This window comes from Malus sylvestris, chromosome 7 (genome assembly GCF_916048215.2).
Source record: "Malus sylvestris chromosome 7, drMalSylv7.2, whole genome shotgun sequence".
Classification (NCBI taxonomy): Eukaryota; Viridiplantae; Streptophyta; class Magnoliopsida; order Rosales; family Rosaceae; genus Malus; species Malus sylvestris.
In genome coordinates this window covers 34,690,558-34,759,566 of record NC_062266.1, presented here as the reverse complement: position 1 = coordinate 34,759,566, position 69,009 = coordinate 34,690,558, and the positions used below count along the sequence as shown (strand labels likewise).

The 69,009-nt window shown below is 38.4% G+C and overlaps 11 protein-coding genes and 1 long non-coding RNA gene across 20 annotated transcripts; 5 read left to right on the top strand and 7 right to left on the bottom strand.

Moving 5' to 3' along the window:
- The first annotated feature begins 5,673 nt into the window (after positions 1-5,673).
- On the top strand, positions 5,674-8,675 carry LOC126629557 (protein TRANSPARENT TESTA GLABRA 1-like). 3 transcript variants are annotated; one of them, XR_007625784.1, is made up of 3 exons: positions 5,674-6,880; positions 8,041-8,171; positions 8,308-8,675. XR_007625784.1 is itself a non-coding variant. In XM_050299635.1 (2 exons), the coding sequence occupies exon 1, from the start codon at positions 5,814-5,816 to the stop codon at positions 6,840-6,842; it is 1,029 nt and encodes a 342-aa protein (XP_050155592.1). In that variant the 5' UTR covers positions 5,675-5,813; the 3' UTR covers positions 6,843-6,880; positions 8,308-8,675. The 3 variants fall into 3 exon arrangements, 1 of the variants encoding a protein (XP_050155592.1); XR_007625783.1 differs by having other exon boundaries at positions 8,041-8,233; XM_050299635.1 differs by lacking the exon at positions 8,041-8,171 and having other exon boundaries at positions 5,675-6,880.
- Positions 8,676-15,985: 7,310 nt separating this feature from the next.
- LOC126628127 (E3 ubiquitin-protein ligase RHA2A-like) lies at positions 15,986-16,934 on the top strand. The gene has a single exon (XM_050297715.1). It carries the CDS (start codon positions 16,200-16,202, stop codon positions 16,767-16,769), a length of 570 nt encoding a protein of 189 aa, XP_050153672.1. The 5' UTR covers positions 15,986-16,199; the 3' UTR covers positions 16,770-16,934.
- Positions 16,935-27,200: 10,266 nt separating this feature from the next.
- On the top strand, positions 27,201-28,395 carry LOC126630408 (uncharacterized). The gene has a single exon (XM_050300533.1). It carries the CDS (start codon positions 27,403-27,405, stop codon positions 28,225-28,227), a length of 825 nt encoding a protein of 274 aa, XP_050156490.1. The 5' UTR covers positions 27,201-27,402; the 3' UTR covers positions 28,228-28,395.
- Positions 28,396-31,423: 3,028 nt separating this feature from the next.
- LOC126627747 (NDR1/HIN1-like protein 26) lies at positions 31,424-32,474 on the bottom strand. The gene has a single exon (XM_050297278.1). The coding sequence runs from the start codon at positions 32,337-32,339 to the stop codon at positions 31,704-31,706; it is 636 nt and encodes a 211-aa protein (XP_050153235.1). The 5' UTR covers positions 32,340-32,474; the 3' UTR covers positions 31,424-31,703.
- Positions 32,475-36,224: 3,750 nt separating this feature from the next.
- Positions 36,225-40,044, bottom strand: LOC126629922 (two-component response regulator-like APRR5). Its single transcript, XM_050300075.1, has 8 exons — positions 39,687-40,044; positions 38,830-38,991; positions 38,596-38,726; positions 38,360-38,500; positions 38,069-38,237; positions 37,630-37,972; positions 36,781-37,528; positions 36,225-36,663 (listed from the first exon to the last, which is right to left on the bottom strand). Exons 1-8 carry the CDS (start codon positions 39,895-39,897, stop codon positions 36,547-36,549), a joined length of 2,022 nt encoding a protein of 673 aa, XP_050156032.1. The 5' UTR covers positions 39,898-40,044; the 3' UTR covers positions 36,225-36,546.
- Positions 40,045-45,050: 5,006 nt separating this feature from the next.
- Positions 45,051-47,103, top strand: LOC126628847 (ribosome-binding factor PSRP1, chloroplastic). Its single transcript, XM_050298699.1, has 5 exons — positions 45,051-45,431; positions 46,051-46,194; positions 46,298-46,552; positions 46,647-46,755; positions 46,857-47,103. Exons 1-5 carry the CDS (start codon positions 45,189-45,191, stop codon positions 46,985-46,987), a joined length of 882 nt encoding a protein of 293 aa, XP_050154656.1. The 5' UTR covers positions 45,051-45,188; the 3' UTR covers positions 46,988-47,103.
- Positions 47,104-47,238: 135 nt separating this feature from the next.
- On the bottom strand, positions 47,239-49,060 carry LOC126628845 (transcription termination factor MTERF8, chloroplastic). The gene is made up of 2 exons (XM_050298697.1): positions 48,711-49,060; positions 47,239-48,639 (listed from the first exon to the last, which is right to left on the bottom strand). The coding sequence occupies exons 1-2, from the start codon at positions 49,006-49,008 to the stop codon at positions 47,312-47,314; spliced, it is 1,626 nt and encodes a 541-aa protein (XP_050154654.1). The 5' UTR covers positions 49,009-49,060; the 3' UTR covers positions 47,239-47,311.
- Positions 49,061-49,474: 414 nt separating this feature from the next.
- LOC126628846 (uncharacterized) lies at positions 49,475-53,954 on the bottom strand. The gene is made up of 3 exons (XM_050298698.1): positions 51,140-53,954; positions 50,075-50,175; positions 49,475-49,978 (listed from the first exon to the last, which is right to left on the bottom strand). Exons 1-3 carry the CDS (start codon positions 51,992-51,994, stop codon positions 49,834-49,836), a joined length of 1,101 nt encoding a protein of 366 aa, XP_050154655.1. The 5' UTR covers positions 51,995-53,954; the 3' UTR covers positions 49,475-49,833.
- Positions 53,955-56,519: 2,565 nt separating this feature from the next.
- LOC126629168 (uncharacterized) lies at positions 56,520-59,478 on the top strand. Its single transcript, XM_050299099.1, has 6 exons — positions 56,520-57,380; positions 57,713-57,875; positions 57,992-58,168; positions 58,276-58,359; positions 58,534-58,615; positions 58,740-59,478. Exons 1-6 carry the CDS (start codon positions 57,094-57,096, stop codon positions 59,204-59,206), a joined length of 1,260 nt encoding a protein of 419 aa, XP_050155056.1. The 5' UTR covers positions 56,520-57,093; the 3' UTR covers positions 59,207-59,478.
- Positions 59,479-59,513: 35 nt separating this feature from the next.
- Positions 59,514-61,684, bottom strand: LOC126629171 (uncharacterized). The gene is made up of 2 exons (XR_007625674.1): positions 59,891-61,684; positions 59,514-59,816 (listed from the first exon to the last, which is right to left on the bottom strand). It is a non-coding gene; the product is annotated as an uncharacterized LOC126629171 (long non-coding RNA).
- An 809-nt stretch (positions 61,685-62,493) lies between these two features.
- On the bottom strand, positions 62,494-63,663 carry LOC126629170 (60S acidic ribosomal protein P1-like). Its single transcript, XM_050299106.1, has 2 exons — positions 63,205-63,663; positions 62,494-63,053 (listed from the first exon to the last, which is right to left on the bottom strand). Exons 1-2 carry the CDS (start codon positions 63,271-63,273, stop codon positions 62,754-62,756), a joined length of 369 nt encoding a protein of 122 aa, XP_050155063.1. The 5' UTR covers positions 63,274-63,663; the 3' UTR covers positions 62,494-62,753.
- A 125-nt stretch (positions 63,664-63,788) lies between these two features.
- Positions 63,789-68,732, bottom strand: LOC126629169 (serine/arginine-rich splicing factor SR34A-like). Of its 7 annotated transcripts, XR_007625673.1 has the most exons (14): positions 68,566-68,732; positions 66,485-66,608; positions 66,168-66,233; positions 65,969-66,043; positions 65,761-65,872; positions 65,587-65,633; positions 65,451-65,508; positions 65,230-65,279; positions 65,094-65,150; positions 64,770-64,849; positions 64,576-64,659; positions 64,437-64,479; positions 63,995-64,128; positions 63,789-63,918 (listed from the first exon to the last, which is right to left on the bottom strand). XR_007625673.1 is itself a non-coding variant. In XM_050299105.1 (13 exons), exons 2-13 carry the CDS (start codon positions 66,569-66,571, stop codon positions 64,108-64,110), a joined length of 780 nt encoding a protein of 259 aa, XP_050155062.1. In that variant the 5' UTR covers positions 66,572-66,608; positions 68,566-68,732; the 3' UTR covers positions 63,789-64,107. The 7 variants fall into 7 exon arrangements, 5 of the variants coding, with proteins under 5 accessions (XP_050155062.1, XP_050155060.1, XP_050155057.1 ...); XR_007625672.1 differs by having other exon boundaries at positions 64,576-64,849; XM_050299105.1 differs by having other exon boundaries at positions 63,789-64,128.
- Positions 68,733-69,009: the final 277 nt, after the last annotated feature.

The window sequence follows — 69,009 nt, the reverse complement described above, 5'->3', positions numbered from 1 at the left end:
AGGTCTAGCAATTGCAAGTGCATGCACTTGCATCAGCCATGGAGTGTGGAAAATGCGGTTTTTGTGTGGATTAGAAATGACCAGTATACATCATTGCTAAAAACCCTAAAAGATGACAATCTATAGCATCGTGCTGTGTATCATTCAATCCATGAGATTATGACATTGCTGCGTGTGTTTTGGGCTGCTAATACTAATGGATTATGTTCATGATTAATTTTTGACGTATTGAAAACTTCAACCATGTCATAGTACTAGTTATACCTTTTGGTATTAATCATCTACAGAGGGTTAGCTTATCTCTCAGTCTGTGGTGTTACAAACGTTCTAATCTGATCTTTCCGAACAAAACAATTGATCGGTCAATTACACACCATTCATATTTGCAGAGGTCAGAGTAAAATACAATCCAATCTCTAAGGCTAAGCTGTGGAAAATGAATCAATGGTGTAGAAATAGGATGATAGTTTTATGGACAAGATCTCCTTCCCCACTTCATGACTGGCCCTAAAAGTAAAACAGGTCGGTTTGACCGTCGGTTAGTATTTGTTGTTGAACAATAGTTGGCTACTCAAGAATGTGTAGAAACTTCAATTTAAAAATTTTTGTGTTCGAATCAAAATCATAGAGTTTTGTACTTATGATGAGAATCTGACATATTATGAATCATTATGTCAAAGGTTGTCTCTGCAAAAAAAAAGAAAAAGAATTAAAACTTTAGTTAATCTATTATACCAAATATATAGACAGTTTGTAATACTTTTACCAATTTTGTTTAACTGTTTATATATACAGTTGGATAACTAAACGACTTGAGTTTTAATTATTTTTTTTTTGCAAAGACTATCTTTATGAAGTGATTTATAATATAAACGGTTCTGATTATGCACACAAAAATCTAACTTTTGAGTAGTAATTTTTATTTCTTTCTTTGAGCAGTTAAGCATTAATGTTTGTTGTTTCTTTGATGCTAGAAGACTGGAGAAGTTTCGAAACCTGCAGGGCAGAGCGGGCGGGCAGGGCTGCCAGAGGTAGATGTATATATATGCATGCATGTGAGAATGCGACTGACCAAACACCAATGGTCCCTGTTAATATGGCGGTAAAAAAACTGGTGCGAATTAACTTGCTCAGGTTAGGTGCCATCCCACCCCATCCCATGTGCCCTAATTTATGCGGTGGGTCCCGTAGGTATACGACCAATCAGTACAGGATTAACATGCCCTAGCTAGAAATTACAACCATTCGGTTTGGGAATGAAAATATCGTATCAATCTTCACAACCATGAAGGTTAACCACATTCAAAACGACAAATTAACAATCGAAGATTATCCGAAATTATATCTACCGGGTAACAAGTTTCTCATCGACTAATAGTTATATTCATCTCGTCAATGCAAAACAAATCATTTGTTTAACTAACACATTATAATTTAATAGATGCTAATTTTGTAATAAAATATTCACATCCAACTCATCAAAAGCATAACATATTTTGGAGGTGTTCATGATAAACCAAATATGAGCAAGTTAAGCAAATTGGTACGAAAAGAAAGGGGAGGGATAACAAAAGCAAACAAAAAGACAGAACAAATTATCAAGTAATTCCAATACTTGTGAATATATATATTGGATTATATTATTCTAGGCGGAATCGGAGCTAGATACGAATCAGAGACCTATATAACCATATTCAAAACTGCAACCAGATAATATTCATTGTTTTTATCCATATCCAAATATTCATCTCCAAACTCGCCTCATTCAAGTTGTTTTCCAAGGTTATTGAGTTTAACGGATTGAATTGCTATCTTTTAGTCCTAGCCTATGGCGTTCCCATCATAATTATTAAGAAATCCTAACCCTAAAATTCTATAAGATTGGCTTTTCTCCTAAGTCCACCGTTGTTAGTGACTGTATTTTTTTCGGCCACCTTTATGACCATTTCATCCCCAATAGGTTTGTTTAGTGGTTTATTCTATTAAATACCTACTTTCTATTACGATCGATGACCACATAGCGACAAGATTATTAGGGTTTCTTATTAAAAAAAGAAAAAGATAATTAGGGTTGGTCGACATACAATAGCCAACAATATGTGGTATTTTTTAAATTTGTTCACACTTCAATTTCAAACTTGAAATTAATCAGTTCAAAGCTAAAGTTATCTACAGTACATATGGCATGTCGGTAATTGACTCATGGAACCGCAACAGATACGATCCTCCTGTGTTATATACTCGTCAATACTCAAAAGTTCTGCATGTTTTGTCCAAATCCATTGTACTTTATACATTTAACTATTGAAATCGCGACAGATACGTACGTGTCATGCTCTTACATTATCAGAGATTACATCAATCATACTCGTCGTCATCTGTGTCTTGTCCATATTTGTTTGTACCTTAAACTTTGAGAACATGACTTTTCCTCGTATGTCTTGATTATGTGTAACCGGAGATATAAACCTGCGATACTCATAGATCTATGAATTCTTGGGAATTTGAATGTAGTTAGGAAAAGTCAGCTTTACTGATACAAAGTCCGCATCCCACTAAACTTTGGCTGATATAGTTTGGCTTCCCAAGAGAGCAATCGCTCCATCTCCATCCATGGAGGGAGCACCACAAGCAGCATCTAAACCTTTTTTTAAGACCCAATTGCATTATAATATCTGTAGTTTCCGTCCATTTTGGAGAGTTTGAGACCGTTAATTAGATATATTATAGTAATTAGCAATTGTTAATTAGACATAGCAAGATCAATTAAGTCCCCCCATGCCCTCCAAAAACTGGAAACAATGGTTAATCTATGGAACCCAATGCTTACTGTTTCGATGCAAGGTTATGACATCACATTTGCAGACGCGTTGTGCGTCATACCATGACGAGGTGATGATATCACGCGAGGGACAAAAGTTAGGCCACCACCGGCGGGTCTCTCGGTGCCATCAACATAAACTGACAAGCATGGTGACTTGGTCTACTGATCTAGTCAATGACTCCCATGTCCTATCCTCCCAAGTTGCACCGAATTGGCAGGCATTATTGGGATGGGCATCTTTTTGGATTTTCTTTGTGGAAACTCTGGAGATGTTCACATTTTAATAGTTTATCATATATAATGTAGCTTGTTTTTATTAGTTATTATTTATGTTTAATTTTAAATAATAAAATTTAAATAATTTCGGACCGCATAATATATGATAAATGATTAAGATGTAAGAATTCATAGAATCCCTACAATTTGAATTCGGATTAGATCCAAATCTGTATTATTGGCCATAGATGATGACAGGTTATTGGCTAGGATGTCACGTGTTCAAGACATGTAAGTCAATTTATTAAAATGTTGTCACGTGAATACAAAAAGAATTTACAGTAGAACTAATTTACTTTGATGGTGGCATCCCGTTTGAATTAGATAATGACATGTGCAAGTTTCAACACATAAAATTATATTACTGAATCGATATATCACATGGCGATCAAATGGTCATTACATTTTATATAAATTTCTCCATACATTGACACAAGTTGAACCACAAATTTACTCGAAAAAAAAAAAAGAATTCTAGTGCGTTTGTAGGATTAAAGAATGAGGAAGAAACTCACTGCCGCCCCTAAGTCCATCATTTCTTTTACAACCTAATAATTTTTGCTTGCAAATTGGTGAAGATATTGCTGGTTCTATGATTTCAGCTCTCCTTCAAAGTATCCGGTCCATAACTATAGTCGCAATTTAATAATCGTTATTACCGCCAACAATTGCGTTGAGTGCACTTTGTAATCACTAGCATAACATATGCTAGACATTTGTAACATGTTCATGAGCAAATAAATATAAATAAAAAGAGCCACTCTAACAAGCTATTGACCCAAGTGTTTATTTACACAAGCCATGATGGAGCACCTTCAAATTTTCTTTAAATTAAGGTAACAATTTGCTACTGATGCTAGAAATGATGTGTTGGTGCATGAAACATGTGTATGAGGTAATACTTAAGCATAACATGTCATTTTTGTGGAATGAGGATCCTTTCCGGATTCTTTTTGTGAGGATCCCGGAGATCCTCTAATCACGTCCGTTCATCGTACATCGTACGGTTAGAAATTATTGTAATTTTTTTTATTTAAAATTGAATATAAATAATACTTAATGAAAACTGGTCGCACGATTTACAATGAACGGACTTAATCAGAGGATCTCTAGCATCCTCACAAAGAGAATCCAAAGAAGATCCTCATTCATTTTTGTTATTATTGTAAGAGACGAAATTTCCAAATGAATCAGAATATAAGTCATCAAAATATCTTAATATATACGACTCGCTAGCTACTTTAAGAAATCTTTATATATGAAAACTGTATATAGGACTCAAAGAGAGGCCCACTGTTTATTTTGAGTGGAAATGCTGCACATCAGCTTCTCTTGTTGTTTTTTTAAAAACCCTGCACGTGCAAATGCTGCAGAACATCTTCATTTTTTGTTCAATCATTCAGAAACCAACGATAGAGAAAGCTTTTTGACCTTTATTAACAACCACAATACTCTAACAACAATACTTTTTTAATATTTTAGTCCCTACATTAAAAAATTATACTACAAGGACATTCCATTGCAGAAAATATTCCTTTAGGGACCCAAATATTTCCTTAAAGTTCTTAAACGAGTCCTCAAAGCTGGTGGTGGTTATGTGAGTGCCTAAATAGGGACCCCTATTAGAAATGCTCTTATATACAATACTTTTAGGGTAGTGCTATTCACACATATTTTTTTACCTTCCCTACGCCCTTGTTAACTTTTGTTCATTGATATTATTGAATTCATTTGATCTGACTACTATAAATTGAGAGGGTTATGTAAGAGGTAAAAATGGGTACGTGCATAGCACCACCTTACTTTTAATTGCTAAACTAAAGATATTGTTCATAGAAAAAAATTTCAAGACACAACATTTAACGACTTCACACATTACTTTGAATGAATTGATAATATTGTGACAACTCTGGAAACCATTGTCCAATAATGATTCCCTACCATTGTCCTTTAATGATTTCCTCACCCTCATTTTTAGAGGGGCCTCCCACTGTATCTTTTACTCTAGTTACTTTACTCTCTCAATGAAAATTACACTAACGTGAACGTAGCCTTGTATCTTAAACCTTAGTTACTCTGTTACTTTACTCTCAATCGAAACTACACCAGCATTAACGTTGCTCAACTTCTGTGAACTGTGATACATCTCGTGTTCTAGTATGTTTGTGTGATTTTATAATTGAGTCTAAGTTAATCTAGCTTTATGCATCAAGATCATGATATTTCCTTCACACATAATAATGAATTGTTGTGCTGTGCACAAAGTATATGTACAATAAGTGATGCCCGATGTGCCACCATAAGCTAAAATCACTCCCCTTCCAAATACTACCAAGTGTTCTTAGGCATGACCTACACTATTAGGCCCAAACATGTGACTGGACTTCTCTATACTGGCCTAAATATAATCATGGCCCAACCCATTTCATATACTGGATCGCATGTACATGTAGGCCTAAATATAATCAAAGCCCATGGAGAAGTCCAGTCAAAATACGTGTGGGAGCACACACTAGCTACTTTGACAGTTTGACTTTGGTGACCAACTAACTTTTCAGTTACTCGCGCGCAAACTACACGTCGTTTCTGGAGTTAGCATCGCCTGCTTCCCAATTCTCTTCCGAAACCCGACCCGAAACCTTCCCCAGACTACCTCTTCTCCCTCTCGACAACTTTTCCGTCACTTTCCCGAGAAAATTTGAGGAAGAAGAAAATGGAGAACTCTACGCAAGAATCGCATCTCCGACAGGAGAACTCGGTGACGTACGAGTCGCCGTACCCGCTGTACGCCATGGCCTTCCCCTCGCCCCAAACCCGAACCCGCCACCAGCACCATCGGATCGCCGTCGGCAGCTTTATCGAGGAGTACTCGAACCGGGTCGACATCCTCTCCTTCGACCCGGATACCCTTTCAATAAAACTGAACCCGACCCTCTCCTTCGACCACCCTTATCCGCCCACCAAGCTCATGTTCCACCCGAACCCCAACGCCCTCCATAAAACCAATGACCTCTTAGCTTCCTCCGGCGACTACCTCCGCCTCTGGGAGGTCGGCGACTCCTCCGTCGAGCCCATCCAGGTGTTAAACAACAGCAAGACCAGCGAGTTCTGCGCCCCACTGACGTCGTTCGATTGGAACGACATCGAGCCCCGGCGAATTGGGACTTCCAGCATCGACACCACCTGCACAATTTGGGACATTGAAAAGGGGGTCGTCGAAACCCAGCTGATTGCGCACGATAAAGAGGTATACGATATCGCGTGGGGGGAAGCTAGGGTTTTTGCTTCGGTTTCGGCTGATGGGTCGGTGAGAATTTTCGATTTGAGGGACAAGGAGCACTCCACGATCATCTACGAGAGCCCTCAGCCGGATACCCCTTTGCTCCGATTGGCTTGGAACAAGCAGGATTTGAGGTCCATGGCTACAATTCTGATGGACAGCAATAAAGTTGTGATCTTGGATATCCGATCGCCGACCATGCCAGTGGCGGAGCTGGAGAGGCACAGAGGTAGTGTAAATGCTATTGCTTGGGCCCCCCAGAGTTGTAGGCACATTTGCTCTGCTGGGGATGACACTCGGGCGCTTATTTGGGACCTGCCCACGGTTGCTGGGCCGAATGGAATCGACCCCATGTCGATGTACTCCGCAGGTGCGGAGATTAATCAGCTGCAGTGGTCTGCTGCACAGCCTGATTGGATTTCCATTGCATTTTCTAACAAGATGCAGCTTTTGAAGGTGTGAGGGCGGGAAGCTGGGAGGCTTGTTTTCTCATATGGATTGTAAGTGTTCAGTCAAGTGTTTTCTGCTTGTGCTTGCTTTGATTGATTTTATGACTGCTCTACTGATGTAATTTAGGCTAAATTGATTAGTTTGTTTAAAACTATTGAATTCATCACATTGCTTTTGAATTCGCTTTTGTCGAGAATTAAACATAAGGTTATAGGACTAGACTGTAGTACAAATGAAGAGAAATATCATTAGACTGTAATACTAATTAGCAAGAAATCAAAATTACAAATCCAGAAAGCAAAAGCCGGTACTAAAATAAAACAAAAACATGAAGCCTTTCGACCCTTGTCATCACAAATCCGCCTTTCTCCCTGGTCTTAGCACCGTGTTCCCATCTTATATGTGTGCGAGAAAGATACTTACATTAGGACTTTCTCCAATCATTTTTGCTCATAAGTGCTTTTATTAAAAGTAAAGCAACAAGTTGAAGTTTATTCAAAGTTCAAGTGTTTATTGAAAAACACTTTGAAGTGTTTCATGAAGAAGCACATGTTTCTCTAGAAAGCACTTTTAAATTCACATAAACACTTTTAAGCTAATCTGTCAAACGCACTTTTAAATTCACATAAGCACATGTTTCTCCAGAAATTACTTTTAGTTTGTTTAAAACTATTGAATTCATCACATTGCTTGCTTTAAGTTAGTTTGAGACTGATCTGTTTTCGTGAGTTTGTAAGTTTTGCATATCTGAATTGCTAGTAAATGTCGTAAATATTTGAATCTGGGATAGATGTTCGGGTGCATGTGTTGCAGAGTTATTGAAAAACATTTACATTTGTGCGAAAAGTCCATCATCCTGCCAATTTTTTCACGGTTTTCTTCTATATGATATTTGGTCTCATTGTTAACCTTCTGGCCTTTTTGCAAATGGTTCCTTTGAAATTCCAACCTTACCAATCTGTTCATGAGCTTCTTCTCTGTATACTATTATGGCACACTGATGTACAATTGAAACATAGACAGTGAAGTCTTCATCCGCATGGTAGCTGTCCGTGTGTATTAGTAGTTGGGTGGTGTTATCCACACACCGTTTTTACCTCCCACACACCCCCTGTTAATTTTTTGTCCTTTGATTAATAATTGATGAGCTAGTCATTATTGTTAACTGCTATAATCATGTCATACTCTGATTTCTTTCCGATCACAACAGATCGTGTGTATTTTTTTTTTCATTCTTTTCGGTTCAGTCAGAGGTCGCACTTGGTGCGATGGCAAGTGCCTTCGCCCATGAGCGGTAGGTCTCGGGTTCGAGACTTGGGAGCAGCCTCTCCATAAATGGGGGTAAGACTAGCCGACATTCACCTCTCCCAGACCCTGCGTAAAGCGGGAGCCTTGTGCACTGGGTACGACCTTTTCGGTTCAGTCATTTTGTCCTTATTGACGGGATAAGTTGCATGTTTAACTTCTTTTGATGCAGGCATCCTGTGTTGATGGAAGCAGTGATGATCACTAGGGGGAGTTAGCTGGAAGTAGTTCTTCAATTACCTATGAGCCTTGTTTATAAAGGAATATGGTTAGCTTTGCACTCATTAGAGATCTATTTATCGTTGATTATCAACTAGTCTTGGTCTAGACCCACAATGTGAGTAGTGTATCTTCCCCTCACACGCTTCGCCCCTTTTTAGATCCAATGTTAATTGTACCTGTTAGTGTTGGCCTCTCCTGTATCGCATATGTTATTCCCTCATGTTTGACAGTACTCTACTTGAAAAAGAAGGAAAAAGGAAGTTGTCGGACAGTTTTGGTTGGTGCTATATATAAAATGTGTGGTGACAAGGTTTGCTAGATTGTTTTGATATCGATTCCCAGATCAAACGTGATTGCGTTGTATTTCTGTTGTGTTTTGCAACGTGTGAGATTGGGGAAACCATAAACGAGGTGCTGCGGAGCTGAGATGCGGTTTTTCCTTTGGCTTTACTGGCTGCATATGATTTCGTCTCTCATTCATCACAAGAGAAGTGAAAATTGTTTTTTTAATAAATGAGCTAGTTATAATAATTTAGCTCGAATTCGTATTTATCAAAAATCGATTCTATAACCTCTCACTTATAAGTGACGAGAAATATCACTAGACTGTAGTACTAAGCAACAAGAATCACAAGTCCAGAAAGCAAATGTCAGCTCAAATGTAATACGAAAGCTATATGACACGAAGCCTTTGGGCCCTGTCATCACAAATCAACATTTCTCCCCAGTCTTAGCATCGTATTCCCATCTAATATATATACTAGAAAGATACTTAAATTAGGACATTCTCTAATCATTTTTGCTCATAAGTGTTTTTATTAAAAGTAAAGCAACAAGTTGAACTTTATTAAAAGTTCAAGTGTTTATTGAAAAACACTTGGAAGTGCTTCCTAAGAGCATCCCCAATGAGGGTTTTATCCTTCATGAGCTACTACATTTGGGGCCCGTTTGTTTGACCGGATTAGGCATGATTGGACTGGACTAGACTGTAGTCCGTTGTTTGGTCTGCTCCAGGATTAGGTTTAATGAGCTTAGGTCGGACTCGCTTGGATTAAAGACCTCCTTACGCGTTCTTAACGGGGATCCCCAATTTCGGGCGGACTCGTAAGCCCTTCGCTGTTTTGATAGAGAGAACCGCAAGAGAGTCGCTGGTCTTATCTGTGTCTGCGTCTTCCCTCATCGTCATCCTTGCTTGCTCCCTCATCGTCGTTGTTCTCACCATCATCTCTGCGTCTTTCCCTCATCCGCATCTGCTCGCCCTTATATGCTCGGAGTTGTCAGGTAAACTTCGAAACTTTGATTTATTTCTTCAATTTGTTTTGCAGATCGTGATGTTATTGAGCTTTATTTGATTTTGTTGTTTTGGGTTTGAGAAATTTTCAATCATAGACCTCTGCACTTGAACAAATTAGGGCTTTGATGTTTGGGTCAAATTGAGATTAGAATTTGGGGTTTTCATATTTCAACTTTTCTTTCAAATCCGAACTCAGAAACCATGCTTGGCCATAAAATCGACAAGTTTCTTTTGCAGAAATAACACATACTTCCATCTCTGTTATGTTAGCATAAATCTGTGTGGTTTTTCGTTTTTATGTTCTTAGTTCACGAATCTTTACTAGTTTCTCTTTTTTATTTTATTAAATTTCATGTAGGGTTGGATGTTTGTGAATTGTTTGGATGAGAATTAATGTGAGCTGAAGAAATTTTTGTTATGCACTATTTATATGAGATTCTGAGAAAATTAGGTGTTAGTCTGAAGGCATATATAAGGAGATCTGTATTACCAGGCATGTTTGACATTAAAATCCTGACCTATTTTATAGGGCTTATGGAGTTTGGATTACAGTGGAAAATCTGAATATCTTCATTCAGCTTTTAGAGAAACTTTTGCAAGAATTTTCATCTTTGGTCTCATTTTATTTGTTTGTTTGATTCTCTGGGAGAGGCATAAAGATTTCTTCTGATAACAAGGAGAGATGACTAGTGAAAGGATTGTCTTTACTAGTGCATGGGCCATGAATTAGACATTTTTAGTTGGCTTAAAATTTACTCTACTTTTGTGCCACTGGGAAGTATATGAAAGTGAGAGCAATTGCATACAAGTCGAGTTATAACGTGCACCCAATGAATTTCCATAGTTGTTCTTATAAGCAGCTAATCTGAAAATTTTGTGTCCTTTCATACTTTGGACTTTCTATATGGCAGGAGGGTTAACTAGCATGCATCTTGAATGCATTTGGATTCATATACCAACTTCCCGCCCACCCCTCCTTTTAAAGTGAATAAAAAACACTCACAACTCTGTTCATTCACAGGAAAATACTACTTGTTAACTATGATGGCTTTGTAATTAAGCCTTGCGACCATGGCTTTACAACTAAGCCTTGCTATATCTCACGTGACAAGTGATGAAAGAGTCTGGTTTGTGGTTATGTTCGAAGTCGTATCCTCTGTTTGGTTTTGTTTCTGCATTTTTTGATTTCCTTTTACCTTCCTCGGACCACCTTGTTTGAATGGCTTTGGAGATAGGCAGGAAGAAATTCCACATGTCCTGTCAATGCCCAACCATGATATTACAATGTGAATGTTTTGTACCGTGTGGGGTTGATGCTGAACTGCAATATTCTGTGGTTGTTGGTTGCAAAGAAGAGGAGCATAAACGGAAGTGGCCAATGCTAAGAACCCAAGGGAAAACAAGTAACAAACGACTGAAAACCCTCAAGTCTAGAAGAAGGTATAATTCCTAAACCCATAGATCAATTTTCGACATGGATCTATTGAATGTAGTCCTTGGATGTGTGAAAGTTTGCGTTGCATCTCTGTGAATATGACTTCTGTGATATTATAGAAAAACCAAACTGTTTAGGCAATATAAAAAAGGACCCACCATTTTGTAAAACTTCATGGCTGTTTGATATTTGATCGTATGAATTTAACTTTAGAAATACACTTCTTTAATTAGGTGGTAAAGACCCCCAATTCCAGTGTCCTACATGTTTAATTGGATGACAATATCTTCAAAGGAGTGTACTACAAGTTTGAACTATGTTTAATTGGATGACAATAGCTTCTTTTCCTGTTGAATGCTATGTTTCTGATGAATAAGTTTGAACTACAAGTTTTTTTCCTAGATAGCAATTTCAATAAAGGAGGCGGTCTTCTTGTGGTTTTTATCATACAAACTGTTTGTTCACAGTGAAGTCTATATGCATTATGATTGCTACCTTAAGATTGTAATTTAATGTACCATTTCCATAGTTGATGTTGTGAAGTTGACAAAGGATTGGCGTATTTATGATGTTGTTGTGTTGACAGTACAAGAACATGTTTACTTGATAAGGGATGTCATTCGAATAGAAAGAATAACATGGTGGGAAGGTGAAAATTGTGGGAAGGTGAAGAAGTCAGCCAAAGGCTGTTGCTTGCTCCTCTTGTTGCTGTTCATGGACTGAAAAATCTGCTCTAGCTCCTTCACAAAGTTTATGGCACCCCCAACAATTGATGCTTTGTCCCCCTGTAACAAATATTTATAACAATATTAATTTGGTCCAATCCCCAAAAAAAATTCTGTTTAAAAGAACATATGGGTAGAAATCCATGTGAGTTTTTTGGGTTAATCTCCCAAAAACATTTCAATCTAAAGAAAATGGAGATGCAAGGGACTTCTAGTTGTACTGCCTCCGTTAATAGTGGTTAAGCCAGTTTACCCTCACATTCGAGGTTCTTTGTTTGTGTATCTCCCTCCCGTAATATGACTTTTGTAAAAGAAAAACAAAAATAAAAACATATGTAGCTCGATGAAATTTTTTGGCCATTTTTGTACCTCTTGATTTGTTTCTTGTTTTCTTGTTTAAACTTGGAATACTTGTGGAGCCTGCTCTGTGTTCTAACAGAATTGAGATTGTTTTTGTAACTAGACAAAATATTGGAGGGAAAATAAGTGGTAAAACCGCTTTATACACCAAGCCCAATTTCATTTGAATTAGGATATGTATTTATCTTTTCATTTATATTAGCAGGTACTAAAAACAAAACAATTGTCCTCTTTTTTTAAGATTCATAATATACATGGCAAAAATATGCTTCAATTAACCCAGATCATGAGATTTGTAGCATTACTCTATTACACAATGGCAAAAATTTTAGGGCGTTGGGCATATGTTTTTGAGTTATTAAAATAGAACAATAATGTAGTTCTAGTATAAGCAAACACAAATCTGGTGAACAGTACTGTTTTCATTATCCTACTTCTTAGTCCGACACTACACCAAACGCTTCACTAAGTTAGTCCAGCTTAGTCTAGTCTAAGCCAGTCCAGCTTAGTCCCTGCAACTAGTCCAGTCCGAGACAGTTCGATGCAACAAACGCACCCTTGAAGTCCTAATGAGAAATTTCATCCCCAATGAGTTGGAAAATGGGGCTAGATCCACCACGGCTAGCAATTCCCTTCCTTGGGTAGCAAAAAATAAGCTACATGTAGCCCCTAAAAGCAGTGGGTCCCACGAGAAAAGTAGCTACCCATGTGAACCAAATTTTGTCACTCTCTCCCACTTGCGAATACACTTGTACTCCTCTTTTATACTTTTTTAAATTCTTTTTCTTTACATTTTTTGTTCCAAAGGTCATCCTTCATTTTATATGTATGTGTAATGCTTAAGACATAAAATGATATAAGATGTTCTACTAAAAGAGTTTACTGTTATTAATTTCTAAATACAAACACACTACATATTAAAATGACATTGAAAGTTTAGAGACCTAAACTGAAAACATAAACAAACAACATACCTAAATTGCAAGGGCATTACAATTTAATTATGAGATGAAATCTTATCTTGTCTGATTTCGGAGAAACAAACCAAAGGATAAAATTGAGATAAAGAAACCTAATCCAACGGTTCATAAGTGATCAATTCCAACTTTGTCAGAAAATGAATTTTTTTAGGTTGAAATGTTCATAATTTTTTTTTTTTTTTTTGAGATAACACGTCCAAAAATAAACTTAAGAAAAGTTAATACAATTTGTTTTATCGTGTAATCAAATTACTACTATATATATATATATAGCCCCATATAAAGTCCAAAAGTAAATAGCTCCTCATTGGAAGATATTCTTTTATAAAGCCCCAATGATTCCTCGAAGCTCTACAATAGGTTATATCCATAACTTTTCCAGCCACATATAAAGCCCTTCATTGGGAATGCTCTAAATAAGCACATGTTTCTCTATAAATCGCTTCTAAAATTCACATAAAACACTTTCAAGTTAATCAGTCAAATAGTCATGAGTACTTTTTGCTATTAGACAACAGTTTTAATTATTTTAGAAGAAGTCCCAAACAAACCCCGAAAGACCTACCAAATGGTCAATGACTAATTAGCAATAAGTGTTTTTTTTGTTTACTTCAACTAGAACAAACGAACTAAAACGTTACTTTTCTTTCATTAGTATTGGTTGAAACAATAAATAATGGCCTAATTAGATTACTAGTCTTTGTAGTGATAGGGTACTCGGAAAATAGTTTATGTGGTACACAATTAGGATTTAAGCCCATGTGGTGAAAATTTGTTAGAATTTATGCCTAAAATCGAAAAATTCGTTAATGGTTAGCGCATGAGGCTCACATGTGAGGCTAAAAAGTTAAAATTAGCCTCACATGTAAGTCTCACGTGCTAACAATTAACGGAGAATTCTTATCCTCATATATGTGGTTCACTTGTTAATAATTAATGGAGAGTAGACATAATTTTCAATTTTGAGCACAAATCCTAACATAATTCACCATAAGGGCTTCAATCCTAATTTTTTACCACAAGAACTATCATCCAACTATCATATCACCACGGAAACTAATAATCCAATCAGGCCTAAATAGATAAACCACAGGTGCATTACTAATTTTCTGATACATCAAACATGGGTTTGGTTAGGCCAAGATGACTTGGGGGGGGGGGGGGGGGGGGTACGTAGTGTGCTTGTTTAATTATACTTGGGTCTAATTCTCCTTTCCGTACTTTCACTATCGTAACGAAAAATCCATCGACAAATATATGGTAAATGACGTTTATTTAGTTTTGACCTTTGTTTATTTCGTGGATGAGTTCATTTGAAGTGGATAGTATCATAGACTCATAGTGGCCGAGTAGTTGCGATGCTTTCACGAGGAAGAAAATTTGATAATTGTAATAAACGTGTAACAACTACTGAAAGTTCATTTGAGAAAGCGCGCTGTGTTTGGATTAGGTTTAAGTAAATAAGTCTATCTGATATTGTATAATATATTATGAAAGGACCAACATTGAGGTCAGAGTTTTAAATTTCCACGATACAGTCGATATTTCTATGAAAATATCTAAAAAAATCATAGAAAGATATGGAAATGGGGAATGAAGTCTAAAATTCACCTTATATCGGAGAAAGTCTTAAGTTTAGGCTAAAATCGATATATATTATTGATATTTTTGATACATTTGTTAAATATCAAATAAACTCTTATATTTTGTCCAAACCATGGTTGACAAAAATTTCATTATGTCCATCGAAAGCAATAAATATCGATATCGATATTCAATATATGTGTCGATATTTTTATAAATTTGCAAATCAATATTTTCACCGATACTAATATTTTAAACATTAGTCGAAGTGTGTGTATAGACTCTCGATACCGATTCGCGGACGTACGTAGGAACTTAGACTTTTCTGCATTCTTAATTTCTTTCAGAACGTAAATTACAAATTAATCATAGACATATATGCATATGTAGGTTTGGAAAAAAAAAAAAATATATATATATATATATATATGCATATGTAGACAACAACGGAAAGTGAAGCTTTTTTGTATATAGCTAACAAATATACATTCTTCCCGGCTTCGAAAGCGATTATATAGATGCACTCAAAAAGTCTATGGTCAAATCACATGTACTTATATAATAAACCTATGATTGTGATATATACCTGCGCGTTGACAAAAAGGAAGATATAAATATTTGAAGATTAGTCCGTACAAGCTACAGTACGTATAATATCTTGGTGCTTCTAGTTCTTTTTAGGGTTTCTTTTTCTTGAGTGATCAACCATCCTTATTTCTTTCTGTCTTTCTAGAAAGAGGGGTAAGTGGGCGCTTCTTTAATTTGGGTGTGAAAAATAAGGTGAACCTTGAAGGGATCTCCTCTTCTCAAACAGCAATATCCCACAATCGGAACATGGAGTCCTTGTAAACTAATATAGTCTACGCCTTAAGGCTGGACTGGACATCATCTTCATTTATATGATATTCAGTCCCAATCAATTAATAAATTCCCCACTTTTCGGCCATTTTTTAGTACATGGTAGTATTGTTGAAAGTGAATCTTACGTCAGAAAAAAGAGAACTTTGTATGTGCTTATAAATAGTTTGGCTACTCCTAAATTGCCAATTGATTTTACGGTCGAAGGAACTTCAACTTTGTTCAAGTTTGAATTGATCAAACATTAGACATACCAACAAAAACAGTAAATTAACATCACACGTATCCTAAAGTTAAGCTGTCTGCTGTCACCGTACCCCTCAACTCAGGTAACTTCATGAATCATGTATATAAGCGGAGGCCGAGACACACACAGAGAGGCATACATTTATCTCCTACCGAAATTGCAGCTGCCGCTGAAATCTTACGTACCCTACTATCTTTAATGCTAGCTTCTTCTGTTAAAGAAATTATGTGAACGATCCTTTCACTATCTTCATTCACTGTTGAAGGTTACAATCCTTTCACTACTTAAAGGCTCTGCAACTTTTTTTCTTTTTTTTCCTGCTATATATACTTCCAGAATTTTATTCATCTGATAAAGAAATGGAGCAATCAAGAAACATGCTCATCAAAATGTTACTTTCCCTTCTCAATCTCCTCAGGATCATCAAGACACACTACTACTCGTTCATGATTACTTTACGTGATGATCAATATCACAAGCTTCCCGGAATAAGTTATTCTGATCGTGTTGCGCTACAAGATCACAATAATTTATTCCCGGAAGTAACCCCTTCGCCTTGGTTGGTGCCGTTGCCGGTTCACTGTATAGCTGAATCCGTGAAGAACCAGCTCCCGACGGTGCAAAATAGAGGAGGCAACACGCAGGATTCGGATTATGGCTCGCACACCGATACGTGTATTGTGTGCATGGATAAAGTGGAAGGAGGGCAAAGGGTGAGAGAGCTTTCCAATTGTTCACATGTATTTCACAAAGAGTGCCTAGATGCTTGGATTGATGAGGGTCAGTGTACCTGTCCTCTTTGTCGATCCAATCTATTGCCAAAGAATTGTACTACTCCAGAACCAAAAGGTCATGAACGGGAGTTGGATCCATGGAGGGCGGAGAGGATGATTTACTTGTTTGGGGACGATTACCAGCTCAAGAGGTAGCTGGCTTTGTTAAGATGTAGGAGATATTTAGTGGTGAAGCAGGCATGAGGTCATTAATTGGTTGTCCTTGACACCAATAACTCCAAAAACTCCATGTGTATTTGTTTGTATTATTGTATTTGACCCCTATAATTAACAGTTAAGGCAAACTAAATTACAACCTCATATTCCTACTTCTTTTATTTTCTTCTATCATATTTGTCTTTCTTTTCTCTCTTCTTGTATGAAATGCTTTAGTTGAAAAGCTTTGGCAGTCTTCAATATTACTCTACAGTATCATGTATCCACCCTCGACAAGCTTCTACTAATAATAGTAGTTGTTGACATATGTTGGCATAAACTTTTGGCATATGTTGACAGGAATTGGCAGATGCCTACTAGGTACTCGACGAAATGGCCCAATAAAACGTTTTGGTTGATACTATGATCCCATTATTTTGAAAATCCTAACTACGCATATATATATGTACGTATTTGAATATAGTATATTAATTGTTATTAATGACTTTTTTATTTGATCGATCATCTTTTTATGAACATAAATAAATAAGAAAGCATGAAAACATGAATATATGAATATATGGTGATGTTGATAATAATTTCAGATTTTTATTTTTAGTTTTCTATTTTCTTATAAATTGAAAACTTGTTTATGTTGGAGAACAAAGTCGCATTCAACACAAAATAATATACACTTTATAGTGGACGTTACTAATATCACATTTTATGATTCAACCCCATACCTAATAGAAGGCCGGCTAAGTTAGAAACTATATCGGCAATGATGGTCTTAAGACTTAGAAAGTAGCGTTAAGGTTTTAGTTTTCAATTTTCATTGTTCTTTTGAAACTTGAAAACAATCATCAAACAAGTTTTTAGGTTTTGGTTTTTCAAAAAAAAAATTGAACGAACACGAAATGATTAACAAACATTAACGAGGCTTTATGATAGGATATTTAGTACCTGCACAAAGAGGGTTTTTTTTTTTTTTTTTAGAGAGAAATGATAGAATTTCATTAACATAACCAACCACTTACAAGGATGCCAGATGGGTACATATACTCCAGTGATCAATTTCTTGATTTGAAGGTAATAAGCACAAATACAAATGATTTAAAAACCCCCATACGGTCATCACACAAAGCACACCACTAAAACGAGGAATCCTGAGATTGATATGTCCTAAAGACACGTGACATACCAAGCAACGAAACCCTCACCAAAACCTAAACAAGATAGCGAGGCTACAAAACTGCATAAGCGATACAAAAACCTATGTGTGACAGCAAGGCTACCAACAAATTTGCATAAATGACACAAAGGCCGAAGCAACAGACCAATAATAAAACGTTAAACTAAAAAACAAAAGAAAATAAACAGGACTTGGATTGTCTGCCCTCCAATTTTGGTACCCTCCTCGTGCCCTTCTGTTTTTATGGTCACGGTTAAGCCACGTCAACATTTTATATTAATATTTCTTTTTGTTTTATTATTTTTATAAAAAAATAATATAAAATATTAACGTGACTTAACCGTGACCACACAAAACAGGAGGGCACGGGGAGGGCAGAGAATCCAAGTCCAAATAAACAGGTGGTGTAGCTGCAAGTTGACAGTAGGTGTGGGGAGCAAAACCAGGGCACATGCAGAAATGTCGGGAGAAGTGCAACACCAGCTGTAGTCGGGACGAACTGAGAGAGGTGGAGAGGAAAAGTTTCCAGCCAGAGCCATCGAAATCGTCGGAACACCACCATAAACCAAACCAACATAATAGTACCGAAAGCCACCAGAGATTCCACAAACCAGAGTTGGTCGCAGTAATGGCAAGAAATAACGGCAACGACATGGGTGGTAAATGGGTTGCCAAGCCAAGACCACCCATGCCACTGAACCGCCATCCCCACCACCATCACGAACCCAAAGAGGACAAAACGATAGTTCCAAGGGTAAAGCCCTCGGATGTCCAAACAACCAAGAGAAAAATGTTGTCAAATATGCACACCCACACAGTGGGAGACCAAGAAGCTACCGCCGGGTGCAAACCCCACCCAGGAGCTACACGAAGCCGAATAAACAAAACCTCCAGAGGTAAGACCGCCACCAACCTGGCAAGAACAGAAAAAGAAGAGTAGGTCAAATACCCATAAAACAACCTAAAAACCAACCCAAAACCGCAGATCTAAGCCCCAAATAAGAGCCTTGTGCGACAATAAAACAACAAAATGGATCTGAGGCTCGCCATCGAAACCATGGAGCCGGTATGCACAGAAGAGTGCGAGGAGAAGGTACTAGGCAGACCAAGGAAATAAAGAAAGAAGAAAAGAAAAAATAACAGCGAATTGAGGGGTTCCCGGGGGGGGGGGGGGGGTTGGGTCGCAGCAAGGGTAGGAAGAATGAGCAAGGGGTGGAGAGGCTAGGAGGAGGGGAATGGTAAAAGAAGGTGGGAGGGGTTGTCGCCAGCCTAAGCCTTAGCAAGGGACCGACGGTTGAGGTTTGCAACGTTAGGGTTTTGCCTTAGAAGGATAGAGAGAATAGGAAGAACTTGTAAAGAGGGTTAAAATCACACAAAATACTTGCAAGCGTACAAGGTACGTAGTTATAGTAAGAATGCTCATGCAAGGTCATTCCCACATGGATTATTTAAAACGATTTATGTAAAAACCAAATCTTAAGAAATTATTTGAAAACAAGGTTTAGAAAAGGTTGATTTTGTGACTAAAAATAATAAAACGAATTTAATAGAAACAATTAAAGAAATCGGCAAGAAAACAATTTTCAAAAAAGAAAAACAAATTGAAATTAAACAATTTTGAAAGAATGATAAAAAGACACCATGGTTATGCTGTCACCTTAACAATCCTATGTAGTTTTACCAATTACTTCTGAATTATACATGCAACTTTGAAGGTTAGGTTTTTTTAATGCATATTCTACTTGTGGAATTCAAGATAGAATGTATATGAAACATGCAATCCATCTGTGACACTCAGATCAATTATAAACATGCATGACTAATTACGATTTGTGTCCCTAAGTGAACTTACAATTATTAACCACAAGAAACATTCCTCAATTTCCGGGTGGCATTCCAAGAAACTGTATCCAGTTACTTATCTAAACATCATGATAATAGCTAAGCATTAAGATGTAGAGATAGTTTAAACATAGTGATTAATAATTCAAAGTATGCATGCATAATATCATAAACAATTAAATAAAGACTACATATTCATGTTAAGGCTCATTCTCCAAATTGATGCGTAGAGAACTCTAATGGCTAATTAGCTTTATTTATGCTACTACAAAATAAAATCCTTCATAGAAAAAATACAAAATAAAATCCTTCATAGAAAAGGTCTTTTAAAAACTAGGAAACTAAATAAGTTAAAGTAAACTATGAAACATAATCCTAATCAATTAGGGGAAATTTGTCCAGCCACGTTCAGGACCTTAGACACCTAAAAAACAGGTACAAGACAACTCTTTTAAAGCTTGAGATGTCCTGAACATATTTGTTGAAAAGCCCATTGCCATAAAACATCATCTTGAACGCCAAAAAAGTTAACTAAGCCCAAAATGGCACTTTAATAGTTTCACACACTGGTCATTTATGTATTCGCCATAAATTAACCACTTAGTATAAATTTGACACAAACAAGTTGAAAGACTTGCGAATGTCCTTCAATTAGAATCACGCCATAATTCATCCGTTCGGTCACTTTTTGTTCAAGAGAATGTCACATGTCATGCAATTAAATTATAATTCAGAAAATCAAAACATGATCAAACAAATACCAAAATATACTAAAACAAAGTAAAATATATAGTATAATTTTGACTCATCACTTTACAACTGAGTAAAACGATATATGATAATCAAACGGTACCCATGCATCATATCAGTTTCTTCTTACTTTTGTTTTACCCGTGGGTTAAAAGAAAACCAAACCTAGATTCAACTAGAAGTAATTCGCAACCCGTTGGGTCATCAAAGATCACCGATTAACGGGTCACGGACCAGCTAGCATTGTCACCCTAGCTAGCACATCTCAATGGTCCCCATGCATGATCGAAATGTCACCGACTCACCATTCAAATTCAAGTATTCCAACTGACTGGAAAAAGAAAAACGGACCGACAAAGGAAACGGACCGACCTCTTAGACGTAGACAGACAAAGGAGTACTTTTTGTTGGCAAAATCTCTAGATCTTATTGAGTGAGAAGCATCAATTAATTTGTACGTTATTCGTAAATTGCCTACTTTCTTGGACTTGTTTGGCAGATGAACCGGTTGATCTGAAATCATATTTTGTTGGACTAGTAGCCATAAGAGTGTTTTTCTTCGGAAAATTGTATTCATATAGTTTGTTCGCTAGAATTGAATGTCTTAATAATTTTGAATTTGTCTAAATTTTGTAAGAATTATATATTTATAATGTACTAAAATACAAACAGTAGCCATAAACCGGTGTTGACTTGGGGTATCTAAACTAAAAATATAAGATATATATATACATATATATATATATAAGAAAAGAGAGACTTGCTTTGGGTATAAATCTAAACCAAAAATAGAAGATGTATAAAAAATAAGAAAGACTTAGGAGTAAGATTCGTAGGAGATGGTTAATTTGGTGCATTTTTATGCATGGATTCTCTCTATCTGTCTCTCGTTGACGCACAGCGAAGCATCACATGATTGAATGGGCGGAGATGCGAATGTGTTCGCACCTACCAAGACATCGTTATCATCTTCTTTTTCAAAGACTACAAAAAGTAGCCAGCAAATGAAAAGCAAGCCTAGCTTAATTAGCTTGCATTATTTCAGAGAACAAACCCTACTTGCTCATTGTTCCAATACAAAAAAGATGAGCCCCTCAGAAGATGCGACTTTAATTTACCGGTTCCCAAAATGTATCTATAAGTTGACAAAGTGAGCACACAAAATTAATGAATAAGTAGGAAAAAAAAACATCACTTGATCGCCATATATAGCTCGATTAATGTTCGTAACTTTCATTAGTTTGTTCTAAAGTTTCCATAATTTGACAATATGGAACCATCAAATCTGGTCTACCAAGGAAGTCGGTAAAGCTCCTTCAGTAATTACGAGTTATGATTTTACGTGAACACTAAAAAGTTGAACAAGAAAGAAAGATTCGAACTTAAGTGTTAAGGAAGAAGCACATTGCTCTATCCAACTTGGTTAACCAAAGTACGGAGCTCCTTGATTGATTAATTACAGTCAACTTCATCCAATATTCAACAATACTCAAATTGATTCCTTAATTTGCAACCAAGAAGTATTAATCCCATACATATTTAATTAAGAATATCCTATGTATCGTTGGATATGTTCTTGTACTTATTCTCTAGTATAGCAAGGAAAATGAAGACAGCTTGACGTACGGGCGCAAAAAAAATTCAACGGGAGCTTCTTGATTTATTAATTACACCGGGCATCATTCAATATTCCCAAAAATAAGGAAACTTTTTTAAATGTCATACTAATTTGTCATATGAACTAAATTTTTTTAAGTAATTTGTCATATAAATTTCTGAAATTATTAATTTGTCTCACCTTAACTCCGTTAAGTTTTTAATCCAAAAGAAGAATATCTTGAACTTTTGATCCCATTTTTCACAAGTTTATTTATTTATGGGATAAATTGATTTTACACTAGGGTGGGCGATAAATTATATTTCAAATTGCTTTCTATCCAAAATAAGTATAAATTATATTTCAAAAAAATTCTCAAAATTTAATTACTCAAATTGCTTTGTCGTGCCCTAGATTGTATATCAATATTATTCAGTATCCTCGTAGGATGGTGGTTGTTGATTTATATAATCATACATATAGTTGACTTCATCAAATTGACGTGTGATGCTAATAAAAGCCACTACATACGTAACCCTAATTAAAATACATCAACGTACGCCAGCCCGTTATAAACTTCTGTGAGCTCAATTATCAGAGCATCCACCATGCATCATCTCCTACTATCCGGTGCCACCATACCCCTCTAAGAGCAACTCAAGCGTAGGAAGGCCCCATGGGCAACTGTCTTTTGAATCCCCTTCAGTGAACAGTAATTATCTTTAATTAACAGTAATTGTTTTTTGCATTTTCACCCTTAACTGAATAGTCATGGCAATAGGTAATAAAATATTCGTATTTTTTATTTTATAAAATAATACAAAATTATTTTATTTGTAACTTCGGATAAGATTTTTAATTGTTCTCGTTGCGCTACGTGTCATTATCCGAAAAGATTGTGACACGTGGCACAACGGTAACATATCTGATTTTTTTTCCTTTTTTTCTTTTTATTTTTTAATTTTTAAAGGCGAATAATGTGGACCGTTGATCTGAAATCCAACAGCTGATATTGGGGGAGTTTTGAAATTTTTTTTTTTATCGTTGGAAATCCAACGGTCCATAAAAAGTATCCGTTGAAATCCAACAGACGAGAATGTGCCACGTGCCCCAAAAAACGGTAACATTTCTGACATTTGGACCACGGGCCCCACCAACTGAAAAGATGTTGGTGATGCGCCCTCATGCGCACATATGCGACACGTGCCTGATGCAAATTTTTTAATAATGTGGCTGACGTCAACCATGTATCATACGGTCCCAAGCGCATGAGCTGGAGCAAGAAAGGGAGGCAATTGGATTGAAATGGTTGCCGATCCACCGGGCTATCACATACGGTGGACCTGCTCTAAAGAAAATTATCAACTTGTAGTGTATGATATTATATTTTTGGGGCATTTCTTGTGTATTTTAATTAATTAATTTCTAATTATCAAACTTGTTGGCCGGTCAAACCCTACCTGTTTCCAAAGACCTTCCTTTTTTGCAAAACTGGTTAGGTTAAATGTCCACTTTGTAAAAAATAAAACTAAAAATGTTCATTTTTTTTTTCCGGGTGAACTGTTCATTTTGTTATTTTAGTAGACGATCCTTTCACTGTCTTCCTCCACTATATATCGGTTACGTTTGCTTGGTATTTGTGACTCTGATCTGTCTCTCTCTCTCTCTCTCTCTCTCTCTCTCTCTCACATTACATTCATCTGATGGGTCGACCGAGAAACCTGCTTTCCAAATTGTTACTCGTTCTTCTCGATCTACTCAACATGATCAAGTTACACTACTGCTTACTCATTAAACAACGTCAACAATTTAACAAGCTACATATTTATGAACATCGTCCGGTAGAGAATGATTCATTCCCACCACCGCCACCACAAGCAGCCACTCCTTCATGGCGGCCTTCACCTTGGTTGGTACCATTACCGGTCCACTGCATAGCTGAATCAGTCAAGAACCAACTCCCGGTGCTGCAATACCAAGAAACTCTCATGAAAACACGAAGCCAAGCAGAAGCAGAAGAACAGGACTGCCACGTGAATATGTGCATAGTGTGCATGGATAGCATGGAGGAAGGCCAAGTGGTGAGAGAGCCATGCAATTGTTCACATGCTTTTCATAAGGAGTGCCTAGATGTCTGGATTGATCAAGGTCAGCTAACATGTCCTCTCTGTAGATCAGAGCTATTGCCTAAAACTTGTAGTACTTCCCCAAACTCAAAAGATAAGGATCCATGGAGGAAGGAGAGGATGATTTACTTGTTTGGTGATGATTACTTCATGAGCTAGCTGGCCTACTAAGCCGATCTTGTTTCAGAAATCAGAATATTAATTGTTGCATTTTCTTATCTGAAGTTTCAACTCTCAAGCCAATTAACTCAAAGTTTTCATTAGTTAATTTTTGTTTGTAGATTATTATGTTTGCTCGATCTTTCTTAATTCCAAGTAGTTGCCGTAGAACCTATAAAAAAGAGAGAGTTGTAGCAAGAACTACTCTTGTGCACGCACTTCACCCGTCTCGGACGCAACCCGTCCCCTTTATTTTATAGAAGAATTGAACTTATTGCTGGGCTAGTTATTCTAAGCCCCAATTGGCTGCAGGATTTCGCTCTGCAACTAGATGAAGATCGCTTTGGGGGTTAATGTGGCGTGGCTGAATATAGAGCAATCCGCCACCGCAACGTTTGATCAATAGATTACATAGGACTTCAGAAGATAATCTCTTATATTAGGATAATACTATGGAAACTAAATTTGTAGACAAAATTTACAAATTAAATGATGCATCAACAATAAGAAATGAGCACGTTTATCAACACTTAGTAATAAACATGATCAAGTTACACTACTGCTTACTCATTAAACAACGTCAACAATTTAACAAGCTACATATTTATGAACATCGTCCGGTAGAGAATGATTCATTCCCACCACCGCCACCACAAGCAGCCACTCCTTCATGGCGGCCTTCACCTTGGTTGGTACCATTACCGGTCCACTGCATAGCTGAATCAGTCAAGAACCAACTCCCGGTGCTGCAATACCAAGAAACTCTCATGAAAACACGAAGCCAAGCAGAAGCAGAAGAACAGGACTGCCACGTGAATATGTGTGCATAGTGTGCATGGATAGCATGGAGGAAGGCCAAGTGGTGAGAGAGCCATGCAATTGTTCACATGCTTTTCATAAGGAGTGCCTAGATGTCTGGATTGATCAAGGTCAGCTAACATGCCCTCTCTGTAGATCAGAGCTATTGCCTAAAACTTGTAGTACTTCCCCAAACTCAAAAGATAAGGATCCATGGAGGAAGGAGAGGATGATTTACTTGTTTGGTGATGATTACTTCATGAGCTAGCTGGCCTACTAAGCCGATCTTGTTTCAGAAATCAGAATATTAATTGTTGCATTTTCTTATCTGAAGTTTCAACTCTCAAGCCAATTAACTCAAAGTTTTCATTAGTTAATTTTTGTTTGTAGATTATTATGTTTGCTCGATCTTTCTTAATTCCAAGTAGTTGCAGTAGAACCTATAAAAAAGAGAGTTGTAGCAAGAACTACTCTTGTGCACGCACTTCACCCGGCTCGGACGCAACCCGTCCCCTTTATTTTATAGAAGAATTGAACTTATTGCTGGGCTAGTTATTCTAAGCCCCAATTGGCTGCAGGATTCCGCTCTGCAACTAGATGAAGGTTGCTTCGGGGGTTACTGTGGCGTGGCTGAATATAGAGCAATCCGCCCCTGCAACGTTTGATTCATAGATTACATAGGACTTCGGAAGATAATCTCTTATATTAGGATAATACTAGGGAAACTAAATGATACGTTACCAATAAGAAATAAGCACGTTTTTCAACACTTCGTAATATTTAATCATCAATTTTCATGTTAATTAGTTTATTAATTTTGTCTACAAAATTTAATCTCCTCAGCATTATTTTATCCGTATATATACTTAGTGGTTAATTTGTAAGAATATTTTACACATATAATCGTGAGGTTAGGTACACATGAAAATGGCTAACCTCATGAGTCAAGATTACGAAGGTTTCTATGTTCCATCATTTTATTTTTGGACGCTACCTTTCGAAATCAATTGCCCAGTGTACCCACATAGCACATGTTCATCTCATGAAAACATAGTTTCTCTCGTGATCTAATTAATTTCCCGAAATTTAGATTTCACAAAGATGCTGAAACTTCCACATGCATGGCAAACATCGATAGGTTTGAAATAGTCTGCTTCTGTAAGCTTCCACACTTTTACAACCAAATGTGATGTACCATGAAGAGATTGGTTATCACGATTCATTTCATGTGTCATAATACAAGTGGTTAAATATTAAAAAAAAAATTGCTTATATTATGATACCTGATATATCGGACTGATTCACAAGAAAAATTTCTCAATGCCATGCATCTCTCCTCTCCTCCAAGTTCCAATAATTTTTTTTGTATATTCGGAACATCATCAAGTCCACCTGTATAATAACATTTCGAACGGTAATACCAATTAATTTCAAGTAAATATCTATTCCCAAGCCACCCAACGTTATGTGGTGTTACTTGTATCAATTTATCCATGGTACGCTAAATGTATATATATTTTTATCGAATCCTATACAATACCTTCATAAAATATATAATTTTTTGACAAGACGATTTTTTTTATATAACGATATTATTTATATTAAATAAGTTATATAATTTATCCATGAGTATTGTTTTTTTCATGACATACAGTGAGTCTGAAGTTGAAAAATTATGCAATGTTGAAACAATCATGTATAAATAAGTGTATCATTCTCATTCATTACTCCATCATTCACGGAATAAATAAAAGATATCGATAAAAATACATACATGTATTTAATACAATCATCATCTCGATCAGATAATAATCGTATATACATAATCATTGTAGCCATCCTAAAATAAATACATGCTAAAGGCTTTTGTAAACTAGTTCTTGAAGGCCCAATGTTTCTTATGGACCACAACCATTTTAGCCCACAATTAATATAATTATGTTGAACCGGTTCATCTTTGTGGATTTGCTCAAATTCCCCACCTCTTATTCTTTTCCCCTACAAAACACCACCACAACCCTTTCCCCGATTTCGTATTCACTCTTATCCATCTTGGATTTTGACTCAGATCGAAGAGAAGAATGGAGCTGATCACCAAAACTCCATCATCCCTTCGCCCAACATATATCTCCGATCGCCATTGTTATCATCATCTTCGCAGTTGTTGACATGCCGCCGCCGCCGCAACAACCGATCTGCAACAACCTCCCAACGCTACCCGATCTCCTCCTGACGGCGATCTCCATCTCCTTCCTCTTCTCCTCCTCCGCCCGAGCTACCCTCCTCTCCAAAACCCCATTTTCCCATTTACCTTCCTGCCCTCGCCGCCTTTTCAAAATCCCCACCATGTCTCTCCACCACCACCCCCAGCAGCACCGCTTTGCAACCCCGCAGTCCCTCTCCGAGTGGCTCAAGCCCCGATTGCTCTCCGACTCTCTCGCCTCTTGGGGGGTCAAGCCTGGCACCAAGAACGTCCACAACCTCTGGCTCGAGCTCTCCGAAGGCGAAAGCTTTTTAGCCGATTCATCCCCGCCGGTTCGAACGGTTCACGTTGTCACGGTCCGGATCATCGACGATAAATCCCGGGTTTTGATCGAAGCCCACCAAGAATTATCGGATGGCAGCGTCAGGAGCCGAGGCCGGCCACTGTCAGAGAAAATGAAACCCGGAGAGGACCACGAATCGGCGGCGAACCGGGCGGTTATGGAAGAGCTCGGTTCGATATTGAATTCGGCAAGCAACGGCATTGTGAAGATTGTTCCGGGTTCTTATGAGAAAAGGGTGGAGGAGCGGCATTCAATGTCGTATCCGGGCTTGCCGGCGTGTTACGTGCTGCACTCGGTGGATGCTTGGGTGGAGGGCTTGCCGGAAGGTGAGTTTTGCACCGAGGAGGAGCAGGAGTATCCGAATGGCGGAGCGATGAGCATTGCCCACGAGGCTGTGTCTGTCAAGAAGCATTTTTGGAAATGGGTTAGTCTTGATTCCATAAATTAATCACTTCACAATTTAGTTCAATAAATTGTTGGATTTGTTGAACTGTTTAGATTATGATATACTACTTATAAAGATACTTGACATTAAAGCAATCCTGTAAGAAAATGTCGTTTTGAGAATTTTGGCTATTGTTTATGAGAGGACATATTGATTCGATTTTCGGTTGAATGTGTGTATTACTTTTACTTTGAATCATCGTAATACTGGTTGTGTAATTTTTGCTTTACCGTACTTCGCTTGCAGCTTTTACGGTGCACTGATTTTTGACTTGAATGCTTTATCGAACTCGTTTGTCTCTTTTGGGAGCTGTTATTTGTTCAGGAAGGACTTGAGAACGTATAGGCCTTATGATCCAATTGCGAATTAAATTGCTAACCGAAAAATGCAGCTTGATTGACCAGTTAGTCCCACACAGTGCTTGATAATCTACGAACGAATGCTTGACCACGGGGTGCTGGGTTACTTGTGTTCAAGTGAATGAGAACAGATTTTTGGTTAAAATTACCGTATAGCATTAGCTTAGGCAATGTTTAACAGTTTCTGATCGGCGTCTGGGAATGTTGTCAAATTCTGGTGCAAGTAAAGCTTCACAGAATAGTAGCAGGCTACTAGTTGATATAGAAAGACAGTTATAAGTAGTCTAGTAATTTCCTTCAGAAGATGCGATTATGAGAGAGAGGCTCGAGTAAAAAAGGTAGAGGAAAGACTTAGGAAGACTTAGAAAGAGACTCTAAGAAAAGACATGGAGTACTTGAAGCTAACAGAACACTTGACGCAAAAACGAGTGTAGTGGCGTTCTAGGATTCATACAGCTGACACCACTTAATGGATAAGGTTTTGTTGTTGTTGATGTTGTTTCACTATCTTTATAAGAAATTGCACAACAAATCACTCTGCTTGCACTGCGTTCTCTTGTTGACTATAACATATGCACTCAAAGGTCTTGAATATCCTAATTTAGTGCTTGGTTATGTCTAGGTCTTTGATTCCTTCGTGTTTCTTACATCAAGATTTCAAATGGATTTTTGTGTTCTTCCATTCTAGTTCATGCTCACCCTTGAATCTGGATCAGCTTTTTGGAAATTTTGGTGTAGACTTTGATTCGTTGTTGCTACTCAAAAGATTGATTGCCTTGTTCATTAAGTTGTTCGCCAACTAACAACTGCTGCAGTATTTCTCTGTAGAATGTAGACACTTATCATCTCAATTATTTGTGTTTCATCTTAGACCTTTAAGCATCGGGGAATTAAAGTCGCTTCTCGCGTAGATTTCTCCTGTAAGATTGATGTAAAACTTCTTCAAGTTCTTGAACTGTCCATAGAAATTACCGGATGGATGTTGAAACGCAATTATAGAAGCGTCGTTGTTGTGAAGTTTGTGTGGTTTTCTTATTAGGTTGGTTGGAGACGCAAGCTTTCTTTCGTATCGTTAAAAAGTAGGTTTACTTTTGATATTTGTGGGACTAGATGTTTTTTGGCCACAATTATTTCTTCTTTTGCTTTTGAGGACGCACTGAAAGATGATGTATGTCAAGTCAACATCTTAAATTTGAAGTATTGAAGCGTTTGTGTATTTTGCAAGATCTGCCAAGATGGCCGTTCTTTGGTGCTCTCTAGTATTTTAATGTTGGGATGTCCCAATGTTAATACAAGTTTATATATATATATATATATATATATATATATATATATATATATATAAAAGAACAGAGCGCAAAGTGTGCAAAAATAAAAATAAAAATCAGTTTATTCATTGAGGGATTTCGTCGAACATTTGGTGAGTTTGTTGTCAGCCATCCTATGTTGCGCATATCTCAACAAATATCGGCATATGTCGAAATAATTTGATGAGTGATAAAGAAGAATTTGTCGAGTGATGTTGACGCAATCTGTTGAGAGATGCTTAACATTTATTACATTAAACAATTAGTAGGCATAAAAATGTCTTATACCGAACATACGAAAGGTCTTTAGAAGACTCTCGCATGCATATTTAATTTGTTGGCATGTTCACAAATTCACGTTGGACAACCTTGCGTGATGGCCACCAGCCAGCTCGCAACTATCTCGCAAGATTTGTCCCGCGCTGGAATTTTCGGCCGCTGTTTAAGTGGAGTCTCGGGTCCTTGGATGAAGAAGGGTATTATAGTGGTATTCACACGCTTATTTTTATCTTTCATGCACTTTTGTTAATTTTTTATCATTGATCTTTTTTAATTCGTTCAATCCGACGACCTAAAATTAAAAAAGTATGTAAAAAGTAAAAATGAGTATGAGGAGGACGAAACTAAAAAGGTTAACCTAAAGTCATGAACTGGAGGCTTACCACAAAGCTGTAAAGGCAAACCATAATTGGTCATATTTTATCCCAGAATTAGGTGGTTGTTTCAAAGTGGTCAATTGGTTGACAAATAGCAAATTTGCAGTTTAAAAACATTTTGATATCTTAAAGCAGAAGGTTAAAGTTCATTTTGTTTACTTGCAAGAACAAAGAGTTCTCTTTTTTTGAAAGAATAAAAAGTTCATTTTGTTTACTTGCAAGAACAAAGAGTTCTCTTTTTTTGAAAGAATAAAAATGAATAAATGAAATAGTTTTCAGACACAAGCATGAGAGTTACTCTAATAAGAAATTCTTAGTAAATATCTTCCGTTTATCCTTTTTGACCGGAATTAGCACATTCTGATGTATATTCAATTGACAGATTCATTTCCATTCTTAGGTTGATGGAATTATGCTCAAAGATTATGTTGCGACTTTTGCTTCCATGCATTACAAATTACAAGTGCACATGATTGTTAAAGGTGAAGGGTTGAAGTGTAAATTTGGAGATTCCTTAACGAAGAAAACAATGGATTTTCCCTCTTTTTTTTTTTCTTTTTCTTTCTTGTTGGCATCGCACCTATCATTACTCTTTTATGTTCTTTTTCCCCTCAATCTCTTTCCTTTCTCCTGCCTGCAGAACTACCACCAAACTAGAAAAATCAAAACCAAAACCCACCATGAAAAATAATCTATGAGAAGATGATCTCCATTTCTAATCAGTTTAGAGCATTCAGACGTTTCCAGATCCTCGCAAGGCGGAGAGCCTTGTTGGCCTTGGATTCGCCTTTTATCGTTACTGTTGAGGTCCCGTGTTTGAATTCTTTCTCACTCAGTATCGCTTGTATCGTAAAGAAACCAAAAAGAAGATAAGATCGACGATACAATTAAGCAAGCCTTTCATTCTCACTCATATATGATCATTACTTCCAGTCCTAGATATATATCAATCATATGATTAATTGATACAAATTTACAAAAACTTAGGCGCAGAACTAAACATCAACAAACATGACCAAGCAAATATTCAAGAACCAATCAAGAAACATACATGTTAGTAGTACGATCGAAGTAGTCTTGGTGGTTTAGGGAAGAACTCCACTCTATGCTACTGAGGCGTTATCCAGGTCCTGATGTGGGTAAGTTTCTCTTGTAATTCAGACGTTGGTAGAGCATTGAGTCCCTTGCCTTGCAGTGAGAGGACCAGTTGGAACATAAGGACCAAAAGCCATAACAGCAAGACAATCCACGGTAACCCGATATTTCCCGGAAACCCAAGTTCCAACCTTCCATCGAATTCGTCCTATCACTTTGAGATTCAAAACCAGTCTACCAGCCGTTTGATCACGTCCCACTTCATAGCCAAACGAGGGATCCACCGGCAGACCTATTCCCACCAGAGAAGCTGTCAAGACATTGGTGTCTTCATGTCCTTGGTAAAACGGAGGAAGAGAAGTGTAAAGAGTGATTTGCTGGCCCTTGTATACAGCGTAGACTTTAAGCTCGTCATAGTAAATCCCGACTTTCTGATTAGGGTTTTTCGAAAGGAGGGTGAGTTGGACGGACGAGTTGAGGAGGTGACCGCCGGAGAGGTTCAGCTGGTAGATATCGGCTTCTTTGAGGGAGAACTCGGGTTTCGTGGGTCGAAGGATGAGCCAGACGAGTAGTATTATGGAGAGAATTGTGGTGGCAAATGTAGAGAATAGTAAGAAAAGCTTCCTGTAGAGCTTGCTAATGTTAAGTCCTTGTTTGTTGCCACAGTGTTTAGGAGATTTTGTGAGGGCTTCAGACATTTGCAGCTACAAATGTTTAGAGAGAGAAAGAAAGAGTTAGACAGAGGAGGTTTACAGGGTTAAGCAAGAGGAGGGAGGTCATGGGGTTAATAAAGGGTGCAAAAAGCAGCAATAATTTGCTCTCTCTTGGACTTTTGACTGGCAGCTTCCTCATATTGCGGTGGGAAGTGGCTGTAAGTTATATAGTTGTAAACTTGTAGAATGCGCTTCTAATTTAAAAGGGTAAATGATATTGTACGGCTGTTAATTTAAGTATGTTATGTGACATTAGATTAATCGTTAAAAACATATAGCATGTTCAGATATCCAACGACGAGAAAATATTACATTTTTAGGTAAAATCATGCATATATTTTAACCGTTGGATCATTGTACACCTGTTGATCGACGTTGGATGGTTGATCATGCTTCATGATTGGTGAGCCTTGCTGTGGATCGATGTAGCACATCAGATAGGGTTGTTGTGGGATGATTCACGAATTGGCCATGTCAGGGGTGGGACGAGCTTAGCCTTTTCCTAAAAGCAAACTGGATTATATTCGTCTGTTTACTAACTTGCAAATGCAAAAGTTCGCATGAAGGAATATTAGTAGTGCTGCGTGAAAACGACATGAAAATATAGGAAGTTGTGCTGGTTCAAGTAAAACCCCTTTGCGGCCTAAGAGTCCAAAACAACTTAAGAGTGAGGTTTAGGGTACAACTCAAGAGTAAGGGTTAGGGTGGCAAAGTTGTTAGTTAGGAAAATAGAGTAATCAAATCAATTGTTCATCCATCATCTGTTTTGATTAATTCATGAATATTCTAGGTTGTTCATATTATTGTCACTATTAGTCACATCTCGACCCGGGCTCAACCATATTCCGTGGTCAACTCCGCCGTAGCACGATTTGTTCGTTTTGGGTCCCGACCACGCCCTCACGATTTTGTTTCTGTGAGTGAGAACTTCCCAATGGGTCACCCATCCTAGGAATGGTCTGACCCCTTTCTCGCTTAACTTCGGAGTTCCGACGAAAACTGAAGCCAATGAGCTTCCAAAAAGCCTAGTGTTATATAGAGGTGAGCATGTACATATAAGGTATAGAGAATCCACTTCCCCGGACAATGTGGGATGTTACACTATTCCCACACATAATATAGATGTGCAAATGAGGGTTAGGTGAGTTGACTTACACGGATGTCGCCTTCTTGCATCCGAGTTTGATTTCTAAATCCCGGTAAATTAAATAATTTTAAGTTATTACCTTGACAAGAAAAAAAAATATGTGGGGAACAGACATCATTGAGTTGGTTTCAAGATATGCGTGATGATTCATGAATATACATGTGTGCCATGCAACAAAGTTTGAAAAGTTGAATTTATGGACGCTACTCATATCTGATTATGCTTTACCACCAAATATAATGTAAAATATACATATAGGGTACCGTGATGAGGACGATCAAAATTCAAAAGCAGATAGATGATATTGAGGATATCTCTGTGCGTAGATCTATCTTAACCAGAATCAGAGATTGGGAAGCACTTTTGGAGTAATTGAGAGGAAAGTGAAGGCTTTTAAAGAGCAATAAGAGATAGCATAGCCAATAGGAGCCATAGCCTGTCTCATCGATTGAGCGTGAGAGAAGAAAATGGTGCAATATCGCCAAGTGGCCTGCCCTTCTCTTAAGCTTTGTCCTCCCTTGTTTCAGTCAATGGAAGATTAATCATTAGAACTTTGAGATTAGGGGATTAAGAGATGACTGATTGACGGTGCAGATCTTGCTAAATTAGGGTCTAAAGTCTGAACACAATGAGAGAGAGGGAGTTTTCAAATTTATTTATCAGAAAGAGTTCAAAAGCAGAGAAGACATGGAGAATCTGTAAACAGGCTTCTTGGAAACCACAGGGAGACATCACCAATCATTCATTTTTTTGGATTTTTATGTCTTTATGCAGCTGTTGCTTTTGAGTTAAGGAAATACTAAAAGGCTGTTAGTTGATGAGCCTCAATATCGTTTTTTATTCGAGAGATATTCTAGTTTATTCTAAATAACAAGAAAATGATTCGAACTTTGATACAAAAGAAGACATTATTCTAATTAACTTAGCTACGTCTGAGTTTTGTAATGTGAATACTTAGAAAACTACGTATCTTGGACAGAAAATATCACTGATTTACTTTGCATTATGGTTTGGTCTATTGTTAGGAGGGACCCTTCTGTTAAGAATCTGGAAGAGAATATTATAGATGACTTACAGTTGCTGCTCGTTTGAAAGCTGAGAGGTGTGTTGGTTTTTGCTTTTTTGAAACTTTTCATTTGAGTGATTTCTCATCTACTCATCTATTTAGTCTTCTTTTGTATATAAATTTTTGCTTCTTTCGCCATCTGGGTCCAAAAAAGGAAGTTCGAAGTTCCTTTATGACTTTGATTTTAAAAAGAGCCAAAAAAAAAGACCTAGGGTTTTTTCATTTCACTGATTGTTTAGAGATAAGCATGTTCTTCTGGGGGCATATGATAGTAGCCCTTTTGTTCCACCACCATCACATATTCAGCCAATCCAGGCTAACAGTGTGTGTTGAGTCATTGATCAACTGAGGAGGAAGAGAAACTTCAGTAGGTGCGCGGCATAGTCGGGCATGTAGGGCAATTAAAAAGTTGCCACAACGATACAAGTAGGGCCTGATGCGGGGTGGGGTTTGGGGGCCTTGAGAGAAAGTGAAAGACCCTATTTTCCCTAAAGTTTACTTGCACCTGAGATATCTTGCCACTGTAGTGAAATTCCAAACTCTTAAAACACTTAAATATATATATAGGAAACTTAAAAGTTAAAACACAGGATACCATCACAATGATATGCCGAGTGTTTCGTTTGTTCAGCTGGGCCCAGAATGATGGCATTGGGAAGATGACCATATGACGTACCTGCAAATTGGTGGTGGTAAAGACTGATGTTGTTGTTCATATGCATTTGTATCTTTCTATCCCAACATCTGCAAAGATATCCCATGCATTATTTCAACTAATTCACTGCACAATTTAAGCACGGCATGCATTACTTAGTGATGTTATATTTATTAATAAAGCCAAATTTAGTACTAGAAAGAGATGGATTGGAGCGTGCCTTCGAGTTGAGTTGCCTATAAACAGAGACTTGTTTACAAGTTGGCAAAATTACCAACCACAATTAGTGGGGAAAGAAAGAAGGCAACGATCAATTTGTGGACACCGACGACGACTTTGACAAGTCCTTTTGGTTTTGGAAAGCATGCACGTAATTGTAGGCTGTATCCAACGACGACGTATCTATCTATATCAGTAGGCTGTTTTGGTGGTAGAAAATGATATTTATGAATTCAAGTTGCAGAGTGGAGCACTCACTTTTTGTTCACCATCAGAATTTAAACGTACAAAAACAACTAATGATTATTTGTTTATGGAAATGAGCACCTATAAAAATTAGCCGACACTACGGAATTGAGCACTCAAACTGTGTCGCTGTTTGAAAACGCCACCACCTTTGAAGTTATTGAAATTTTGCGAATGAAGTTGAGGTTCAACTCTAAAATTAATTGCCTATAAGCTTTTGCAAGATTTTATAACGTTTCGAAGTGGGATTATTCTTCACATCCTCACAATTTTTTGGCAACATTTCAAGCCTTACACATGGATGGACATGCACAGACGTTGTGAAAGAAGTTCATGTTTCACCAAAAAACTAATCAGTAATAGGAAAGTGACTCAACTCCTTATAAGTGCTTACAAAGTTTTTTTTACTTTCCAACGTGGATAATTATTTCCTCACACTCGGAAGGAGCACTCGATGTTAAACTGTGGTTAATATACAACTTATACCTTGTGGATTCCCTCAAATTATTTAGTTAGTGATAATAACACAAGCATAAATGATCAAATGAAGCTTGTATACCAAATGAGATTTGAAATCTTGAATGAACAAACCTATGCGATAACAAACATATATAGTATGACTAAAACATCCCTAGGAACAAAAATATACAACCCTATTTTACAAATTGGTCAAATGAGTTAATACAATATATACTAAGAAGATGAACGTAGAAGTGATGTCAGAAGCTTCTTCAGGTCCGTACTACTCTCCTCATCTGTGTTTCTGGGCATCAAAAACTGAAACAATGGTGTAACAAAGCTATATACTACTTATAGTGCCATCTTAACTTGAAGTACAAGAAACTCCAAGTAGTTAACCCTAAAATATATTGCCATCAGTTTCTGCAGGTGAAGGATCAGTACTCGCTTGACGGACAAACTGCCCTTTTATTCTGGGACGCTGCTCTGCGAGTTTCTTTCTGCTCTCGTAGCGAACCTGCAGAATGGACCATATCGTGTTAAAATGCGAGTTTCTTTGGGGACTAGGGTGGGAGAGGCAGTAGTAGTAAAAATTAGAGCAATGGTAGAAAGGATGACAAAGATAATGAAGTACCTTCTTGTCGTAGCATCTATCTTTGCGCTTCAAGCGGAACTTGTTTAGAGCTGCTTCTCTTTGGATGGATCGATAAGAATTTCCGTTTTGATTAAAGAAACTGTCTTCATTCTTGCTCTCTGGCGCAGCCCTAAACATAGCCACCTGATCGACATTGTTGCTTCCACAAGCACTTCCGTACCCCATGCTACTAAGATGACCAGTATTGCCATTACAGAAACTACTACTCGCACTCTGATCGGTTGCTGAGGACATATGCCCTCGATCCTCATCAAATCTTTGATCCTGATTCTGCATTGTTTGGTCCACGGTACCTTTGGTATTTTGATAAAGTGTGCCGTAAACTTGCTCAGTTTTATCTTTCTGAAGATTTGCGGGATAAAAGGTATTCATTAGGAACGAGGGTTCCTGCTGGGCAGCTGAACTAGGCATTGGCGATGGACTTGATTGTGTACCAAACATTGGAGGTAGCACAGTACCATACCCATTGCTTAGATTGTTAAACCTTATGCCTTTCACGGGAACTGGATGAGGAAATAATCTCTGCTCAGGGAGTGACGTTCCAATTTCAGATTGGTTAGACTGACCAGTAGCCAGAGTGATAATACTCCTGGGAGTACTTAAAGTTGTAGGAGAAGTATCACAATCAGCGTTGGTATTAGATGTTTGCATCTCGCATGTAGCTTCATATGCCTTTTGCTGATCGCACAGTGATGTTTTCTGGGGCTGCATTGGCCTGTTGATGTATCTGCAAGACAGGTCGTTGATTGAATTAGAAAATAAGTGGCAAAAGAGAAAAATTGATGTGCACATGTCACAAAATTCCAAGCTTAGAAAATGGAAACTCACCTTGAAAAGGCAGAAGCATTAGAATGGCCAAGGGCATGCCTTTTCTCATTAACTCGATTCTCAAAGCCACTGGAATCAGGTCTTCTCAAGGATAGATCCAACTGTGGAGCAGAATCAAACATGCTAGGTGTATGACTTGAAGAAGAATTTCTCTGGTTGCTACTTGGATATTTACTGAATGCTCCAATGAAGTCCGTGATATCTCTAGAAGAGTTGACAAGTAGATCGTTGTTGTCACAAGCTTCACTAGTCATATTATCATCCCTCCTCTGACTTTCTGGCTTGGCACCCTTGCCTGGTGAAACTGCTGTGTCAGTGTTTTCATCGGCAGGCTCGGTTGTTCCTAATTGGATTGACACAATCATAAAACGTTAGCAGGCCTTCCTACAAAACTGAACAGACAAGAAGCTACTAAATTGGAAAGGTACAGATGTTATACCTCTAGCTGCTTTTTCACGCGTAAGCAATTTCTCACCAAATTTGGCGTGTGCTTCATCTTTCTGCATTCTCAAGTCACCAAGAGAAGTTTTTCCCTGTATTTGCGGTGAATATTCCTGCATATCCACAGGGGCACTCTCAGTTTCGAAGTCTGGCTTTGTACAAGAGCTCTGCAAGAGAATAAATCGTACAGTCAGTCTACTGAAAACTTCATAAAAATCTACACTGTTTTAATTCATATACATGTTAAGAATGCTTTTGCTGTGCCATTTATGAATTATGAAACACAAACCTGAGAATCGGTCCCTTTTCCCATGTTTTCCTTAACACATGCCATATAGCCACTTGAATGATTGCTTGCAGCATCATTTTCAAAAGTTGCTTCGATCTTTTGTTGTCCAACGCTCTCATCAAGGAGGCCATTTCGGGCTAACTGACAGACAATAAAATTTAGATTTAATCAGAAACAGTAAGACAAAATTTACAAGCTAAAACCAAATAACAGAACAGAAAGTTGAGCAGGCATACAGATTGTCTTCTCCAAACATGCTGCCACAAATTCGTCAGCTCATTCTTCCTAATAGGCTTGACTAGATAGTCAGAAACGCCTCTCGTCATGCATTTGTAAACCGTGCTAATTGAATCCTGAGAGGACATCACTGCAAGATCACAAAACAAGAGCAAATTTGTTAAGCACCACCATTGTGGAAAATCAAATCAGTTATTAATCAAATCCACGTTTATTCGTTCTTCATATCGTACTTATAACAGGAATGTTTTTGCAGATCTCATGCTCCATGATTAGCGTAAGCAAAGCAAATCCAGATATCGATGGCAGATCGACTTCTGTCAGTATGAGATCTATGTTATGAGGCCGTGCCTTCAGTATCTCCCAAGCCTTTAAGCCATCAGCTACAGCAGCAACTGCTCAAACAAAAAACAGGAACCTTAATAAGAACAGTCTCAAAACATTCATGCTTAACTATACGCCTTTTCGGTGAATAACAAACGAAGGCCAAAGCAAGTGACTCGAATCATTAGTCCCCTTGTTCATTGAAATCAGAACAGATGGTGATAAAAACATAGCACTCTCTTTATGTAACACCTTCGATACGGTTAATTTTACAAAATTTTACCGTCTTTTTAATAACTAAACAATTTGGTATCAATGGAAGTTCATTAGATTCAATAGCAAACAATATATAGATGATCTTACAGACTTTTACATCGATTTTAATTGGCCTATATTTATTTCCATTAAGATAAACCAATATAAAAGCTTCAACTTCATGCTAATTCAACAATAATCTTCAAATCTTCATCCCAAAATCTTTTTCACTTTTTTTCTTATCCAACAAGGTAAGAAAGTAAAAAGAGAAAAGCAGGAAATCATCCAACTCACTGATCACAAAAACTCTACACACCAACAAATCCACACCCAAAAATCGGCCAAAAAAACACAAAAACCCAGTTCATCATTAATCAAAATCCGCCACAAAACCCATCAAAACCAAAACTTTAAGCAAATTAAACAAAAACCCAGATCATCATTCAGCAAAATCCCCTACAAAATCCATCAAACCCAAAACTTCAAGCAAATTAAAGCAAAACCCACTAACCTCTGTAGCTACATTTCCTGAGAAGCGCAGCTATAATATGCCTGGTGGAGTCATCAGCTTCCACCAGCAACACCCGCATGTTCATCGTCGGCAGCAGCTTCTCCCACCGCATCGTCCCGACGGAAGAATCGCACTCGCCGCCGTCCTTCTTCTCCGCCTCTGCTCTCGACTTCGCTTCCACGTCCTCGCTATTCATACCCACCCCGCCCATTTCTCTCTAAATTTCTCTTTGCAACCACCGGAGGAAACAGAGAGTCGCAATGTTTCAGTGAAGCTGGAGAGTTTCGAAAATGTCTTAATTTCTTCTTCTCGTCCTTTTTCCCCCAATGTTCAGACCTTTTTGTCTGTACAAAATATCTGTAACTCCAAGTCCCAAATCAATCGGACGGCGAATATGCCGATTCCCAATCAATCTAACGGTGAAAATATCCTCAGCCTACCAGTGGGGTGGAAAATATCTGCACCCCCGTGTGAGCGTGGGACCCGGTCTGACACGTCATCAACCCAATCTTAGACGAGGGCCATAAATCATCAACAGGCGCCACGTCATTGGCTTCCGCATCGTGTGGTCCAAATTTAACCAACAAGATCCCTTCCGGATTTTTTTGGTGAGGATATCAGATATCAGTGAATCGTATCTATTTATCATATATCGTGCTCTTAATTTTTGTCAAAGACTGTTTTTATTTAATTTTAGATCAAAATATTTAAAATAATTTATAACAGTACGATATACAATAAATGTACAAAATTCACGGATCTGCAGGATATCCGGCGAGTATCTGGATTCCAAATTTAAAAGAAATAAGTTTTCTTCTCCGGGAGATTTTTTGGGAGGGGACAGGTGGCAGGGAGCTGAGGCCCGGCTTGTTGGGATATTTGGAGATATTTTTTAGTGCTTGGGAAAGCGATGGATCTAATGGGTAGAATCGAGCCACGTGGAGTGCTAGTGGAGGGACGCTGATTTGTGGCTTTGGGAAGTGGGTCTTGGACCAAATGGGCATCTTACTTTTTTAATTGCTTATGATTTTGGTACTCTCTATATGTGTACTCGCTTTCCTATTGGTCAAGGCAAACGTGTGGTTGTTAGCCTTTGATTGGGTTGGCTTCGCTCGTTGTTAGCCTTTGATTGGTTTTGCCTCACCAATACTTGATAATATATCATTATCTTAATCTCCTAACCTATATTAGAGAGATTTTTCAATGTACTGGAAATACAACCTGTCACATCCCGGTCCAGGTCCCCATCACATCTCGGACTCTACTCCACCATAGCACGATATTGTCCACTTTGGGTCCCAACCACGCCCTCACAGTTTTGTTTCTAGGAATTCACACGAGAACTTCCCAGTGGATCAACCATCATGGGATTGTTCTCGTGCGAACTCGCTTAACTTCGAAGTTCCTAAGGAATCCAAAACTAGTGAGCTCCCAAAAAATCTCATACTAGTTAGAGATGGGAATATACATATAAGGCTTACAGGATCCACTCCCCTGAGCGATGTGGGATCTAATAATCCACCCCCTTAGGGGCTCAATGTCCTCGTCTGCACACTCGCACCACACAGCATAGTGGCTCTGATACCAAATTGTCACATCCTAACCCGGACCCCCATAACATCCTTGACTCAACTCTACTGTAGCACGATAGTGTCTGCTTTGGACCCCGACTACGCCCTCACGATTTTGTTTCTAGGAATTCACACGAGAACTTCCCAGTGGGTTACCTATCATAGGATTGCTCTCGCGCGAACTCGCTTAACTTCAGAGTTTCTAAGTAATCCGAAGCTAGTAAGTTCCCAAAATATCTCGTGCTAGGTAGAAATGAGAATATACATATAAGGCTTATAGGATCCACTCTCCTGGACGATGTGGGATCTAACAATAAGGCCGGGATGTGACACGACCCGATACAACAAGTAGAACAATACAATTAGTTGGAAGTTTGAAAAAAAAATCAACTAATTATATTATTACACTTAGTGTACTAAACCGTAGTTCGACACACTAAAAGTTTCATTGCTCCTTGTGAAAGGCTCTTAAACCATCGCGTTATGTGATATTTTGCGTCCTTGTGGAACAATTGTGTCCTAAGAAGATAAAAACAAGTTCAACTAATATACAATCACTAGATTAGTAATATGACGTAGAGATGTAGTAGTTACATTAAATTTTTTTATAAATACACATAATATTCAGTACTAATCTACACTAAAATAGAGAAACAAAAGTTTAAACTCAGAAAATTTGAGTACAAAAAATACTCTAATTATCAAGGCAATCTACCACTTGCTATAGTGAAAAACTTATAATCGAAATACTAAGAAGACTATATCAAAAGTGGCATCTCCATAGACATTTTGTCATCTCACAGTTTAACATCAATTTATATACTAACATTGTAAAACATTATATCAAAAACATAAGATAACATAAATAATTTAGAGTTCATAAAAAATCTCACTTTTTTAATATTCTCAGCATTTCTCAACTTCTAAATACCAAAGATATCCCACAATGTCGGTAGACATGCAATTAGTGTCTCAGAAGTTGGTGTAGAAATTTAGACCCGCATTAGTGGCTCTTAATCCTTCATCATAACGACTAATATTGTTTGTTTAGTGGATAGAGATACAGATCAAAGAAAGTTTGATTCTTTTGTATGGGGCCATGCTAGATGGCACCTACTAATTGAATCCTCAGATTCTCAAAAAAAATTGTGTGATTTTCGTTTTGACACATTGCATTTTATATCATTTCCCTTTTGATGGAACGATTGTCGTATTTGCACAAAATGGTATTGTATAATTAATGGAGTAATTAAAATCATAAAACAATGGATCATGTTCTAAAGTCGCAATCAAAAATTTGAAAAGTCTACGTAGTCTACCAATCACACATTCCTCCTTCTTTTTTTTTCTTCTTTTTTTATTAAAATATTAACTAATGGTATCGTCACGATAGTCTATCTTTTTTAAGGTTAGGAAGACTTACAGAGGCATTTCAGTTTCTCTCTGGCCACACTAAGCACATATTCTTTCACTGTATGTACCTTATGATTATCTAACAAAGACTTGATTCTATCAACTCTTGCGTTATGTGCTAGCAAAGATTTCTATGTTGTGTTCTTTTGTAAACAAATATTCCAAGATCCATGGCTCAATGGTTGCATCTTGGCCCAACATGTTAAGAGTGTTTCTGTATTCAATGTCTTCGTTGGTCCACTCGTTCGACTGTTAAATGACAAAAACTCTTTCTTTTCTTTTAAACTTACACGTGAAGAAGAACTTATATGTCACAAAGACAAATCATCTTTTTCTTTTCTCACTCATGTAAGAAGTTGTTACATCTGGGTCCACTTATTTTTATCATGTGCTTTAGAGACATCAAGCTTCCAAGCAAGCATTTGAGAACCCTCTTTATATTGTGAATCTCCTCAAGCAATAGAGACTTGAAAATCAGAGCATGCATAACAACAAACGAACAAACGGATTACAAAACTATGAATATTATTGAAAACGAAGAAACACTATAAGATTTGCCAAGAAGGCTACATAACATGTAAAACTACATTGTAACAGGCTTATTCTTTCTAACTAAATTTACAGAGAACTTAACCTAAACCTAATAGGTGAATAATCTAACACTTAACGGGCAAGGAATCACAATCATTGACCCACATGAAAACAAATAATAAAGTATAATTTCCGACACCCCCTTATAAACTCATGTTCGTAAACAATATGAGTTTGCCAAGAAGAAAACTTATCCTAATTTCCAATGCCAATTTCAATATGAAATCCCACCAATGCAAGTGCAAGATTCCAATGCAAGTGTCAGCGCAAGATTCCAATGTGAATGACAGTTCTAATGCCAATGCCAACGCAAAATTTCAATTTCAATACCAATACAAATGTAAAGTCAATGCCAATGTCAATACCAATACCAATAACAATGCTAGTGCAAACTTCCCTAATGCCAGTTGCGGACTTTCAAACAAAATAGAAATTCAATTCACCAAGCACACAACGTCACTCCAATAGTCACCAATCCAAACACTCGAGCAATCGTTGTAATGGACAACAACAAACTCCATATACAGTCCAATCAAAAGAAATCCTTGCGTGAGCCTTTAAAGCAACAAGTTGCCTAACAAACTCAAAATGAGGCCAACAACTTCTTTTTCACTCCAGCTTCTCACGGTCAATAACTTCTTGTCCTCATTCCTGGGGCCTTCTTCAGAACAAATGCAGCTTCAAAACTCAAGACAACGGCACGGTGTAAGTCAAATTAGAGGGTGCGGGTCAGGGGGTGGGGATGCTCAAAAGCGAATTCGGAGTTACCAAACCGAAACCACCCTTGTAAAAGGAGACTTGTAAACGGGTCGGGTTTATCGGATTTGGGTCGGGTTCAATCCGACCTGTTAAGTTAATGGGTCACCCAAACCCAACCCGTTTCACCCGTTAACAATTATTATTATTATTTTTTTTACATAGAGTTTATTTTTTATTGTTAAAACTTTACTGAAATTACTAAAACATCATCAACTAATGGGTGCTAACGGTTGACCCAAAGTGACCCGTTATTTAGGTGGTTGTTAACGGGTTCACTCGTTAGCGACCCGACCCGACCTGTTAAGCATCCACCCAAATACTAATATTAACGGGTTGGATCCAAAATGTTAGGTCTACTTGTAAAGAGTCATTTTTTTCTTTAAAAAGAACAAGTTAGTGACTTTGTCACGTTAATTTACTATTTTGGAGCCCGGAGAACTAATAGATGCATTTTAACCTTCTATAGTCATCATCATGTGATTCACCAGCATCAGAAAGCGAACTCAAAATGTGTTGTGTGATAAACAGGTATAAAATTCGTTTTCAACCACTGAACCACCTAATGATAATTCCTCGTAAGGAGTCGTTGATCCATCTCCATAAACTCTTGACGCTTGTTTCCTTCTAGTTTAAGCAAAAACAGACATCCTATTTGGCACGTCACATTCTCATAGCGGAGAAAAATCTAATCTCACGTGCCATATAAACACGTTGGACTGAAATATCTACAGGCAATCCTATCCAAAACGGAAGAACTGGACAAAAGCAATTGGGCCCTGACCAAATTGGTAGGGCTTTGAGATCCAAACCAACCCCCATGAGGCCCATGCTACGAATGAACACGTGTAAGTCAACGAGGGGGCCCAAACAAATGCAGAGCTGCATCCAACCTAAACCGTCCATCTAACTGTGAGTACAAGATAAACGGTTGAGGTTTCTCCTGTGCCTTACACCGAACCGCAGAGGATGAAGTGGATAACGTAAGAGATTGCCACGTGTGGCCAAGGTATATCCATTTCTGTCACCTTGTCCGCTTGCTCGCTCGCTCTGTAAAACCCACAGCTGCTAAACCCCCTAATTTTCTCGCACTTTCCTTCCAATTTTCCATCGATCAAAACGCTCCTTATCGCTTTACCACGAACCCTAAGTTCTGCGTTAATCAAATCCAATGGCGACTCTGTTTACTTCTCCACAATCAATGGCAACACTCTCATCACCGATTTTCCAAAAGCCCCAAATCTTCACATTATCGTCTAGCTCTTCCAATTTCTTGAATCCGTCGAAGAATCTGAAACCCATTGCGATTGCGATTCGACCCCGAAAATGGCGCGGCAAGTCGCTCTCCGTGCAGATGTCCTGGGACGGCCCGCTCTCCTCGGTCAAGCTGATCATACAAGGAAAGAATTTGGAGGTACTCTTTCATCAGTTTTTTAGGTTTAAATTTGGTTGCTTTTGGCATATTTTGAGGTTTGCATTGATGTGTTTAATGAACTTTGTGTTTTTGGACAAAACATTGTAGAAAATACCATTAATTGGGAATCTAAATTGTATTTTGCATTGGCTTTTTATCCAAAATAACTCCTTATTTTCGTCTATGTTTTAAAATCAATCAAAGTGGTCAATCAATTGTCAACCGTCAACTATTTTAGTTATTTTATGAGTCATTTGATTAGGAATCTCCTTTAAATTGATGATATTTTTGTTAAATCAACTCCTTTTATTAAAAATTTCTACATAATGATCAAAATGATTGACGGACAATCTCATGGACCACTTCTATCTATTTTAAACCTTAGAAACCAAAATGAGAAGTTACGGGACAATTTTGGCTAAAAAAAAAAGCCTTGATTTGTTTATTGTATTGTTATTTGCGGGAAGTGCATTATCTGTGGAAAATTGGAATTTTTGTTTTTGCTTTTAACAAGTGATGGTAGAGGAGGGAGATTCGAACACAGGACCCTGGCCGGAGAATTAGAAACTTTTTCATCAATGTGGAATTTGAATGAGAAATTTTCAATCTGTGAATGCAGTTGTCGGAGGCAGTGAAGAAGCATGTGGAAGACAAGGTTGGCAAGGCGGTTCAAAAGCATAGTCACCTAGTGAGGGAAGCCGATGTTCGGTTGTCTGTTCGAGGTGGAGAGCTTGGAAAAGGCCCCAGGATTCGGAGATGTGAGGTATTGTCGTCTGATGAATTTCATGAACTGTCAGGTTATCTGCAATTGCAGCATACGGTTTGTTCCTGTGAAGCACATTTGTGTGTGTTTGTGTTTTGTTTAGGTGACTTTGTTCACGAAGAAGCATGGAGTGTTCCGAGCTGAGGAAGAAGCTGAGACACTTTACGCGAGCATAGATTTGGCATCTTCGATTATCCAGAGGAAGTTGAGGAAAATCAAGGAGAAGGAATCGGATCATGGGCGGCACATGAAAGGCTTTAACAGATCGAAAGTTAGGGAGCCTGCAATGCAAGTAGTGGCGGAAGATGAAGAGGAAGAGGCGGTTCCCCAAGAGCAGGAAGAAGACTTCATTGACGAGGTTGTCACTTGGAACTTTCACTACGCATCTGCTGATTATCTATAGAAATGCCATTCTCTCCGTCGTATTCTTATTGTTCGGTTATTTTTACCAGGTTGTTCGAACGAAATACTTTGACATGCCGCCTTTGACAGTTGCTGAAGCGGTTGATCAACTGGAAAATGTTGATCACGACTTCTATGCTTTCCGAAATGAAGAAACTGGTAAAGAAACTACAAAACACCCATACTGCCTTCATTGTCTCGAGCATCAGTTTTCGATTTCTGTCATCAGTAGTTGAAGTTTTCCTCTGTTCTTGCTTAAGGTGAGATTAATGTCATATACAAACGAGAAGAAGGAGGTTATGGACTAATTATACCGAAAGGAAATGGTAAAGCGGAGAAGTCAGAGCACGTGGTGGTAGAGCGAGCTAGAGAACGCTCCTTGGCGGAATAAAGAGGCCTAGGTATTCAGTCTTGTACGGTGTTTCTAAAAGTTTGAGGGGGCGTAGTTTTTGTGACGTACGAATGAAAGCTTATTAGCAGATTAATATCATAAACATCAATTCCTCAGCTGCCTCTGCCTTTCTTTTACTCGTCTGACTGAACTGATTTGTTAACTGTTTCTGCATCTCTTTTCAGAGCCTAATACGAATTCAGATTTAACATAACATCAACGAGGAAAACGTAGAAAGTCGATATGCAAACTGCTCGAAAGGTATAGCTTTCATAACAAGGAAGCTGGGAAGATTTTACCTTGAGTAAACAGCTCAAATTGGTATCATGACTCGTTTGTATTACAAACGTTTTCATTTTGATGATCCGACAAAACTTTCATTTCGTCGTTAAGATCAACATACGCTGTCTTCTTTGTCGAAAATCTCTCGGAAGAAACAGTTAAGAGCTTGTTCAGTGACATTCCTTCCCCTAAAACCTTCTTCCTCAGTTCATACCTGGCCTTGATTCTGTCATCAAGCTTGTAACCAAGGAATGCCGGAAAGTTCAGTAACTCTCCGACTTCACGACCCATCCCATTTATCAAGTACTCCATCTTCTTCTCCAAAGCAGCATGGCTGTATTGCAGTATCTGAGGATGTTTGGTGCTCATGACAACAATGTCTGAACACGAAAGCCCGTAACTCAAGAACAACCCGACCACCTTTTGCAGATTATCGCAGCTTGTTCTGGTGGCGGATCCCATTGCTGCCGCCAAGTCTTTTGTTCTATGTTTATACCCAATCTTCACTAAAAATGCAAGCTTATATGCAATGTTGTCTTCAAAAGACAACCCTAGAAACAATGGAGCTTTGATCAAGAACTTGAAGATGTCATTCGAACTCAACCCGCACTGCTTGAGAAATTGAATTCTCGGACGCAATTTCCTCTCCCGACTGGCACTCACCACGTTGGGAAATACAAGCAGAAACCTGAAGATTTGATCGTCAGTTAGGCCGGCATTCGACCTCAACAAATCGACATGGCCCTCCGTGTGATCCACGGTATAGCTCAAGATTGCAGGGAGCTTACCCAACAGAGTCCCCGTGGCCTCATCATCTCCGCCACTGAGCTCTGCCAGGAACCCTACTCTCGGAACCAGCTGGGTCTCCAGATCAAAATTGAGAAGCGTCGGACGCATTACTATCAAATCAATGCCACCAAAGCGGTCGAAGAATGCGATTGTTCTTTCGATTTCTTCAAGTGACTTGAGACACAATGCCTTGTACAGATTAACCTTGTTGAGAACATAAAAAATCTTGTCAACTGGAACTCCGCGGTGAAGAAGCAATCTGACTTTCTGATCAAAACCCACCAAGAATCTTGCTTCTGTTGTTCTCAAAAGCCGCTTCAGCTGCAGCGGCTCGATCTTCCCTTCCAAATCGTCGAGAACAAATTGCAGAAACGGACCTATTTCCTCAGCTGTTAACAAACTTGGGGATTTTGTAATCAACTGAGAAAGCACAAGGCCGTCGATTCCAACAGAACGGAAGGAATGAACCCGAGCTCGCAGTGAATCCAAAGATGTCGACGCCACAGCTGGATTCTTGTCCAAAAGCACTCGGCTTTCATCCTCGCCGACCCCAATTTCTTGAAAGAACGAGAACAGCATTCCTGGCACAGGATATAACGATTAAAATCATGCAGGCAATGTGTTTGACAAAAGGCCTCTCAGAGTTCCTTACCTACTTCGGCGAGGACATTGGCGGGGGAGTTGATATAACGGCATTGGAGAAGAAACTGTTGATTTTGACGGAGACCCAGTTGGGTTAACGACGGTTGTCGTTCAAAGGTCTGGGCTTTAGTGAACTTTAACGGAGAAAAACATTCACGGGCTCGGAAGATTGAAGGTGAAAGCGACAAGAAATGAGCGGCGGCCGGCGGAGGAGGAGCTAGTGAGAATGAAAAGAGAGAATCGGAGGAAGAAGAAGAAGAAGAAGAAGCGGGAAAAGGGTGAGTGAACAAAGCGCATACGGCGACCATTTTCCTGATAAAAAATGGTTTCTTCTCCGCGTTTGGAAGGATTGAGCTTTTGTTTACAGTCGTTTGTGGCTGAGGTGAAGACGATGCCCGGGCCTTACCTAAATGGGCCCTTCAATACAGCCACAAATCAATAGTATTATAGGCCCAATAGGCCCAATGATTATCTAAATTGAAAGGGAATTCTGTATGGCATTTCCATACGAAAACTTTAATGAAAAACTTTCGGTACTGTTCACTTTAACGAAAAACCAGTTTTACACTAAAAGTCAATCCTGGTACTATTCACTTTACCCTTATTTTGTCATTTTCGTTAAAACTCAAAGTTTCAAGTTTTTTTTCATTAGTTTTCCTTTTTTATACACTTGTTTTCTCCCAATGCACAACTCTGAAAATTTCCGGCCTTTTGATTGAATAAATTAAAAAAGAATTGTGAGAAAAATAATACAGGGTGAGGGTCGTAGAAGGAGAAAAGGGCGTGTGTAATCATTTCCCGTTTCGTATCAATACGTTTGTAAAAATTGCAACAAGAAAAACAGAAAAATCCTTTTGGGGAAAATAGCTTCAGTTACGACATTTGTAAACACATACAAAAAGTTTCACCATTTCACAACATTTTGATTCCCAAGTCAGCATGATCGCCGGCACCGCCGTCTCGAAGCCCTGTGCGTGACCCGAACCTCCGACACTCTTTCGGAGAGGGAGATGATACGGTCAACTAAATTTTTATACCGAAAGAAACGACGCTGGTGCCATCGTGTTAAGTTGTTGCATTGCCGGCAGCTCGCTCTTTCTGGTGCAAAACTCTTTTTCCGGTTTCCGGTTCAATCACGCTTTGCATTGTTTTTGGCTGTCCTTGAGAGTCTTTTTATGAAGCTTTCCTCCATTTTTATTGTCCGTAGGAAGGCCTTTTATTAATATAACAGAGGAACCGCCCTTTTTCAAATTTCGCGGTGATCGGTTCAAAGAAAACCTGCATGAAATTCAACAAGAGCAGAATAAACACCTCGGTGCATACAGGCAGCAACACAGAATATCAAAATCAGATAGTACTTTCAAGTGCACTTGCCCTTTTCTTGTATCTTTGGTTTTATTTTCCGGCAGGTGTTTGCCGAATTCTTCCCCTCTGTCATTCAGATTATCTAGGGTGTCATTCTGTGGCTTCTGTACCTGAACAATGAAGCAAGGGGAACAAACTTACATTTCTTTGTTTCATAATATTATGCACAGCTACTCTACGACTATGGCATCAAATCACATGCCGTGGTTCATACTTATTTACGTTAAGCAACAACTGCACACTAAATTCAGAATCGGAACATAAAATCTAATCAATTATTCAGCAAAACACTTGAAATCCAAAACCAGAAGGTGGAGCTGGCTACATCCAAAGCATTTAAGGGGTGCGAAAACAGAAAGATTCAGAGGCCAAGGCCATGCATAATCTCTAGAAAACTCGCAGCATTCTACTTTACACAGCCTTCAAAACAAATTATTCAGTGTACCAACTAGTTGAAGTGAAATCCTTTCCCCTTCGATACTAATAGTTGTTATCAATACAATAACAAAGAGCACGGAGATTAACTGATTAGAACTCCTAATGAACAAAACCCGGAGAGGTTACTCGGGCACAATTCAAGCCTTAAAGTTTTCAATGTTAAACTTATCCAGTGTACCAACTAGAAGACTTACATAACTCTGTGAATTATGAACCAAGACACATGCAATCACAGTATATGCAGACGAAGAGAAGGCAATGATCATACTAAATCCTAAAATCGAAACAGAAAAACACATGCAATCACAAGCTATAGATACGGACTATCACACTCACTAGAGAATAGAGATGACATCACATGTTGCATTGGAAAGAACCAACGAAGATATTGCAGCCAAGAATACATCATTTTTTGTAACAAAAACAGCATTAAGCAATCGAAGAATCGCAGCGAAAATGCTAGCGCCATCCACACAACCACTTCATTTCCATACCAAACAAATCAACACATGCAATAATTGGTAATCCAATATTCGCATTCGTAGATAAACAAAACTCGCAATGATTAAGCACAATCAAGAAGGAAATATGATACCAAATTAGCAAATTAATCAAGACAGAATCTTTGTATCTTACTTGAATGGAGTTGAGAGCTATACATTCATCCCCACCAGCTTCAACATCCAACGCGGAAACCGAAACCTTAGCTTTCTTCTTGTCAATGTCATCAGCAACGTGTTCCTCAACAACCACTTTCCTCTTATGTCTCCCAAAGCTCCTCCCTTTGACCTTCTTCTCCCTAACTTTCCACACATTCTTCCTCCTAAACACCAACTTCTCCGTCTTCCAAACCCCGCAGCTCGTATCAATCACCGTCACTTCGCTCCTCGAATACCCTTTCATCTCCCCCTTCTCTTCCTCCTCCTCATCCTCCTCCCCCTCACATTGCCCACCACCCACATTCCCTCCTAGTTCCTTCTTCTTCTTCTTCCCCACCAAGCTGTTGTTATCCGACGCCACCTTGTCGAGGGCATTTTCGATATTTCCTTCACTTTCCGAGCTCTTCTCCTCCGCTTCATTCGCAGTGGCGGTGGCGTCGCCGTTAGAGTTGGTCGTGGAACCGACACAGACTCTGGGGTTTGCTTGCTTTCTAGGAATCTTTTTCCCAGAAAGTCTGGAACTTTCGTCGGCGCCGCCCATGAAAAATAGCTCAGACAGAACGTTGCTCATCATTCCGATGATTTCCCCTCCCTGGTCATCGCCATTCGGACACAAGGATTCGGAGCGATTCCCGACACGGTCCGAATCCGGCCTAGTCGAATCCGTGGACGATGAGACGACATTGGGAGCCGGGAATTCACAGAGAGAGCTTGCGTTTCGGGTAAGGAAGTGGTCGAGGTCGGAATTGTCGGCGGTCGGGAATCCTTTGTTGGACCGGAGCCGGTTCAGCCAGTTCGAACCGGACTTGGTGGCCGGCACCGAACAGAGCATTGCTGAGGTGGCCGGATCTGATTGGCCAGGTGGATAGAGCTCGATGGGCTTCGACGCCGACAATTGCAGGCGGAGATGGAGAGAAATTAGGTTTTCTGAGTTCGAATTCGAAAGCTTGACACTTGAAACGACCGTGAGAAGCTCCGCGGTATGTTTCGTGTTACGTGGTGGTAGTTGAAGTTGCTTTTACTTTTTACTATCAAGCATGAAACACGTGGGGTTTTGTAAGTACTATTTCTTTATCTCATGGAAGTTTTAATTTTAATCTTTCTAACTTTGCTTATTTTAGTAAGATTGTCGCTTAAATTGGTACGTCTAAAATACGGACACATATATGTTCTTGATTTGATCTCATTTTGTTAGATTTGTAGACACAAGCTATTGTCCAATGTCATTCGACCCCTCAATTACGTGACGAGTATATCTTTTATCCAAATATATGTATAATGAGCATCATACACAAAGAGTCAAAGGAGAGAATGGGTGAGACCAAATTAGGGTGATTTGTGTATGTAAATGAACAACTATGTGTTTCGATCATCCGCACTCAAGAATTTCTCTTAAACTCAACCCCAACGTTTTTCTTTCCAGAGTACACATTAATCAAATAGATTATTGGGCTCTATTTAGCAATACTCCTTCAAAGTTCAAGTAAGCCCAAAGAAAAGACCAATATATTTAGGATCTCTCATTCCAAAATTCAAAGATAAAAAAAGGGCTTTCATCTCTCAAAAGTAATAGGGACATTACTGGTGGACCCAAAGCATAATGATTTGCGATCAAAGAGCAACTTATATGACACAGATTTACCGTCACTTGACACCTTAATTTAAGAATATAATGTCATGTAAAGAAAAACTTACTGACACACCCCGACCCGGAATGTCCACTTGGACTCTGAATCGAGTTGTATTGACCGATACCTAAAGGGTGACGAAGTCATAAAGTGTAGTGCAGTGGAAAAATACAAATAAATTTAAAACCTATAAATGCCTAATTAAAAGAGTGCGCGGGTAAGCGGGGTTGAACCCATTTTACACATGATGGCAGAGCATAAGAACAGTACAGTAATTAGGGTGAGGGTTATACCACTGAAGATAACCATCCCCTAAGATTTGCCAGAATCCTCATTTACACATAAGCATAGCTTTTAAACCTGGAGTGGAGAAAAACAAAGTTGAGTAAGTCAGAAAATAACATTTTGTAAAAACCTTTTCAAAAACATTATAACACATCGCCGTAAAATCAAGTATAGTTTCCAAAATATACGTACTACATATAGTAAGAAAATACTTACCGTAGCCTGCAAAGTCTCAAGAAATCATTAAGGCACAACTATAGCAATTAAGCACAAGGTGACCAATATCACATAACCTCGTAATATGTAAACATAACATAACAAATGCTCATCAACACATGCTGACACACAAGTCAGAGTTGCCTAATGCAACATGTACGATAGGATTGGGTGTAATAAATGTGCTCTACTACTACAAACACATGAAGGCTGGCGCCGAAGCGCAGTCACATACGAGTCGGAATTGCCTAATGCAATATGTACGACATGACTAGCACCTAACTTAAATCCAAGGCAAGTAAATGGTGCGGATGTGAACATACACGTGAAATACTGGCTCTGGCCCTAAGCGGAGTACTAACACCGGGATGCATCAATGATGAGCAGATGACATAAATAAAATCGTGCCACAAAGATTTGATAACTCTAATCAACATAGTAATAATCACAGCTGTAAATATAATATCATGGTATCTCGTGTATACCTGTGAACGTATAGGGCGCATAATAATTCCCTAGGTTCAATCATTTCACTACTTCATGTAATTTTAGTCTAAGCAAGGCATACGTAGTAAATTCTTTTCAAAGTATAACTGGAAACTAGCAAGTATACGTATACTTATAAAAAGAAATGGCCCACTCATAGTTACGCAGTCGAAACAAAGCCTCCGAGCCTTGCTTGACCCCGTATGTCCTCGGGATATGTTTCCCTATATGTGAAATTACTAATTAACTTAGTTTCATAACACATAAACGGAAACTTAAATAAAACATTTGTAGATTGCTTAAACATAGGGTTTGAATAGACGAAGTCGATCTACTTGACGTCACAGACCTACACAAGTTGACAAAAAACCAATCGAAGGCCGGACGGGCTGCCACGAGCTGGCTAGGGCACGGCCATACGCATCACCACGCGCAGGCAAGACCCTGACGTCCGTTAGGAATATTTCGTCAGTTTGACGGAATATTCCATCGTCTTCTCCGGGGGTCCTCGCTGGTCTCCGTAGTCTGAACTTGCGGGAATCTGGAAATTTTCACGGGTTTCTGAGTAAAATTTCAAACTTTCATATCTTCTTCATTTCTCAACCACTTTTCACAAAAAGTTATATGGAAATGAAGCTTATGAAGTGTAGAATTAGTTTATACCTTTTGGAAGTCCAAAAATGAACGGGAAAAGGCCTGAAATTGGCTCGATAGTCTCGACTTAAACTCGGCCTCTTGAAACTCATTTGTTTCGATGTCAACTCGTCCTCAAACCTTCACTAAAGACCTCAAGGAGTAGAGTGGAGGCCTTTAGAGTTCCTAAAAACTCATAACTTGTTCACAACTCTTCAGGGAAAAACTAAGCCGAGTCGGACCTTCCGAGTTCGACGTGCAAAACTCGGTCAAACCACGATCCAAGGGCACTATTGTGTTCATGGTGGTGAGACGAGTTCGATGGTGTGGTTTTTAGGTCATGTTTGTAAGGTTTGGTGTCTGTTTGAGGGAGTTGCAGAGTGAGAGAGGTTTCGAGTTTGAGAGAGAATGAGAAGAGATAGAGAGAAATGGTGCTCTTTGATTAGGTGAAGGGTTTGATGGTGATGATCTGATTGGTTGCTTTCAAAGGAGGGAAAGCAATTGATTGGGTGGTAAGGATGAATTCAAGGAAAAATCAAAAGTTTGATTGGTGGTTTGTGTGAAGAAAGGGGGACCGGATCCACCAATTAGGGAAAGGATTGGTGGATTTTGTATAATTTTTAATGTACAAAATCTGCTTCCCTACAGTGTTTCAAACACTGATAATTTGTACACGCGTGTACAAAAATACCTGTAACTAACGTACTTTAACGAAGCGTAATTTTTTCGTTACAGATCCGATTCGAGTCTAAAACGTGCTCACAGGTTCGTAGCGATGAGTACTAATTTAGTACGAAACTAGGAAAATGAAACTGAAAGCCGAAAACCACGTCCACATCAGATTCCACTTTTGTCCAAGAAGAGTAAAATCGTCAACTCACACCAACAGAAAAAGAAATCACACTGAAAAGTAGGGATGTGTCGTCACACTTACGCACATCATTTTTATCGAAATAGGAAGCCAATGTCACAATAAATTCATTTCATATAAGTCTTTCTCCTAAAACTAACCAAATTCACATCTTATTAACTTGCACAAATTGGAAGCAAAATTGGTGGCAATGGATCGTCTCTTGTTCACTTGTTTATGTCTTACGTTTGTGTTAACCCACATATTGATCAACACGCAAAATTATATAATAATAATAATTTAACACAATTGATTTGTATTTATTATATACACATCAGGTTATATACTCGTAATTCGAACCGTATAATGTGTCGCGTCCGTAATTGCCACCCGAAATTTGATCATTTATAGTTTTATACCAACTACGATTCGCCTAACAAGTAGTTGACAAGTAGTTAATCACATGGCATATAATAAGTAGCCTAAATACTGGTTAAGAATCAATCTTTCACTTCACAGTTAACAAACTTCACATCATATTAACTATTACAGACAAAAATATGAGAAGACAAGTGGTTGAGCGCGAACAGGGACGGAGCTAGAAATTTCTTCTAGTGGGGGCAATTCGAAAATCAACTAAGATAACTGTATTACGGTATAGCTTATACCCAATATGATAATAGAGTTGATTTCAAATGATGATGTATCACAATTTTAATGTTACTAAAATTTCAGTGTAGTAGTGGAAAGTGGCAGAGTGATAAGAAAAATATAAATACATGATTACGCGGGAGAGAGGTTTTTCGATTTAAATGACAGAACAAAAGCATTTTTGCTCATATAATAATTGATATGAATTATATGCAGTATGTAGGTATGTTGGACATTAGATACATATATTTGCTTCAAAGATAACGCGTATGTATTATATAATTGTAGTTGGCAACTTAACAAATGAATCACTTGAGTGGGACATATGCCCATGTGAGCCTCCATCCATAAGCGTGAATTCTAACAGTTGGCCCCCGCAAAATCCAAAAATGGGTGTGCTATCTACACACCCCAAATTACTTCTCACACACCCTTGTTAAATTCTATCCGTTGATCTTCTTCAATTCATCCTATCTGACGGCCAAAAATTAGAAGGGTGTGTGAGAAGTAAAATGGGGTGTGTGGATATCACACCCCTCCAAAAATAGTCAAACAAGATGATGCCGTCGCCACAACTTAAACAACAAGAACAAAAATTTAAAAGGGTTTAAGCCAACGTTAAATCCAAGAAAATTTGAAGAGCCACTCGCACTGGCAGGAAGGCAAAGATATGTACTCGGAAATTCGAATGTAGAACGACAAACGTACGATTTTTGGAGTTTTTTTTGTTGTGTTCTTTTTCCTTTTGATAATTCTTCTATTTTTTGCAGCTTCTATTTTTTGTTTTTCCTCATTTTTCTCCCGCAATTCTCAGTGTATGCCATTGAAACGACACCGTCACATGAATCCCGAACTCCTCCTTCCCGCCTCTCAATAACTTTCCCTGATTTTCCACCCACTGTTTTCTGATATCTCCTTCTGGGTTTGATCTTTTTTTTTTCCAAAGTTTCAAGCTTTATGCATATTTTTTTTGGTTTATATCTATCGGCAGCAAAAAACCAACTTGATTAAATCTTTTAAAAAAGTATGCAGCTTTCTGTTTAGTTTCTTTTTCTCTGGTATTTCTTCTTGGTGGGGTTTCCTAGGTTTCGTAGGTTGTTGTTGTTATGTACGGATTCTATGGAGGCTTTGTTTAGATTGTCCTAGGTATTGGAGAGAGTGGAAACACCAACAGATACTACAATGGAGGTCGCAGGTTTGTATTTGATGGTGCTTCTGGGTATTTCGTTGGCATTGCTTGTTGGAGTTTTGATCGGATGGTCGTGGAAACCAAAGTGGGCATTCTCTGGCAATGACAAGGACAAACTAGGCTGCCCTGTGCCTAACGCTTTTGATTTTTCGTCAGCTCTATGCTTGAATTGTTTTGAGTCATTGGTTTCCCAAGGTTGTGAAGCTCGCTGCATGGGTAAGGGAATTCAGAAAACTCCTTCTGTATCGCCTCCGGCTACCGAATTCGATGAGGGCAGCAGGTACTTGGTATTTGTCAGAACATACTTCTGTTACCATGCTTGTTACCATGCTATTACAATTGTTTGTTATTTGTTTCTGACTTTTGATCCCTTGTATCGATTGAAAAATGGTTACTTGTACCATGCTATTATAATTTGGGTTTCTTTAGTTGTTATTACTTTTACTGTTGGGCGTCTGTGATGTCTTGTAGACGTTTTGATGTACGGTTGAAGTTTATCTGATAAATATCGTTTACTATAAAAAGTGGAAAATGGTGTTGAAGTTTCTAGTCTTGATTGGATAGATTTTTTATGACGTTGAAAATACTCACTAATTGATTGTACTTATCCAGCACATCGCAGCTGAATGAGGAGAAGCCGACTGTAGTGACTGAGGAGGATTTAGAGGTTTTATCCGAGCTTGTAGATATGAAAGATGGAGGTCCTCCATGGATACAGATGATGGATCGCTCCACCCCAACTATGACCTACCAAGGCTGGCGTAGGGATCCAAAGGTAATGGTTTTCCCTTAACTTTTGCTTTCTTGGCCAGCCGCTTTGTTGAGCTCTTTGATTTTACCATTCAGTTTTCTCAATGTTGTGTTGTATTCTTCTTGTTGGGGATTTGATAGGTCGGTCCTCCTCAATATCGTAGCAGAACTGTCTACGAGGATGCAACGCCGGAATTAGTGAGGGACTTCTTCTGGGATGACGAGTTTCGACTAAGGTGGGATGACATGCTTAGTTATGCGAAAACCATAGAAGAATGCCCGACCACAGGAACCATGGTGACGCTGTGGATTAAGAAGGTAAGGCTTCCCTTTTGTATGTTCTAACTGGTCAATGTTTGTTTTACTTTTACTGGTTGATTCTCCCTTGCATATTCTTTATCTCTGCCATGCCTTCCGTTCTGCAGTTCCCGTTTTTCTGTAAAGACAGAGAATACATCATAGGTCGTCGAATTTGGGAATCTGGGAGGTTGTATTATTGCGTGACAAAGGTATGCGGAGTGGAAATTTTTTTTTTATTCATCGATGCACTCTTGTTACACTTCATTTGATGACACATTGTTTGCACACCGGATATAAATTGACAGATCGAACTAAAAGATAGCAGCAGTTTCTCAATTTTTGTTTGATGAAACATAAGAAGCTTTCTGTCTTTCATGTTTCAGGGAGTGCCCTATGCTTCTGTTCCAAGACATGACAAGCAAGTACGTGTAGATCTGTACTTCTCAAGTTGGTGCATTCAAGCAGGTAAGTTCTGCCAATCTTCGATCTGTTTTCATCAAAATAATATGTTTATATTCCGCTTGTGACTATGTTAGAGTCGATAGAGCTGTTCAATCTGTAATAAAGTGACATTTTTGTACATAACCAGTGGAATCAAGAAGGGCTGACGGCCAGCTGACTGCGTGTGAGGTTATATTCTTACATTACGAAGATAATGGACTCCCATGGGAAATTGTAAAACTTGGAATAAGAACAGGGATGTGGGATACAGTCAAGAAGATTGAGGCTGGCTTACGCACCTACCAGAAGGAAAGAGCAGCAGGATCACCACTTTCCCGGCCAGCCTTTATGGCTCAGATCAACACGAAAATACATCCCGGGTACCTGAAATCCTCAGGAGCCACAGAAGACTCATCACAAACTGAGGTGGTGATTGCATCCAAGAAGCCTGCGGTTAGGCACATACCCAAGCTCTTAATACTTGGGGGGACAATAATCATTGCTTGCACTCTTAATAAGGGACACCTGATGAAGGTGGTGATATTTGGGGTAGGCGGAAAGCTTGCAAAGGTAGGAAAGAAATTGCAAACAAAGAGTGATCGAGATTCAAGTTGATCCTAACCAAGAACGTTGGCTGGTATTTGGTAAATGATCCTGAATAAAACCTTTTATCTATTGTTCAACGGGAAAGAAACAATGAAAGATTGCTTTTCGGTTGAATAAACAATGTAACTGTTACGTTTAAGTTGTATCCAGAAAACAGATATATTTTGTTGTACATAAACTTAACAGATTGTTGAAGTTTCCAGCAGGCTGCTGAATTTAGGGAGTTCAGCATGTGTATCTTAGATGATGAAGAGATATAATAATACCTAGCTATTGCTCTTGTTTCTTTTTCTTTGATATTGCAGGAAAATTTAAATTATTGGATGATAAGTAGATCGATCATATTTTATATTGGATGAAGTATGTACAGAGGGAAGATATAACAAGAGCGGAAAGATTCAGTCATGTGTCGCTACGATTCGTTACGTAAATTAAGGGCCTGAACGAGCAGATACATGCTTTCGCACAGGGTTTAGGGGTGCTAACGATCGACCAAGGTTTCAAACGAGTCTAATCCGTCAAATTGGGGTGCCAACTTTGGCATCTGAGTAGTGTTCGCCTTGGCCTTCGCTTTTGCTACAACATCTTGGATGGTTGCTCGAATCCCAGCTCCGAGTTCCTGCTTCAAGAACTTTCAAATATCAGCTGGCGAAAGCATCAATAACGGAAATATTAGTAGAGAGGTGGACTAACCTTTGGTTGGTAATGGTTTTTGTCGAGGAAATATATCCCGGTTGCGGCAGCAACTAGAAAAGGCATCGACACATACACAGCCATTGCAGCCTGAGAAGAAATAATTGCTCTTTAGGTGTTGGTGGATCGGTGATGATAAATTTGTGGGTAAATATATGTAGGTTTTAAGTTTGAATAGAGAGAGAAAAGGTGACGAAAGAGAGGCGGGAGAGAGAGTAAAGCGTAGGAATGCGAGATGCCTTGGTGGTAAGGACAAGTAAAGATTGTTGTCAAAAGAATGGAAGGTGGGGAAAATATAAAGGAAGCTGTGAAAGAGGGTAAAGTGAGGAAAAAGTAAAGACCCAATGTCATGATCACTATTCACTAGTCGGTAATCCCAACCAAGAAGGCTCTCACCCTTGAAAGGATCGGGGAGAAGGGAACGTCTATCGTAAGCAAATTTACTTTTACTTTGTAAAAAGGTTGTAACCATGATTCGAATCCGTGATCTTTCAGTCAACAAAAGAGTAATCATTTCGTTGTACCAAAGAGGAAACTATTCACTAGTGATCTACATAAATAATTCTACTTATGGTTCCATATAAATATACATGTAATTAATGAAGGGCTCGTTTCGAAATTGTTTTTATATGATTGAATGCGCTTTTAGAGAAAATATTTTCAAAACCAATCCTTAACAAAAATGCAAGTTAATCGTAAAATATCACTTGAAGTGTTTCCTGCAAGAAACACATAACTGTGGTGTTTTTAGAACGAAAAATATCTTCCCTAAAAACGCTCATTCATTTAAAATCTTCCAAAATTAACTAACCCTGACTTAAGGTAATGATCCGATTCGATTAATCTGATTCTTGAGGTTAGCTTTTGGAGTGTTACATGGGTTAAAGTGGAAGAGTCGGTGACCCCGCCACTATCGGACGTGCCGCCAACCACATCCAAATCCACATACCACATCCAAATCCCAATCCACATGCATCCGATTCTTTCCATGGTAAGCAACTTTGGACTTGCAGACTTTAATTAATTCATTAAACTTTCAAAATTATGATTTTAATAATATTACGTTGGCAATTTGTAGTGCATACATTGATTAATCATCACGTTATAAACGATGATTACAACTTTTCTTGTGCAAAGCTACAACAAAAAGACAACATGCACAGACAGCGACAGATTTGATTTTGGATTTAGCAAGGAAGAATGGTTTCGAAACAGTGCACCCCGTCAAGTTCCGGAGCAAACCTCGGCAATGTTGACGGCATCATCCTCCGCTGCCGTCCTTGCTGCTGCGCTTGTTTACCACCGTGCTCTGCCGCAGCCACCGCCGCTGCTGAACTAATGCAAGTATTTTACTCGGCCTGGGGCTTCCCGTTCTTGGAGAAGCTCCATCCCAGCTTCTGAATCGTATCCAAGGACATCATCGTACATTGCTGTCACCTTGATCAAGAAAATCTACGGCTCTGATCTGATTCTTGACTTATTTGCAGCAAAGAAACGAATAGAATCGGGTACTTAAAGGGGTCAGGGAAGTGAGAGCAGATGAGAGAGCCGACAAGAAGGTCGGTGGGAATTAGGAGGACGTTTGGTACGAGTTACCACGTGCATGGCTCAAATCGCATTTGTTCGGTCTAACATGTTGTGATTACATGAAGTTGTGATATTTTTTGTCGACTCTATCTATATGGGTGGAGGAGTCCCCACCTAATCTTTTTTTATTTCCTTTCCTCTTATTTAAACAGATACGGTTAAGTTATATTTACATTTTATATTGAATGTGTATAGAGACAATAAGATAAAAAAACAATGTGTGAAAGGGAAGGGAAAGAGATGTGAATAGAAGGGGAGACACTACTCCATCTATATGCATAGCTGAAAGAAGTTTCGGAAGAGTGCGAGGATGATGTCGTGTCCAAATTCTAGTGGCTTCTGGATGAGATTCGTACGTACCAGAAATGCTAATCACATATCATTATTTATTAAGAGTAATACTAGGAAATTAAATTTGCAAATTAAATGATGTGTCACGAATAAGAAATAAGCACGTTAATTAACATTTAAGCAATACGAAAAGAAAAAAAAACACTTAAACAATAATTTGATCATCAATTTCTATGTTATTTAGTTTACAAAATTAAGACTTCTTAGTATTACTTAGTATTATTCATGATCATGACCATTAACCACTTCACCACATTTCTATCCCCACGCCACGTGATCATATCAAATTGATGATGATGACACGAATATAAATTATGAATAGTCTACGTCAAGGTTTGTTTGGTGTTGCTCAATTTTTTTTTGAAAATCAGCTTCTTAAAAAACTTAGAGCTAAAATTGTGTTTGGTAAAAGAAAAAAAAAGTATTTTTTTTCTTTTCAAAATCGTGAGTTTAAAACAGCAAAAATCAGAAGCAGCTCTAATCATGCTTCTCAAAAAAGTTTTTTTCATAGAAGGCGGGTAAACAATATTCTTTAATGAAACTTTCAAATTGATATAATACCTGTCTTTTTTTTTATTGCTAAATATACTTTTAGCATTATAGTTTACCAAACACTTGCATAATAATCTCAAACTAACCCTTAGATCTATGACATATCAACTCCATCGGTCCAACTATATTTTAAGATTATGCGACCCTCAAACTCTATTTTCTCCATTATAAGAAAGTACAATTATTTACTTAGTACTACAATTTACTTATATTTTCTTCACTTGTACATAAGAAATCTTAGATTTTTTAATGTGGCATGTTTCTGGCATTCAACAAACCAATGGCCACTCGCTCCACAATAATCACAATCCTTCAAAACAGTCTTCACCACGCACACCAAAGTGGCTCCCAACACCGCCACATTCCGTACAAATTACGTCATAGCCAGAGCCAACGCTACCGCCCTGGGTAAAGGCAGTCGCAATCGAAGTAGCGGGCACAATATCAGCAACCGAAAATCATCCCCTTGACAAAGTTGGGCAGCGGCGCTGGAAGCACCACCTGCACCAGCAGCAGAAGGGGGCACGGCTACCGGAGGTGAACCACCGGTTGCGCAAGCATTCAAAAAAAGATCCTCCAGGTTCCTCTTTTCTGCGAGCCTGGCAAAGAGGCCAAGCCAGCATGACTCCACTGACACATTAGCAGATTTCACCAAGGCGCCGATCTTCTCAGCCTATTTAAATCCAGCGTAAAACAAATTTATAAACGAAAGAAACTCGAAAACCTACGTCCTAAGTTAAATATAAACTGCACAAATAAATATATAGATAAAACTATAAGGTGTATATATTCGTAAAAAGGAGGAAATGAGGAGCAGTACTTACAGTGATCGACATGCCATCGTCCTGAAGGATCATGGCTGCGTAGGAGTAAGCAAGCTCGGCGGTCGACATTGTATCGCTTACTGGGTGGCGCAACGCACAAGCAAAGGTTATGGAGGAAACTAGGGTTTTTGGAAATGGGGTTTTATATAGGAATTTATCACGGTTTTTTAAATAATTATGGACCACGGCAATTGTCAACAGCCCCAATTTTCTTTTTACTTTCTTTGGGGGCACAATTTTCACGTAATAAAGCAGTCGGGTAATCGGACGCGGCTCAATGATAACGGATACGGGTGTTTTAGTCAGTAGATTTGATTTCAATACTACGTAGTGCTTCAAAAATATTTCCAATAATCAAGACAATTAGTTAATTAGCTCCATTTTGGAACTGCTTTTGAAGGAGCCAAAAGCACTTTCCAACAGGAGTTTCTTAGAACACAAAAACATCGATAAAGCACTAGCGAGGGCCCCTCTCAGCAAGATTTTCGATGGTGGTAAAATATGTAAAAATTTAATTCAAAAAATAAAAAACTAATAGCCATTAGCCAACATACGTAAATAGCAGACTTGCGAGTCCAAAATGGTAAGAGCTTAAAAAGTACCATGTAGCATCACAACCTTCATAACCAATAGATTTTAGTTTTGTTTTGGGCGCACACAATCAAAACAACCAAGCAACGGAAAATCCGACGATATAGCCTTGGGGAAGATGTCCTGACTGAAACAGACCAAGTATTCTCGACAACATTACGCAACCACTAAATGTAAAATCACTTGGCATTACAAAAACCACTTACTGGCCGCACAACTAAGGTTCTTAAAAGTGACATTTTCAACAAGTCGGACATAACAAATCCTCGCATCTAACACCAAGGAAGCCGTGAAGATGACTTTGCCAGAGAATCAGGCACTACCCGACCGCGCCTGAAAACAGATCAAGTTCAAAGTAAGCATCAAGGACATCACATAAATGTTGTCATGTCTTAATAATGCGGCTAGCAGTTGGTGTGGCGTATTTCTTTAACGTTTGCTTTCCATGGGTCTGAGTGCATCTGGCAACAACAGCTAGTTGCTCTAGGTCATTTCTAAAAATTCTATTATCCTACCCCAGACCAAAACTATCCTGCAAAACCTGCTTTTGTTTTTCGGATTACCCTTTCAAGTTTATAAATATCGCCTTCCAATGTTATGTGCCACACAAACTTGTTTTATCAGAGCGAGATTCCACTTACCGGACGAGGTGATTCTGACCTTGACCTTGATATTGATCTTGGCCTGCAATAATATAGACATGCATTAAATATCATAAACAAAAACAAGAATTGAAGGACCAGAACCACCTAGTGGAAAATATATAACAAAGCCACATACCTGGAAGATTTAACAGGAGATGCAGACCTAGATCTTGATACTGATCTTGATACCGATTTTGATACAGATCGCTCCAACGACTTGCTGCATAATACAGAATAACTCCCAAGATGTGGCACACATGGAAGCAAGAAAAACAGAGGAAAATAATGATAAAAAGATAATAAATAAAAGAACTGGGACAGCTCCAGTACCTCCGATTCCTTCTTACACTCCGGCTTCTGCTACGACTTCTACTACGGCTCCTTGAGGGGCTCCTATCGTAATATTTAACCTGTTCAGTTGATGCACAAACAACATGACAATGTTCTTACAGTGCACCTATGTCCAGCTGTCAGCATCATTAGTGTAATGCTTAAGCACATAAACTACTCTAGACCCCTCAAAAGACCTATTCCACGATTACAAAGAAAGATATTTTACACAAAAATCATGGATTTACGATGGTCTAGGAAGCATAGAAACATCTATCCCAAAGAGAGGATATATAAGAAAACTTCCATAAACATAAAAGTTACCCGAATATGAGTTCTTGCCCAAGGATTTTTAAATTCAGTGTCATCAAGCTTCCGGATCTGAAAAGGAAAAAGAAAAACCAAGTGAATTAGCGTGAAGCTTAATGGCAGGTAAAGGTCCTGTATTTCAACAACTCACAGCATATTTCATGTCATCAGAATTGGTATAATCAACTAAGCCATAAGTCCCTGCATACAAACAACAATACCATTTGGTGAGAAGAAACAAAATTAAAAGCATATAAATTCAGGACCAACATCAGCTGCATGGTAATCAGAGCTGAAGTAATGTCGATCTTTGATGAAGTAATATGCTCTTAGGACCGTAGACATTTTATTCTCTGATCCTTAAATCTATACCTTCACTGTCACGAGAAACCTCAGCAAAACACACATCACCAGCTCTACGCATATGATCCTGAAATCAACAACCAGTTAAGACACCAATATTGCAGACATTATTTGAATACAAAATTGTGACTAAGAGTTTCCACACCTTCAAGTCTTGCCAAGAGGCGGAAGAAGGGAGATTTCGAACAATAACTGGACAAAATGAAATTATGGGTCAAGCAATAAACAACAATTAAGAAAAATATATAACCGAACGTTACTTAGACAATTGCAAAGCATGTTTAACTCATTTAGTAATGTAATATCCTAGAAAACACACCTCGATACTCAGAATGACGTGAAACGCCAAACCGACCCCCACCACTGCCTCGGTCATATCCACTACTACGATCACTTGAAGATGGTCCCCTACCACCATGGGCAAGTTCAACCTGTATTGAGATTAAAGGAGACATCAATAAATGAAGTAACCAAAGACATGAAAGAACAAACATATTGTTTTAGTAAGCCTAGGGATCTTTTAGTACCCTTAAACGGCAACCATCAAAGTTATACCCATCACGCCCTCTTATTGCATCTTCTGCATCCCGAGAACTTTCAAACTAAAAACCAAACACATGCAGAGATTACTAGTAATCATATAACAGGTGGTGGCCAAACATACACACAGTAATCCATAAGAGAACCAACAGGGTCTTAATGCATGCATCAAACCATTATAAGTACCTCAACAAATGAATAACACGGAGGACGTGGTGGAATCTTCAGTTCAATATCCACTACGCGGCCATACTGCAAAAGTAAATCCAGTTTAGAATGATTTACTAACTTGAGCATTCCTCACCACATACAAAACAAAAATACTATCATATCATACATATACATTGAGCAATGTGTTGTTAAGTACATTAAGCATGGAAGTCACTGAATGTACTTTCATATGCATCAGAAACTGGAAATAATTCAAAACACCATGATGAAATGCACTGGTTATGCTAAAATACAAAAAAGAAGCGAAATTCTATGGAAAATTTCATGCAAACCTTGTAGAATAGATCTTCAACCTCCCATTCTTTTATATCTGAGGGAAGGTTGCCAACATAGATTGTGCGAGAAAATCGACCACTCATTTTTTGACACCAGAAGATTCCAGTTCAAAACTTTTTACTGCATTAAAAAAAACAATTCCGATAAATGTTTTGTCCAACAATTTGAAAATAGAATAACACTACAGCTTCAGTGTCCAATTATCATCTGCATACACTCTGTTGACAATATCAAAAGAAAAACAAAACCAAACTATGAAGCAAACCAAGAGAGCAATCCTCGAGGTGAGCCGTGCTCCACAAGCTCCATTGCTCATTTGCTCCAAAAGTGCTCCAAAGCATTATTTATATTGAAATAAAATTTGATCTCCTCATCCTCTCCAGAATTTTAGCGGAGCCTTGTGCACTGGGTACGACCTTCACCTCTCCCAGACCCTGCGTAAAGCGGGAGCCTTGTGCACTGGGTACGACCTTTTTTTTATCCTCTCCAGAATTTTAGCAGATGTATAGATCTTCTGAGAGTGAGCAAGAATCTCCCATAATAAAAATAATACCCATAAGTCCAAAATGATTTCTCCCACTCCCTCTCTATATCCCTATGTACGATTGCAAAGCTCATATTTGTCCAAGCGCTTGCCATCTATCATAAAGAAAGCATCTGTGTCATGGGATCAGGCAAGATTGACATATATTTATGAATTTACCTTACTCAGCCCTCTTTAACATAATTGAAAAACAAAAAGAATGAAAACCCAGGAAAATTAATTCATATCCCTTAGTTAACTTACTTTCACTAACTCTTGCAGAGTTGCATAAATATATACCATATCCAGGGTAGGGGATTGAGATATGAGTCTCTAGGCTCACGTAATTGATAAATCATACAACTACATTCTGAATTTTATCATGGAAAAGCTAGTGAAATAGTGCACTTTCCCAGCTTCATGGATTCTGTTTCTTAACCCAACTTCTCATGAAATTACATGTAGGACAAGAAAACGGTGTAAAATTCTTCCAGTGTACAACAACAACAACAAAGCCTTTTCCAGTGTAACTAAAAAAAATTTACAAGCTGTACTAGTTGGAGCAATAATAGGGAAGTCCATCATCCTGATTGATGCTCCAATCTGAAAAATTCAAAACAATACATAACCCCGGGAAAGGCAAGAAGGATATAATATTGCATTGCGTGCATGGGGATAAGTGAATAAGATGAAACTCATTAATCAAACAATAACACTTTACCTAGAAATGTAAAGAACCCTGCACGGTAGAAGTTCCCTAAATCTATCACCCATAGTTGCTGCACCTATAAGGTATTTGTCTAATATCTACTCCCACAATTACTGTCTGAGACCAGTAAATGAGGTGACGATATGAACAATATCCAAAATAATCTATGGGTTGACCACTGAACCCCTGAACCCCAACCAACCCAGCACTGAACCCCTGAACCCCAACCCAGCACTGAACCCCTGAACCCCTGAACCCCATGTCCTAGTCTTATGTTTGGTAAGCCATGATAAAGTAACCATGATAAAGCAAAAGCTATTCAATATTTCCAAAATAATCTATGGGTTGACCACTTATATAATTACATGTAAAAAACAAAATGAAGTCGCTTCGAAACAGTACAGCAACATTAGTAACATACTTTTTTTATGTCTTTCAATATCAAAAACAAAAGAAAGAGTCCACGAGGTAAATACCAATTGAAAATCGAGATTCCTTCAGATGAAAAAACCCACTTACAACAGCAATCAAGTTTCAAACTTTACTATACTCCATGACAGGTATTGTATGCAGTAGTCAGAGAAACATATCCACAAAATGATATCAAATTCAAAACCCATACATAATCAAAGATTCAAAACCTATTGGTCGCAGAAAACCCAAAACACAATTGTGCACAGTGTTAACAAACAAGACATGAATCGAACACTCAATGAACAATGACAACGCCTACGAAACCCTAGACATACAGTATAATTAATCCCACAAAACCCCCAAATCAAAAACCCTAATTGCACTAATGCGAACAGAAAGAATTAGATGGGGATACAGGACTAGTATCAAACCGGAAATTGATTGGAGAGCTTAAGAGCTGGACGCGTGCGAAGTAGCCGAAGAGCTTGAGATGTGATCGCTAGGGTTCCGCTTTCGCTCCGTCGAGAAACGAGATGAGAAAATTGGGCTTATACGGTAAACTGCAAGAGAGAGAAAAACTGAGGTCGATTTTCTGATTTACTTGGTCGGTGTGGTAATTAAGTAATTAGGGAAGTGTATTGGGCCTGATATCAACTTTCGGCTTTGGGCCTGATATCAAAATTATAATGTTGGCTCTAATTTTCAGGATCAACTTGCAAGTGGTCCTTACAGAGGTGGAAAAGCGTTGAGTCATTGTATGACGGCGTGGGTTCAAACCCCGTTAGTAGCTAGTCTAACATCTAATCTAACAAAATCTATCGTTTGAAAAAAAAAAAAATTAAGGATCAACTTGGGCGAAGGACCTTGGGCCTTAA

Coding starts and splice junctions, on each gene's coding strand:
- LOC126629557 (XM_050299635.1), top strand. CDS start 5,814: ATGGAGAACTCTACGCAAGAATCGCATCTCCGACAGGAGAACTCGGTG.
- LOC126628127 (XM_050297715.1), top strand. CDS start 16,200: ATGGAGCAATCAAGAAACATGCTCATCAAAATGTTACTTTCCCTTCTC.
- LOC126630408 (XM_050300533.1), top strand. CDS start 27,403: ATGCCGCCGCCGCCGCAACAACCGATCTGCAACAACCTCCCAACGCTA.
- LOC126627747 (XM_050297278.1), bottom strand. CDS start 32,339: ATGTCTGAAGCCCTCACAAAATCTCCTAAACACTGTGGCAACAAACAA.
- LOC126629922 (XM_050300075.1), bottom strand. CDS start 39,897: ATGGGCGGGGTGGGTATGAATAGCGAGGACGTGGAAGCGAAGTCGAGA. Junction 38,238..38,359: donor GAAAAGGGACCGATTCTCAG/GTTTGTGTTTCA, acceptor ATTCTCTTGCAG/AGCTCTTGTACAAAGCCAGA. Junction 37,973..38,068: donor GCGTGAAAAAGCAGCTAGAG/GTATAACATCTG, acceptor CAATCCAATTAG/GAACAACCGAGCCTGCCGAT.
- LOC126628847 (XM_050298699.1), top strand. CDS start 45,189: ATGGCGACTCTGTTTACTTCTCCACAATCAATGGCAACACTCTCATCA. Junction 46,195..46,297: donor CCAGGATTCGGAGATGTGAG/GTATTGTCGTCT, acceptor TGTTTTGTTTAG/GTGACTTTGTTCACGAAGAA. Junction 46,553..46,646: donor AAGAAGACTTCATTGACGAG/GTTGTCACTTGG, acceptor TATTTTTACCAG/GTTGTTCGAACGAAATACTT.
- LOC126628845 (XM_050298697.1), bottom strand. CDS start 49,008: ATGGTCGCCGTATGCGCTTTGTTCACTCACCCTTTTCCCGCTTCTTCT. Junction 48,640..48,710: donor CAATGTCCTCGCCGAAGTAG/GTAAGGAACTCT, acceptor ATCCTGTGCCAG/GAATGCTGTTCTCGTTCTTT.
- LOC126628846 (XM_050298698.1), bottom strand. CDS start 51,994: ATGCTCTGTTCGGTGCCGGCCACCAAGTCCGGTTCGAACTGGCTGAAC. Junction 50,176..51,139: donor TAGCTCTCAACTCCATTCAA/GTAAGATACAAA, acceptor TTCATTGTTCAG/GTACAGAAGCCACAGAATGA. Junction 49,979..50,074: donor ACCAAAGATACAAGAAAAGG/GCAAGTGCACTT, acceptor AATTTCATGCAG/GTTTTCTTTGAACCGATCAC.
- LOC126629168 (XM_050299099.1), top strand. CDS start 57,094: ATGGAGGTCGCAGGTTTGTATTTGATGGTGCTTCTGGGTATTTCGTTG. Junction 57,876..57,991: donor GCTGGCGTAGGGATCCAAAG/GTAATGGTTTTC, acceptor GGGATTTGATAG/GTCGGTCCTCCTCAATATCG. Junction 58,169..58,275: donor TGACGCTGTGGATTAAGAAG/GTAAGGCTTCCC, acceptor TCCGTTCTGCAG/TTCCCGTTTTTCTGTAAAGA.
- LOC126629170 (XM_050299106.1), bottom strand. CDS start 63,273: ATGTCGACCGCCGAGCTTGCTTACTCCTACGCAGCCATGATCCTTCAG. Junction 63,054..63,204: donor ACGATGGCATGTCGATCACT/GTAAGTACTGCT, acceptor GGATTTAAATAG/GCTGAGAAGATCGGCGCCTT.
- LOC126629169 (XM_050299100.1), bottom strand. CDS start 66,571: ATGAGTGGTCGATTTTCTCGCACAATCTATGTTGGCAACCTTCCCTCA. Junction 65,280..65,450: donor GGTTTCTCGTGACAGTGAAG/GTATAGATTTAA, acceptor GTTTGTATGCAG/GGACTTATGGCTTAGTTGAT. Junction 64,480..64,575: donor TCTCCTGTTAAATCTTCCAG/GTATGTGGCTTT, acceptor ATATTATTGCAG/GCCAAGATCAATATCAAGGT.